Source organism: Dreissena polymorpha, chromosome 4, assembly GCF_020536995.1.
Source record: "Dreissena polymorpha isolate Duluth1 chromosome 4, UMN_Dpol_1.0, whole genome shotgun sequence".
Lineage (NCBI taxonomy): Eukaryota > Metazoa > Mollusca > Bivalvia > Myida > Dreissenidae > Dreissena > Dreissena polymorpha.
The window spans coordinates 131704361-131776449 of record NC_068358.1 but is presented as its reverse complement, the minus strand read 5'-3'; the positions used below and the strand labels follow the sequence as shown (position 1 = coordinate 131776449).

General features: G+C 35.5%; 4 protein-coding genes across 7 annotated transcripts in view; 2 read left to right on the top strand and 2 right to left on the bottom strand.

The window, feature by feature from the left end:
- LOC127876559 (uncharacterized) overlaps window positions 1-2345 on the bottom strand; it is a 7025-nt gene extending 4680 nt beyond the window's left edge. Inside the window, exons 1-2 of the mRNA XM_052421884.1 lie at window positions 2181-2345; window positions 852-1001 (exon numbers count right to left, since the gene is read on the bottom strand). Coding sequence (XP_052277844.1) covers window positions 852-1001; window positions 2181-2319 — 289 coding nt within the window. The 5' untranslated portion in view covers window positions 2320-2345. The remainder of the gene's footprint in view (window positions 1-851; window positions 1002-2180) is intronic.
- Window positions 2346-6752: 4407 nt separating this feature from the next.
- On the top strand, window positions 6753-21490 carry LOC127876556 (uncharacterized). 2 transcript variants are annotated; one of them, XM_052421880.1, is made up of 8 exons: window positions 6753-6778; window positions 16276-16372; window positions 17636-17692; window positions 18270-18454; window positions 18658-18794; window positions 19119-19286; window positions 19741-20034; window positions 20506-21490. In XM_052421880.1, the coding sequence occupies exons 2-8, from the start codon at window positions 16348-16350 to the stop codon at window positions 20600-20602; spliced, it is 963 nt and encodes a 320-aa protein (XP_052277840.1). In that variant the 5' UTR covers window positions 6753-6778; window positions 16276-16347; the 3' UTR covers window positions 20603-21490. The 2 variants fall into 2 exon arrangements, with proteins under 2 accessions (XP_052277840.1, XP_052277839.1); XM_052421879.1 differs by lacking the exon at window positions 6753-6778 and adding an exon at window positions 12154-12393.
- A 5720-nt stretch (window positions 21491-27210) lies between these two features.
- Window positions 27211-53270, top strand: LOC127876565 (complement C1q and tumor necrosis factor-related protein 9-like). Of its 2 annotated transcripts, XM_052421891.1 has the most exons (5): window positions 27211-27376; window positions 27896-28036; window positions 33034-33071; window positions 47621-47818; window positions 53042-53270. In XM_052421891.1, exons 1-4 carry the CDS (start codon window positions 27304-27306, stop codon window positions 47780-47782), a joined length of 414 nt encoding a protein of 137 aa, XP_052277851.1. In that variant the 5' UTR covers window positions 27211-27303; the 3' UTR covers window positions 47783-47818; window positions 53042-53270. The 2 variants fall into 2 exon arrangements, with proteins under 2 accessions (XP_052277851.1, XP_052277850.1); XM_052421890.1 differs by lacking the exons at window positions 47621-47818; window positions 53042-53270 and adding an exon at window positions 36869-37093 and having other exon boundaries at window positions 33034-33269.
- Window positions 53271-64189: 10919 nt separating this feature from the next.
- LOC127876557 (cyclin-I-like) overlaps window positions 64190-72089 on the bottom strand; it is an 18279-nt gene continuing 10379 nt past the window's right edge. For both annotated transcript variants that reach the window (XM_052421881.1, XM_052421882.1), the window contains exons 5-7: window positions 70816-70956; window positions 69646-69876; window positions 64190-68291 (exon numbers count right to left, since the gene is read on the bottom strand). In XM_052421881.1, coding sequence (XP_052277841.1) covers window positions 67971-68291; window positions 69646-69876; window positions 70816-70956 — 693 coding nt within the window. In that variant the 3' untranslated portion in view covers window positions 64190-67970. The remainder of the gene's footprint in view (window positions 68292-69645; window positions 69877-70815; window positions 70957-72089) is intronic.

Here is a 72089-nt window from a genome sequence, read left to right as displayed (position 1 = left end):
GTTGTAGGCCCGGGCGGACAATGCCAGAATTTAGCTGCCACGAAGCCACACGATGATCTCATTTAAAGACAGTCATATCACTTATAATACAATTGAGCCGCGTTCTGAAAAAACTGGGCTTAATGCATGTGCGTAAAATGTCATCCCAGATTAGCCAGTGCAGTCCGCACAGGCTAATCAGGGACGACACTTTCCGCTTTTATGGTATTTTTAGTTTCAAGGAAGTCCGTCCTTACCGAAATCAAGTTTAGGCGGAAAGTGTCGTCTCTGATTAGCCTGTGCGGATTTATGACACGGTAGTAATGTGAGTTGTGTTGGCGAATTCTAAGTTGATTTTCCCATGGCTGATGATGCCACATGGTTGCATAATCGCATCGATTACTTTATTTATCGAGGACGCACGACCCCGACTTAACAGAGAGATCAACTGGTTATTTGTTCTTTAGGGGAACAGTTAAAGATTAATTAATATGTGTGCAACGTTATCCCATGGTTGTGTTCAATGCTCACGGGATACGCCACAGCGCACAATTCTGTAGTTCGTTATGACTCGTGAGGTACATTTGTAAATTCAGAAAAGATAACATACATCCATAAGTATGAGCGATCGTCTTACTCATGGGAGTTTGACCTTTTATTTATGTTTACCTAATAAAATAAATACAAATTACTAACGTTATAAGTAAAAAAATTCACATACTCCATTTCCCCGATATCCGAAAACATTCGGCATGTCAACACTTTCCGTCCGTTGGAAATCGCTTTTAATCGTTAGTCCCGTTCCCCCGACCTCATTTCCTGTTGGACAATTTATTTAAGAAATTACCCGGTTGTCGTTTATAATCACTTACCCCTGACATTGTCACCTTTTCGGCGGAGCGCATCTACTTCCTGTTTCAGGTCTTCCATGTCCTTGGCGGCATTGGTCTGTTCAGAAATGGCGGCCAACAATGTTAAGATGGTGGCATTTTGTTGTTGCACAGCGGCCTCTAGAGACGCCACTACAAGCGCATGTTGCACATACGTTATAATCCATATGCATTCATAATGCTTAACTAATGCATACGTTTCTATAACATGTACTATTTTTGCTCCTTTGTTTACATTAACGTTATTTTGTACTGAATCTAAATGTCTACTATTATCATACAAATTACTTAAATACAGCTGGGGTATGGTCCTTAAAGCCCAAGTCTCACCATTGCCGTAGAGCCCCGGTCCATCCCGGTAAGCTAACGCCGGTCGACCGGCGAGAACCGGGATGATTCGTAGAATTTTTTTTAACGCGGTCACACTATTTCACGGTGTTTCCCCGGTTGAAGCCGGTCAACAGCCCAGCAGAGTCTCGGTCAACCCCGGACTGGCTACAATTTATCCTGGTGAAGCTGTGGCAAAGCTACGGCATCGCCGCGGTTGAGCCCAGGTGAAAGCCGGCAGCGTCCCGACAGAGCCCCGGTATACCGTAACTCCGCCGGCACTCACCGGGGCTATACCGGCATCAGACCCCGGTAAAGCTACGGTAACGCCCCGGTTTAACCCTAGTCGTCGCCGGTAATGTCCCGCTGAATGCCGGTGGCGTCCCGGCAAAGCACCGGTTTACTTATGTACCGTAGCTTTATCGGGACTCTGCCGGCATTCTGAATGGGCCCCGGTGGAGCTACGGCGCCTTCCCGATTGGTCCCGGTTGTTCCCGATGCCGCGCCGGTCGTTGCCGGTCCTTCCCGGTGACTACCGGTTCATCCCGTAGGTATTAAACATGTTAATACTTTCCCGATGAGCCCCGGTTGTCCCCGGTTCATCGCGGTCGTCCCCGGTGGAGCCCCGGTTCATCCCGGTAGATCACGGATCACGCACCGGGGCTCGTCGGCATCATAGTGAGACTGGGCCTTTAGCTATCATTAATATATTTCGTACACGCACCATTAAACAGTTCTTTAGTGTGCATCGTTCATTATCGCCTTGCATTTAAATGTATAATTATATAATATATCAAGAATAATGATAGACCTTTGGTTGTGCTTGGTTAATCTCTTTACACGAGATCATCGTTTTCAGATAGTCTTAATAGCGTGACGACGTATCTCGCTTTTTTTTGTTATCAGTGCATATGGCATGTACCTGCAGCATCTATTCTATACTAATATACATACGAATCATTATATAGCATACTATTTTTGTACCTCTAATTTGGAGATCCTCGCATCCATGGATATAATAGCAGGTTCCGACTAGCACATACATGAGCATTAACCATAGCGCCATGTTGTCATTACCTTTGGTAAACCCGATACTAATTAAAAGGCTGAGAATGAAGTTCATATTAAACTGATAAGGCGACTATACATGTTGGTCTGTGTAACGACATGATAATATCTCAACATGTAATCGTGTACTTGATTGTCGTGGATTTGTGAATGTCATTTTCGTTTTCGATGTTTTTTTCCATATCATATTCTTGCGACTATACTCTATAAAACTTGTCCTGTCTTTTGATTCAAACCGTTCAATCGCCCCCAGTGACGACTGTAGATCATGCGACGGCTGAGAAAGTGTATACATGTTGTCGGAAAGCCAAGTGCAAGTATTTCCATATTCTTTATATTTTACGTTTTGGATTGAGCAGGTTTAAGTGTGTTCTTTGAGAGCCTAAGTAAGAAGGACTTTGTGAACGTAATCCCTACCTTCCTTGTTGCTTACTTTTCAAGAAATTAGTTAGAATGTAGTAAAAAAATCAAACAAAATTCAACACTCTCAGTCAAACTCTAAGTTCACAGGATTTAGATCAAAGATACATGTAAATAAGAAAACATTTTATTAAAATCTTTAATATTTTTCGACGGTTATTCCAAATTACAGCATCTCAAATGAACAAACAATATTTTTATCAACGATTACATTCGAGTGGGTTTTGTAAAACGCCTCATGCTGACGGCCGTGACTAATTATTAGATGGTCATGATAACGGCTACGAAAGTAAAATTATGCTCATGTATTCGGCTAAGACAATGGAAAATGGCATGATGATGATGAGATGTGGACGTTATTCCCTACTCAAGACTGTTAAAGTGGTAATTCTAACAGTGTACATATAGACTTACTGTTATCTAAAGAGTGTGTGTATCCTGTATTGGTGGTATGGAAATTTTTTATTAACAACCAAATCACAAAAGTTTCAAACGTTTTCAATTCGCAATTTTCTGTCAAATTTTGTAAAACTTCGGGCATATCGCCCCATTGGTGCAAAAAGGTACCATGTGACATGTTCATAGTTTTGATAAAATCACGTTTAAAGATTTGAAAGTCTATATCAAATTAACAACGTACAACTCAGCACTGTATTTTTGCATATGGTTAGATATAAATACAACCTTCATGCTTGCAAAAATTGAAACAGTTCCAGTTATCAATAAGCGATAATTAATGTCGTATAGTTCCTTTTTGCAGAATTCAATATTAAGGTTAACAAAATGCAAACAGATACCATATGCACACTTGAGTCATTTTTTATGAAATATGTACGTGTGTTGTATTCTATAAAGCCACAATAAGGTACCATATGACATATGGAACCTTTTTGCATCACACAAAACTGGAAAGTGAATATGTTGATTATACTTTATTAACAACAGTAGAGTATACAGGTTTATAAAGTCTGTAAAGGTAAACAATTATAGTATTGTTAAGGTTAAAAAACTATAGTATTCTTGAAAGTCAAACTCGGAATCTTGCAAATTTCAGTTTTTGACAAAAATGCAAAGAACAATAATATCCACATTGTCAACATGCTTCACTCGATATCAGTATCTCCCACAGCTGACTCCATAGGTACAAAATCCTTTTTCGTACTGCTCGTCCGTAAGGACTCGTAATAAGCATGAAACTCCTCAGGAATGATTTCTTTTGAATCGATATCGGCAGTTTTGTTATTGTTATTGTTACAACTCACAAGTTGGCCAAGTGTTATGAACGCCGTTCTGTTTTATTAATGTGTTCTGTACTTGTTTTTGAAATTGGTTATCGTCAAAGCTGTAGTTAACAAAAACTGATCTTTGCTTGTCCCTTCCCTTTTGTATTCACTTGACCTTAAGCCAGTTTGTTCTTTGTCCAGTGACACATGTTTTCAGGTTTTTACAGTTTTTCGTTCAAAGGCTTTACAGTCGATGACATTTCATTGGTATGGATGTGATTTTTTGCCAGAGAAATTCAAGTACACCATTGTGATAGAACATACATTAGCGTAACTTTTTGCATGCTCAATGGACTGAATCGCATTCCATTTGGAAATGGCCTGAAAGTAGAAACGTGTGGCTTAAGGTTTGGGGCTTAAGGTTTTGCAACAATATTATTTTATCTTTCAATTTCTTGGCAAGTACACTTTGACTTATTCTCTTTATGTTATTTTTCTTTGGATTTTTCAATTTCTTGGTTTTCTTTTTCCATTTAGTTTCTCTTTGCTTTTACAGTGCACACGTCTCTTTTTTGTCTTCAGCCTCTTAATATCGAATTCTGAATCAGTTGAATTGATCTCATCGTTGTTAGGATCATAAATTTCATCGTCAGCACTATCATCGTGATCTGATTCACTATCACTTTTCATACGTTTCCTTCGGTTGCTTCGTTTTTCTAACACGATCAGTTAATAGAATATCTTCCAAATTTGTAGTGTCGGAATCATTGTCTTTTGTTTGCGTTGCTATCATAGGGCCAACAAGTTCCTCTTGTGTAAATGTATGATAAACTTCTTTATCGGACAAAACCTCATCTTCTTTTTGTAAAGCAAATACCACCACATAGTGAATATATTGATAATACTGTTCAAGTAAAAACCCTTTGAAACTTAAGTACATTTAAAATATGTTCTCGTGACTGTTTATAATAAAGAATTTAGAAATCAACTCTTTCAAAAAGGATGCAAGTATTATATTAATTATTATGTTTTTATTGCTTTCATTACTAACTGGTATATGAATTGAATTTGGAAATAAAAATATACTTAAAGTTTTATTATTTTCCATCTCCTTCTATGAATAACATGTACTAAGTAAAATGTATAAAATCTCAGTAAGTGTCTGCTTTTAACACTCAAATAATAACTTTGATAACGGATGGCTTTTTGATAACAAAGAACAACAAAAGCCACGCGCGAGAGGTGAGTTCTTCAGCTTTTTCGCTTTTATTTTCTGTTCATTTAGTTTTCGGACACGAACATTGTTTGGCCGATAAAAGCCTGGTATAGCACTTCGAATTGCGAAGAAAGACATTCGTGGAAAACGGTTGATTATATGAAAAATACGATCAAATTCTAATGAAAAGCAGCATGAAGTAAATGATAGGTACCTATATTCGAATTACAAGATCAATATGTGTATAAATATTACAGCATCTTAAAGTTGTTGTTCACTGACGTATTTGAGGAATTTTCAACTTTTACTATTGGCAATTCTTTAGCCGATCATCTCAATAACAATGGCACCTCTGTTATCGATTACCTGACACTTTTAACAGACATAAAACACAATTTTTTAGTAAAGAAGAAGTGCAAAATTCGCTGTAAAATACTGTTATAGAAAGCATGTAATAATTAACAATTTCCGAACTGACGTAAATTAAAAACGAATCAACGAAATTTGCTTCATTTTCTTATCCCTTTTGAATATGAGCATGATTTTGTTTTTCATGGCATATTCAATTAAGACAAGACATCTCGGGGATTAAAATCGGATCATTATAGCGTGAAGTTTCAATTTGTTTTCCTTATATCGATTGTAACTCTGAAGCTTATATACACTCCTGTCGATACGGTGGCATAGAGATGACATTCACCGCTCTTTTTGTAATTGTACGCCGCTTTTATTTAGTTGTGCACTCCTCTTTTTTCTATCTCGTTGACATAGCTAACTCGTGGCCACGAGATAGAAAAAAGAGGAGAGCAATTAAAAAAAGAGAAGTGAATGTCACCTCTATGCCACCGTATGTCGACGTCTGCTTCTTTGGTTCTACATCGGTACTCTCGCCGGTCTACAACATATCAGAGTGCCAGATTTGCTTAAAGTCTCCATTATCCGACGTGTTCGTTATCAAAGTGTCTTCAACATAATGCATACCACCTTTTAAAACATGCTCTTTCGTTCATATTTCATTGAACTTTATCAAAATTTCAGTATTTTAAGCACATTATTTAATCAACATGCTGAACTAGTAAGTGTCAAAAATTGCATAACTCGTATTCAAATATGCCCTATCTTCGTTCATATTTCAATGAGTAATATCATAATTTCAGTATTTGAAGCACAGTAATTACTCTACATGCCGGAATGGCAAACACTGTATTGCAAAATGTCAAAGTGTGTTTATTTTGTTGAAATAGGTACTGATCTTCCAGTTGAGGCTGTTTTCCGATGAAATGTTCTCATATTTTGGCTGTTTTCCGATGAAATGTTCTCATATTTTGGCTAAAACCTACCATTCTTCCTTGAAATTCTTCCTTCATAATACAAAAGGATATACTATTTATCAACTCCACCATGTACCGTGTCTAAAAAAAACTTAAATTAAGGATCTTAATTAAAAAAAAAAGAGGAACTGATATTTCGCGTGTGGCTTTTGTTTTTCTATGTTATCGAAGTGTCATCCTTTATCCAAGTATCCGCATTACCAAGAAGGTACAAACACTCCACCATCATAATTAATTATCATCTGCTTATAACAAGACAGGATAACAGGATAGTTTGATAGTGTTTTCAGTGTCTGGATAGTGTATTCATTGTTGAGCAAAAAGGTACAAAATAAACCTATTGATTCTTATCTGTGTCTGTATAGTGTATTCATAGTTGTGCTAAAAGGTACCAACTAAACACATTGATTTAAAAAAGTGAACACATTCATGTCATGTCTGCAAGAAGGTACCATGTGTCATATGGTTCCTTTTTGCACTGATATTTATTAAAATTTCCAAAACGCCTTTGGTGCAATAAGGTACCATATTTCATATGGTACCTTTGTGCACAAATAAATTGTAAATTTCACTTGGTACCTTTTTACAAAGTCATTCTTTAAAGAGCTGCAGCTTAGATATCTGTACAGAATGTAGCTTACATGTATTCAAAGTCATAATGAAATATACTAAAATGTCATTTCTGACAAAAATGTCATATGGTACCTTTTTTACACCAATTGGGCGATTATATTCAATTAGTCTAGAAAAGTCCTCATTGTCGTCGTCCTCATCTTCAATGCGCTCCATTTCTATTTCTAAAAGGTACGTTTCTAAACTGATCTGTGTGTTTTCCTTATCAGTGCATGATGTGTGTGGTATAAACGAAACACTTTTAACTGGAATGTTTATTTTCATTTTTTTAATTAGATTTTGCTCTCTAAATATACCAACTTTATTGTCACCGGTGACACAAATTTCTCCGTTATCCGGAAATATGTTCGGATATGCCTTTGTCCGATAACTAAATGCCCCAGTTGTATTGTCAATGTCCAATAACTAAATGCCCCAGTTGTATTGCCAAGTTCATATTCTATGTAATTTAGGCACAGTGAGTTGTGGTATTCAACTAAATTGGTTATATTACCCGTAAACATTTCAGCTGTAGCAATGCAATAGTAGAAAGAGGTCCAATATCAGTTAATAGTGAACCTGTTATATATCATGTGTTGTATTTTTTAATAGCTTAAGCAGTATATCATACAACTAGAGATATCATACGAGAGATTTGTACTTTGTTTGAAAGCAGACTTCTGTGTGATAATTAAACGTTTGACTTGTTAATTTATTTGAATGTGTGAGTTCTATACAGTTTCAAATATTTTCAATCATACCACGACAAGTCTCATATGCATAACCCATGGTCCTTAAATTCTAAATAGAACTACATTGAAAGAAAACCGCAACCGATATGGATCAAAAGTTAGTTCGTAGTAAGAGTATTGACATAATCATGGCTATTTATGAAAATGATAGAAGGAAACGCATGTCACACACATTTGACAACCTCCTTCGAAGTACAGTGGAATCTCGAAATGTCGAAGTTCATTAACCGTACAAATTATTTCGAGATAAGAGATATTCGAGTAACCCAATTTATAAGATGTATACTTTTGACTAGTTATAAAAAAATACAGGTGAAAAATGATGCTGAAAGCACTCCAGTAGGATATTCCTGCAATATTTCAAATTGCATGAAGCTGTCTTTAAGTTTGTAAATGCATTCATGCGTTTCAATTAAGAAAAACCTTGTATCTCAAAACTGAAAAGGAAATGAACTTTTATTTTCAAAATTTCCATTAGCTTGATATATCTGACTTCGGCATAATGAGAGTCATCTGTACTCTACACGATGTGGAGACATATTGCGTGTACATAACTTGTTTCAATAATGTCAAAGTATGAATTATTTAAAAAAAAATCGACTCACCCAACCCATTTTATTTCAAAATACGGATGAAATTCTTAAAACTGTTTTTGTGACTAAAATATCTGACAGTTTTATCGAATATTGTCAAGAAGTAATGTCAACATCTCATCATGCCATTGTCCATTGTCTCAGCCGAATACATTATCATAATTTTATTTTCGTAGCCGTTATCGTGACCATCGAATAATTAGTCACGGCCGTAAGCATGGGGCGTTTTTCAAAACCAACTCGAATTTAAATGTTGATAAAAATATTGTTAGTTCATGTGGGATATTGTTATTTGGAATAACCGAAGAAAAATTATTAAATATGTCAATAAAATATTTGTCATATTTATCTTTGGTCTAAATCCTGTGAAATTATAGTTTTACTGAAAGAGTGTCCAATTTTGTTTGATTTTTGACCACATTCTAACTTATTTCTTGAAAAGTAAGCAACTAGGAAGGTAGGAATTACGTTCACAAATCCCTTCTTACTTAGGCTCTCAAACAATACACTTAAACCTGCTCAATCCAATAAGTAAAATATAAACATAAATATGGAAATACTTACACTCGGCTTTCCGACGACTTGTATACACTATCTCAGCCGTCGCATGATCCACGAACGTCGCTGGAGGCGATTGAACGGTGTGTGATTTGTGGAATATTTTTAAACATTTTGCAAATACGTAAAATACTTAAACTCAAAAGCATCTCAGTTGTATTATTCAAACCATTCGTTCGCCGTCTCGATTTAATGTGTTTTCCTCTTTGTTTTTAGCAAACAGTTAAAAAAGACTATCTGTCAGACTCATGCCTCAACAAACAACAACATTTTGCCGGATAATTATGCGTCAATTTTCTGAGCTTTCCTGATGTTACAAAGAAAACAAACAATAACAACAACATGCACCAGATTTGTTTGAACCAATCAGTTTGTTTTCTGGAGCAGAACGCTGTTTTCAATGCGTTTGTGTTGCTTGCCAAATACATTAAATATATCAGCCGGTATCGGAAAGTGATCGCTCTTTAACATTAATATCAGCCGGTATCGGAAAGTGATCGCTCTTTAACATTGCTGTATCTTCATAACATCATACATGTTTAAAGGTATTCTTGAATTTGACGTAGTAAGAAATAAGCACCTGTTAGTTGTAAAAACACACGTTTGAGCGATTTCTGGTGTTCAAAGGGAGCGTTATCTTTTAAGACGGTAGACATCTGAAACACACCAGCGGTATACAGGGTATTTGTCTGATGCCCCGGGAATTGTTGTTTTGCAACTGATAATACCATTATTCGCAGAAGACAAAAAATACAGTTAGTCAACTATGGTGTATGATTAAATAACATATGCACAATGTCAACAATTTAAACTTTAATTCTCACGCGTAATTTACTTAAGATATTAAGTCCGCATGGTATGAATTCGACTACACCCACTTACAGGGGCCTTTACACGTTTTGGTAAATTGACATAATTAAAAAAAAATCAGAATGGCAAATTTTTGTTGTAGTTATGATATTTGTGAGGAAACAGTAATACTGAACATTTATCATGCTCTAAACTATCCATAATATGCATCTTTTGACGATTAAAAAAACTGACAATAATAAAGCGTTGCAATGCGAAACGATTGAATAGTTTGGAGAGTTATGTTTTTTTCTTTTTATTTTGTGATACTACGAGGATTGCATATATTAAGTATAACATACATCACTCACTGTGTAAGCACGGATGGCCGAGTTGTCAAAGCGATGGACTTTTATTCCAGGGGTGAGTGGTTCGAGCACAGTTGAGGGTCACTTTTTTTCTTTCTTTAATTGTTTTCTTGTGTGTTTTTACAACAGCTTTTTAGATCTAATGTTTACATTTATCAATATAAAGCATTTAATGGCAAACTTCAATACATGCCAAAATCTGTGAAAAGGCCCCTTAAACGGCATTATACATGCACGGCATCTGACGCGATGCCGGTTTGTGAAGTATTTTAGGCGAATTAACGCTTTCAGCAAAACAACACTTGACTAAATGCACATCTTGTTGTAAGTAGGTACTTGAAAAGCAGCTTACAGTTTGCCAATCATTTTCAAGTAGTATCAGTGAATTCATACAGATATGTGAAGTGAATAACTCATAAAACATGATGTTAACCCTTTCAGTGCGGGAACCGAATTTTGAAGGCCTTTGCAAACAGTTTGGATCCAGATGAGACGCCACAGAACGTGGCGTCTCATCAGGATCCAAACTGTTTGCTATTCTGATAGTATTCTTTGAAAAATATATATAAGAAAATGCTATTTTAGAAATTCAGCAGAAGACATTTTAGCAGACGACAAATTTCCCAGCATGCAAAGGGTTAACAACTGAGCTACACATGCCAAAGTCTATGGTTAGCGTAGATCACTTAACGCCTTTTATAAGTTAAAATATTCACCAAGTCATGTACTTCATGTACGCATTGCATTTCTGACATGCGTCATGCAAAAATGGGGTTTATACCATATTGGGCCTGCGTAGCTCCAGACCAGCATTTGCAATCACCGAGTCTGGTCAGGAACCCCTCTGCCTGTTATACATTTAAACAAAGTTTCGGGTTTTTATATGCGGGCAGGTTGCTGGAGCTAGGCTGGTCGCATTGACATAAGACTCATATTCGCATGATGCTGGTCACACATTAAACCAGTGTAGAGCAACACTTAACATGGTAATTTAGGCATTCCATTATGTAGCACATAGCAAGACGTCTTTAAAGCTTCATACACAATTAGCTTTATCGAAACTTAACACAATACAACAAATTAAAGATGAAAAGATAATCACCTTTTGTGTGCTGTCTGGAATGAAATGTTTTCAAACTTGGTTTGTAAAGTTCACACTTTGTAAAATATTCTATGTAATACAACATTCGAACGTGAGCGCAGCTTCAAGAAAAAAATCATAAAGTATCTATACTTTTGAAACAAACGTAAACGATTGCATAGTAATAAAAGATAAATATTGGGATATCATCTTTTAGCGAGAATATAAGACCGACAGGCAAGATTCAACCCATTTATGCCCAGTGGACTTTCCCATCCTTCTAAATTGGATCAAGTTATTTCCAAAATTAGGGATGTCTGGTATATTTATTTCTATTTTTAGAATTTTTCTTACAGAAATTCTTTTTATCAAAGAGCGCAGACCCAGATGAGACGCCGCATTATGCGGCGTCTCATCTGGGTCTACGCTGTTTGCAATGTCCTTTTTTCAGGACGCTAGGCATAAATGGGTTAAAATGAGCTTACAAGGGATACAATAATATTACATAAAGATACGGAAACATGTGCACGCTCTTTCAAGGGTGTATACCTCAGTATGTTCATGTCTTTCAATGTGTTGCTATTTACATGTATTTTGCAATTTTGTTCATTGCATAAGCAGGTTTCAAACAATAAAGTGCACGTACATATTTAAATTCACGATATTTAGAAATCATCGTTGTTTTCGATTAGAGTGAGCTGATTATCGGAAAATCGCAGACAACTTGTTATTATACATTCATCTTTCTGAAATATTGATGGCACGTTTTCGGGATAAGATGCACATACATAATGTATATCGCCACCATGACCCGATTGCACGAGGAGAAACAAACTCATGATGTTTTCTTCGCCCTGTTGTCTCCGATCTTCGCAATAGACCCAGAAAACATTGATAAGGCGTCTGCGTATACAGCGCTGTGGGAAAAAGCTATAAAACCTCGCGAGAACTTGGCGCAATCTCATAGATATAAGCGAAACGGAATCTGACGTTGATAGTTTAAGTTGATATGAACTTCTTGTAATTACATTATCATATTTATAAGAAATTTTCAAATTGTGATTTCAGTTGTCTACTATTGAAAATATTTATTCTAGGTGATTACGAAACAAACATTAATTTAACAAATATGATTTTGAAATTAGCGGCGATTGCGTTGGCGCTGACACTCGTTCAATGTTTCGAGGTAGGTATTTGACTTTGTTTTATTTACCGATGGGATTTCATAAAGCATAATACTCTTGTTCATTTACAGGAATATATTCAATATGGCGATGTGTTTGTTGAATAATCAAAGTGGCTTTTATATTGTTGATGAATACTTATTCATTATACTAATGAAATTATAGCATTTGAAAATGTGTGCATATTGTATTGGTATTGCAAAAAAGGTTGACATGATATTCATATATGCATATTCACTATTGCGAATGCTGTTCATCCCATATAATAAAGAAACATCAATATATATTTAAAACACTAGCTTTGGTATATCCTTATAATATTTTTTACAGTTCTTTGCTTATCAAAAATATTTCACAAGTAATTAAAGCAATGCTCATAAAAGGTTTAGAAATAAATTGTTTGGAGAAAAATAACAACGAAGGTTATCGAATGTGAGAACCCAAGCGTTAACTATTTGTAGATCAATTATTTTCCACTTCTACATAAAGAATATAGTGCCAAAATTTCAAACGTCTGGTAGTATTATATCGACAACCCGAATATTGTACATATTCTGAGGTAAAATAATATACTCTTGCTATAACATTTGTTGGAAAAGTGCCCGAAGATTGGAAAACACGGTGAACATCTGTAAAAGTCGTTAATACTAACGAAACATCATTTCATATAGTTTTTGCAAATTTTTTAACTAAGAACTATGTAACTGTTAATCAATGGCATAAAGTTTATTGATATTAGTCTATAATACGGTATTCTAATTATGTATATTTAAATATGTTAATACATATACTTTCCATGTTGTTAAGCACTCACCGTTCAATAGCCCTTGATGGGAATAACGAATATAACAATTATAATGCCAAGATTCTTGAAAATATGCAGATACTTACTTTGGGCGTGCTTGTGTCAACAGTTCGTTTATAAAGTCGGACACTAAAACACACAATAAAAACTGTCACCGTACCCGGAAAAGTCATAAAATTGTCATCATAATGATTCACAATTAAATTTGTTGTGACGGAATGGTATATACCTCAAAATAGTATGATTCATTTGTACTGTCTTTCAGTTTAAACTATCATTTTGAATAGAGTTATGTCTTAATTACCATACAATTTACCACAACGTTCCAAAGGACAGTTCAACCTTCACCACGGTGCGTATTCTACAAGTCAATGAACGCTTCTGATAAAGTGATTCACAGTTTAACGAATGTTGCAGGTTTTTTTTATATCTCATACACAAACTTTTAATATTGTCATACAAGATAAAGAGCTTAAAACTGATCAAAGATTACGGCCCCGCTCCTACCAAAAATCCTTGACCCGCAACTTAATTTGGTTATATTTTCGGATAATTAATTATTTTTAAAGATAATTTTGTGACACGAACAATAATTGGTCTTTTATAGCCCCTCAAAAGTAAACGTTATCGATAACAACTATGGTTTGGTCCTCGAAGAAAAAGGGTTTATCAATTCGAAGATGTGACTTACCCAAGATAATATGTTTTTGCAAATACAATAAGAGCTATTTGCAAAACATTAGACGATACAGATCACTTAATTGAGTTTCTAGAAATAAAGTAATGCTGCGTCCCCAATCATCTTGATTGTCCCAACGATTAATAACGTCGTCTTTATCGTGAACATATCGTGGTTATCGTATTAAATCGTATCGCGCATTAGCAGATCGTGAAGTCAATCGTATAAGTCGCGTTAATCGTGGAATTTTATATACGGTTCAAAAATACGATCAACACGAACAACTGTGGTAAATTGTTGATCGGGGTCATCGTATCAAATCGTAATCGTAATTGTAAACGAATCAAGGCGCAACAAGTCTTATCAACTCGTAAGCATCGTGGTGATGGCAGTCGATTTTAGGCAAGGAAGATCTGTTGCGATCTTAAGGAAGGAATTAACTCGAGAAACAATCTGGATGTATTTATATCATTCGGATTAAGTCGCGGTCCTCATCGTGAATAAGGTTGATTGAATGCCATTATGGTGAAAGGCATCGCATGCACTGTAGTATCGTGTCGTAACAATGCGGATTCTTGATAAACGCACGGAAATGTATTACTTCGTATAACAACGTACTAATGCGGGGACGCAAATAATGGCGTTTTGTCAAATCGAGACACAATCGTGAAATATTTCGACACACTCCCATTCGAAACACCGTATGTTATCGTATCTTAATTGGAGATTAGACCGTACCAGGTTGTCAACAGATCGCAATCGAACGCAAAGTAACCTGTCATAACGTAAGGGCGCGGATCTAGTCATAAAATGTCAGAGAAATACCACGATCAGTTACTTTTGGCGAACAGAGGAGCTCTCGTCAGATCGTACGACAGTGGAAACGTAGCATAACGTTAATCCAAAGTACGAGATATACGCCGATTAACACGTGCGCTCGCTTGACGCTTGACAAAATTGTAACTGTAGCTATACAGAAATATACTTCATATCGAATGAGTGTTGTTTATTACGTACGCATGTCTCACGGGAGTTCCAATTATGGCCATATAACTGTAGAAACCCATTAGGCCACGCTTTGGCATATTACCTCGTGGACAGAATCTGTCTAATCAAGAAGCAACCACAAGAGTGTTTGCGCAGGCGAGGGTTCAAGTATAGTTCATATTCAACACCTTACATAATTGCTTCGAACTAATTGTACAGAACTTTATGTACGTTTTATGAACGTTTTATTTTATTATTAACCATATACAGGCGAATATGTATCAACATGTCTGTGATTTATTGATTTCATATTATTTTGGAAACTCTTTGGATTTCCATGTACTTCCAAAAGACAATATCGTTATCCCTTAATGTGCAGAGTTCTGATTTCAATCTAGTGGAAAATACTGCATGTGTATTTTAAATTGAAATGGTAGATGCTCTTTCCTCTTTCTTCATACGTTTTAAACGTGTACGATGATTTAATGCTGTAAATTAACGAACGCACGAAAGACCGGGTTGTATAACGTGAAGACATGTATTTGAACTCGGTGGACATGTATGACAGTCGGTCGATGATAGGATATACATTCAATATGAATGTAAATTTCCTGCCATGCAAGCCGCTTGAACTTTGGATGACTTGGCTACATTTCGGCTGGCCAAACAAATCAATGAGACATCATTCAACTGGCCGTTTGGGACGAGACGTTCGTTTTTAAACATGCTCCCATTGGCATTCATCATCCCAAAAACCAACGGTTGTCACAAAGTCGACACTATTATGGAATTTATTGGACATGTTTCTAAGAACATTATACATTAAGCATTGATACGGAGGTCAGCTTTATCAATAGAATATTGGCAAATCAGGGGTCCAATATCCGTACATTCGGACCACATCCCAATAATGTCAGCCGCTTTATTTAACGAAAGTTGCGCTAAGACGTTTCGTTTCTTGTTTGCACTAAAAATATAGTTTCAAGGAAATTTAAGGAATGTTGGTTTTAAATAAGTGACACAATCGTTGACAGTCCTTAGCATATTTTAATGGAATATGGTTCCTGAAAATGTTTGGTTGGGGAATGAAATGCTTTTCTTTAAAAGTGTATATGCTTTATTTTGTAACATACAAGCGTGGTTTTATGTTTAAAAATCATTCACAGTAAATCATTCTTTACATACCAAAAATGAAACGTAGAAACCTTTCAGGAACACATATAATACGCACGATGGTGTACCGGGTATTTTTGTAAACATATTAAACCGGAAAAAAAACTCAAAACAAACATACATGTAAAATTATAACGTCTTCTTATATAAACTATGTCCTTAAGGTAAGGAATTTTAAGACTTCGTTGTCCAATAACCGACCGTTTTAATAGCCTTTGTAAATCTGTAGTTTGGTTTCAGCCTGACGAGGACTTCCAGTTAGAGCTGTCCAGGGTGAAGAACTCGAACCCAGAGGACTTCCTGTGTCAGTTCATGAACTCCGATGACTGCAAAGCGAGTAAGTTCGCGTTTACCGGAAGTCCTTCAGTTTTGTCCGGAAGCGCGTATCTTGTGTAATAAATAACGATACGTTTTTGCCGTTATGTTCAGTGATTGTTGATATTAATCAGAAATTTCGCAATCGGTTAAGAGAGGGCCTTTATGTTCGTGCATGAAGTGTCGTCCCAGACTAGTCTGTGTACTCCCAATGGGCTAATCAGGGACTACAATTTCCGCAAAGAGTGTATTTTTTTTTTAAAAGATACTTTCTTTAAACGAAAAATGATGTGAGAGCTAAATGTGTCGTCCCTGATTTGCCTGTGCATACCACACATGCTAATATGGGAAACACTTTACGCACATAAATTTAGCCCATTTTCCGAGAACGGTGCACTATAGTTCATACTATTGTTCGCTTCATCGTTGCAACCCACCTTCAATCAAATACGCCATGCCCCTTGACTGAGTTTGCGATGGAACCTGCGTTCACTGAAAACGCCATGCTTCTTGACTAAGCCTGTAATGAACCCACGTTCACTGAAAAACGCCATGCTTCTTACCTGAGCATGTGAATGAACCAACGTCCACTGAAAAACGCCATGCTTATTGACTGAGCCTGTGAATGAACACACGTTCACTGAAAAACGCCATGCTTCTTGACTGAGCCTGTGAATGAACACACGTTCACTGAAAAACACCATGCCCCTTGACTGAGCCTGTGAATGAACACACGTTCACTAAAATACGCAATGCTTCTTGACTGAGTCTGTGATACAATGCTTTAAGTCCTTCTGCGTTTTCACGGCGTCAAAATAAGACTTATTTCTTTATTGAGTCATTGACGACGGAATATATAATGTGGATTCATACGATGTTTTCGATAAAACGTTGTCGAACTTGGTTAATATTTTTCTATACAATATTTGCTTGATTCGCTTCGTTTACAAACGTTAAAAGGCTATAATACATTAAACATGAAAGTATCATGTCGAAAACATTATGTTTGGTTGTAATTGCGAAAAAAAACAACAACACACTAAACACTAAAAAATAATGAGGGGATGGAAACGGGCACTTGAACATACACCAACCGACCTATTAATCGATCGACTGGTTCTTTAATGCCGTTAACACTTATACATATCTTTGTGGTTAGTTGTTATGTTTGGTTATGAACGACAACAACTAACCACAAAGATATGTATAAACTTATTTAAACATAAAATGACTTATCCATTTTAAGGTAGATGATGGTATAGATAGTCGCCCATGTTTTTTTCAGTGCTTAACGCGACAGTGGAGAAGGGCGAAGCGAACGGCAAGATGGTGGTTACAGGAGGTAGGTCGCCATGGTTACATAAACACATCTTTAGTTGTCAAAGACATTGCTTACGTGAATCCGCACGTTTTTCTTCTTCTTCTGGGAGTATCGGGCTCGGCACGAATAAAAGAACGGCTCGGCAAGCATCACTTATCTTTAATTATAAGCCTCCCTGATATAGTTTACAACGATCGGGCAAAAACTTGTATTCTCTATTCACAAATATTCTCTATTCAGTTTTGAGTTTCAATATAGCGGTTCCTTGAATGTGATTTTTTTCAGCGTGACGTTGACCAGTTACTTTATGTTGACGATTCATGTCTGCCATTCAGCAGTACTATAAACCAAACGTAGACAAAACACTAACGATGTACACAACAAATACTACAACAACCACCTTCATCGTCATCGCGGCACAACGGACACTACCATAGCCCCTTCAAAACAATTATCAAGACGACAATACTTAGACACAGGCAGTACCAAGCTAATACTAATAGTATTTTTAAATATATAAATATATACGGTAAACGAGATAAATGTGTGGCTGTAGACAAAACATACGTTACTTACGTCGTAATGCTCTCTACCTTAGCCGCTGCTGAGATAGCCCTGTTTGATGCGTGCAACCCCCGTGAGATGACGATTGCCATTCCGCGCCACCAGGACCCGGATATCACCGTGTTCCCCACGTGCACACGTGTCAAACGGTGCGGAGGATGCTGCACGAGCGACGTGTTTTCTTGCGAACCGACGGCGACACAAGAGAAGTATCTTAGAGTGAGATCACTTTACAATTACCCACACCATTATACCGACTCTGATTTCATCTTACATATTAGTCAATCATTATTTTAGACTTACTCATATTTCTGAATAGTGCAAAAAGTGATACAAGTGTACAATTTGACCTCAGTTTTCTTGACGCAAGACTTTACACGTGTTAAGTACTTATTGGACCTTCTCTCTTGTTCTACCCCAAGGTGTTCGACACCCGGTTGCCGTACCCAGGGGCTCACCGGTTCCAGTTTATGGGCACGCGCGTCGTCACGGTGATAGAACACACGCAGTGTGATGCCCAGTGCAAGACCAAGTCACATGAGTGCCACAAGTACCAGGTGTAAGTGTACACGTGTCATGCGTTTCCATCCTATACCTAGTGCGCATGCGCTAAGTCACGGTGACACGCAGTGCCAAGCCAATCCGCACGAATGCCCCAACTTTAGATACATTCTTTAAACCCCTGCATAACCAATGTATGGAGTCCCATTTAAACGGATCGGGACTGATATACCATGGTGTCAAATGTGGATTCGACCTCAAAATGATAGTTTGGGCAACTAAGTTTACAAGTAATAAGAAATTAACAAATGGAAAACATATTAGTATTGAGTTGACACCGGTACGAAATCGGTAAAAATTTAAAACAAAAATATACTTTCAGTTACGAGGACCGGAAGTGCCGTTGTGTGTGTCGCCCGGAGCGTCAAGCGCTGATGGGCACATGCAGCGGCGCGCAGATCTGGGACGACTCCGAGTGCGACTGTATCTGCCCAAACCGGAACACCGTCTCGTGTCCCGAGCCGTCGTACTTCAGTACGACCACGTGCAAGTATGTGCCAGTCACCTAGCAACGCGCGTCAGAAACATTTGTTGTTTTAGAAAAATGTTCAATAGACTGTTCATGGGTCGCAGGTTCGATCCCTGACTCTACCATAACTTACAAATTTGCTTTCCATGATACGTTAAATCGAGATGGCTTACAACAGGTTCTTAAAACCAAGGTCGTCTCGTAAATATCTCCTTTATCTCGCACTATCCACCGTTACCGAACTTACAAATTTTCTGGTTGGCGATAGCCTTATGGGTAAATCTCAATGAACTAGACAGTTTTTCAAGGCACAAAAAGTGTTCAAAACGTGTTCGATTAACTTTTACCATCCTTAGGTTGCGCGATTATGACCGCCATGTTAAGGCTATTTGTCATATTATATATTACACGTACTGAGCGTTTTTGAAATAGATTACATGATCCACGTTGTATAGCATTCCATTGCGTTCGACAGGTGCACGCTGAAGACGGAAGTGACGGGCGAGATCGACCTGGACAAGCTGTTCGAGCAGCTCGTGGGCTCCGACCTCATCCTCAAGGGAAAAGAAAAGGAGGACTCTGACATCGACCTCATTGCGGTACCCGGCATCCTAGACGGCACGGGCACTGACGGCGTCGACACCGAGGTGATCGATGAGACGACACCGACGACGACGACGACGAGCACCACTACGACCGAGCCGACGACGACCACTACCACTATGTCAACGACGACAACAACGGAAACCACGACGACGACGAAACCAATGTGAGTTAAAACTCGTGTGTACCTAAGAATTGCGTACAGATAATTTGTGGTAGGGTGTGTGATTTTTTCTTTGCTTTTCGAGTGCTTGTGTATTTTTGCAAAGTTTTTTTATGTATTTAAAACTGTCTGCAAGACCTGTTGCATACACACAATTTTTTACATGTAACTATAAGCAAGTCAAACAAACATGTGAAATTGCAATAAATTATCATCTGTTAACTCCTCCTCCTCCTCCTCCTCCTTCTTCTTCTCCTCCTCCTCCTCCTCCTCCTCCTACTACTACTACTACTTCTATTACTACTACTACTACTATCGTCATCATCATCATCATCATCATCATCATCATCATCATCATCATCATCATCATCATCATCATCATCATCATCATCATCATCATCATCATTGTAATAACAATAATAATAATGTATTTGATGGCGACTATGTTTTGTTATACTTGTGCACTGATTTCAGGCCGCATCCTTGCGCCAGCACCAAGTGTTTCGGCGTCTGGAAGCCAGTTTTGCTGAAGAATAACCGCTGTCAGTGCATGCCGCCTAACTCTGGTTAGGGCGCCCCCTACAGTCCGGATTAGAAGCGCGATAGTGTTCAGATGGCGCCGTTTTGTTCGCATTTCCTGTTTAATTTTAATAATTCAGACGACGAGCAAGTGCAACTTGAAAAATTATTACTATTATGTATAACTGTATTTTCTGTTTCGTGTTAGTTTGTATTTCATTTTGTGTGCGTGCCATTAGAAAAAGTAAAGTCGAAATGCATTCAGAGTGAAGAGAAATAAACAGTTCTTCGATACTATGATACCTATCGTTAGATTAGGATACTATGATATCTATCGTTAGATTAGGATACTATGATACCTATCGTTAGATTATGAGACTATGATACCTATCGTTAGATTATGATACTATGATACCTATCGTTAGATTAGGATACTATGATATCTATCGTTAGATTAGGATTCAGATTAACGAGAGTGTATCTGTACATTAAGAGAAGTAAAGTTAAAACTACAGGCATATTGATCATACGAATTTGTCAATGATTGGATATAATAACTAATAATAGCTGTGCTTTTTGACTAAATGTGGATGGGTTGTGTTGGTGTAAAATCAGACGTACACAAAAACACCCAATGTATAACGTAAAGGCCAACAACACTACACGGGGCTCATGCGGATACTTCGATTACGGATGGCACTTCGATAATATCTGGATGATTATATGACGAGAACGGATGATTATATGACGAACACGATACAATTCCATTCGAAAATCAGCATGAATATGATGATTAGTAGATACATGTATTTCAACAAAATAAAAAAAATCAGGAACGTGCTTACTATTAGAAATGAAGATCAATATGTATCTATGTATGTTACAAGATATTAAATGTGTAGATAACTAACGTATTTGATAAAATTCTTATGTTTTAAGACATCGCTCTTCTGTTCCCGATTATTGGACACTTTTTACCAGAATAAGTACACACTCTTTTAACTGAACCCGACATGCAACATTCGCTGCGGAATACTGATATAGTAAGCAGGCAATACTTTCTGTACTGGTGTAAATTGAAAAACAATCAACCTTTGCTTAAGTTGTTTAACCCCTTAGGAATATTATTATGATATTGATTTTCATCGCAAATTCAATTAAGACACGACATATTTGGGATTAAAATCTTATCATTTTAGCGTGAAGTTTCAATTTATCTTGAATTGATTGTTAAGTTTAAGCTTATATACATTCCTCTCGATGTCTGCTTCCCTGGTACTTCACCGGTACTCTCGCCGGTCTACAACATATCTGAGTGCCCATTTTTTTTTGATCCCCGCTATCCGACGTGTCCGTTAACGGTTCTCGGGAATCAAAGTATCAACAACATCAACATCATGCATACAAGCTAGTGGAAATTGAATACCTTCATTCATATTTCATTGAATTTTAAAAATTTCAGCATTTGAAGCACATTATTAATCTACATGCTGGAATAGCAAACACTTTGGAACGCATAGTCATAATATTAATACACGCATTTTAAGTATTAGATAAAACTCGGATATCAGAGCGCCCAATTTATTGAAAATCTCCGTTATTCGAAGTGTCTTAATCGGGAATCGGGAATTATGCATATCTTCGTTTATATTTCATGGACTACAATCAAAATTTCAGTATTTGAAGCACAATGATTAGTTTGATTACAATACATGCTGGAATAGCAATCAATTTCTTGCAATACTTTGTCATTTTTGTTAATGTTCACTGATCATCCAGTTCAAGATTATTTTCGAAGGAATTCTTCCGTGAAATTCTTTCTTCAAAATACAGAAGGATACACCATTTATTATCTCGACCATGTCTCTTATATAAAAAACTAATCTCTAGGACTTAATTTAAAAAAAATACTATTAAACTCACCTCTCAGACGTGTTTGTTGTTTTTCTCTGGAATCGAAGTGTCATACGTTATCGAAGTATCATTATACTAGCGTGACACTAGTTCGCGTGAGTATTTGAGTATTTCGAAGTTTACAAAATCCTTTCGTGCCTGAGGAATAATTATGTGACTATCGGTGTGTGCCACAGCTCTCCAAAATAATCAACAAATGAATTTCGAGAACATTAGGACGAGTTCTGAACGGCTTCAGTAATTCCTGCGATTAAGTTTGTACTCAAATATATTGCATTGTGTTGCGTCGCCGTGCTATAAACCGTTTACAACACTAGGGATCTGGCCGGTATGGTGATCACCAACAAACTCAAATGCGCCGGAGTTGTGAAGCGCGTACAAGTGCGCCAATCGGACTGCAAATGCCACAAAACTGCACTATCAAAATTACAGAAGTTGTGGCAAGGAGGATTATGATACGTTGTTACTTCCGCCCCCCCCTCCCCCCACACACACACATACAGACAACCTATTGTCTATGTCATTCGCGACATTTCAGATTGCGTCGAAAGCGTTTCAGAAACATGCAAAACTTTTGAGATGGCAGTTGCACAGTTAGTTCACCTTTTCCAATGCCTTCAAATTGATATTATTCAGTAAGGAAGATAATTAACCACATTGGCAATCATAACCGATAAACCCTCACTACTTTCATGATTTAATCTCTTAATTTATCCATTGTCATTTGTTGTTTTTTCCATTTTTATTCGATTATTTGTTTCTTTGTGAGTGGACTGATCTCCGATTTCGAAACACTTGTTTCCGTGACATACATTTACTGAGTACGTTATTAATAAATATGTATCAAAGACCTACGCTCCATCATGTATGGGAACATGCAATTTAATTCATATATGATGTCCGTCGTTAATTCGATAGTAATATGCCACTTTCGCCGAGAATCTTAATTTATTTTCTCCATCGGAATATGACATGCAAAAATGTGTGCATAGCAATATAAATTCGTGTAAGACCGACTTCATTCGCCAAACCAATTGTTAAAGGGCCTTTTCACAGATTTTGGCATGTATTAAAGTTTGTCATTAAATGCTTTATATTGATAAATGTAAACATGAGATCTAAAAATCTTCATTAAAAAAACAAACAAGAATACAATTAAAAAAAGGAAAAAAAAGTAACTCTCCACTGATCTCGAACCACTGACTCCTGGAGTAAAAGTCAATCATTTAGACCACTCGGCCATCCTTGCTCATGCAATGAGTGATGTATTTTAAACTTTATATAAGCAATCCTCGTAGTATCACAAAATATAACGACAACAATAGAACTCTCCAAATTATTCAATCGTTTCGCGTTGCAACGCTTTATACTTTTCAGGTTTTTAAATCGTCAAAAGATTCATATAATGGATATTGCAGATCATGTTAAATGTTCAGTATTACTGTTTCCTCACAAATATCATAACTAAAAATTTGCGAATCTGAGATAACTTTTTTAAATTTTTATCAATTTACCAAACGTGAAAAGGCCTCTTTAACACTCACATACCGGTAAGTTCCAAAGAGACAAATCCAATTCCACAAACACATGTTTGTTTTACCGGGTCATTTTGTTTTTATTATTCCCCCCCCCCTTAAACAAGCATCCATGTATATTCTACATCATACAGTGTACAAGTCATTTTAAATGTGAGTTGTTTGTATGCCCCCGAAGGAGGGCATATAGTGATCGGACTGTTCGTCCGTCTGTCCGTCCGTCTGTCCGTCACACTTTTGCGTTTAGGTTTCGAAAAATGTAACCTTCATTTTTGGCATGCATGTGTATATGGACAAGGTCTTTCAATACGCACAAAAATGTTGACCCCTTTGGCCTTGACCTTGAACTTAGGGTCCGCGTTTAGGTTTCGAAATCTGCGTGTACGAAAAAGCGTTTTTCGGGGGCATATGTCTTCCGATGGAGACAGCTCTTGTTACATGTTTTTTTGTGTAATTTTTTTAAATATACATTTCTTATTTGTGCCTTTATGTGTCGCCGTTCATACAGTTTGCACACTACTCTGCCTGCTTGTTGTTCATGGGTGTGAAACCACATGTAGTGTAGTGCAGCTATTTCTTTTTCTGTATTTAGTCAACAATTGTCAAAACGTCGGTTTTAATTGTAAAGTTGTATAAGTTTGCGGTGGAGGGGGGCTTTTCAATGCAAATATTGCATATTGCCAAGCCAATTACAAAATAAATTGATTAAGTCATTGTTATTTAATGAATGAAGCAAGATATCATACTCTGACTCTGGATTTCACATTTTACGTGATGTTTTGCCTTTACCGAGAAAAACTCTGAGCATTCAACTACATGTACTATTAAGTGCAGATCGGACAATGTTAAAACATAAAAATAATTAGTTGTGTTTTATTTTCATGGAAGTATCAAGTGTTTCAACAGTACAGTCGATTTGAAAAGAGACGAAACGATACCAATGTCGACCATTTTGTATATAACCATTTATTATTGTTCTAAGCCCTATTGTTTTTATGTTTAAAAGCGATATTTTAGAAGCAAGACCCGAGTTTTCATGATATTTCAATTTTCAAGCGAATGCGTATTGCAATATTGATAATATGATGATAAGAAAAGCTCCTGATTATGCTGATGTTACTCATGACGGTGATGATGGTGATAGTGACGATATGATATGACGATAGGTAATTAGATGATGATAATTCTAAAGATGGTGGGGATTTTGATAATGATTATGATGTTGAATTATGACAACGACATTGATGATGCTGACGACAACTATGATGCTGATGAATGGAACGTCGAAATAAGGATATACTATACACAACCAAAGTGCGTTTAGTTTCACTAATCTACGTCAGGCCCGTAGCCAGGGTTTTGAAAATGGGGGTGCGATATTTTTCCATCAACGATTGTTATTGAGCAACGAAGTGGCGAAGGTGGTAGGTACGGGAGGGGCTGTCCCCCTGCGATCGGGGGTTTGGAGGCCCCCCCCCCTCCCTAGAAAATTACGAAAATGAAACGTAAAATCCTGGATTCTGGTCATTTTTTTATCTGTATTTAGAGAGTGAAGTTTTAGAGCATTTAAAAAAAATGAAACTTCACTTTCATGGACCATACTAAGTGACTGATCGACATGAATATGATATAACACACATGTACTCCCCACTACCGTTTTTCAATAATCACCTTTTTCGATCAGTGACGGAAATACATTATTTTATATGGTGTTTAACCCGAAACTAGTATGGGCGCAAACTTTTGTTTACATATGCAACAACAAATTTATAAAATGTTAAATCAACAATAAGAACGGTATAAACTATCGTTATTTATTAAAATCTTGGAATCTTGATCAAATTGGTGTATTTGACCATTCCGAAATTCTATCATTAATAAATCAAGCAAATTAAAATTAAATTTTTGAAAAAAATAAAACAATTGTTTGTCTGCTACTATGGATAGTACCAGAGGCCTAGCATTGCTCAAAACGTGCTAATAGTGTATTGTACAACAAACAATGATTAATAAAACTGGGTAATCTCTAATCTGCATCAATACTTAACAGAAATCAAAATGGTATAATTGGTTACTTTTTTTATAATATTTATAACAAATTATTTTTATTTTTCTAAACGAATTTCAGAAACATATAACAATTAAGGCTTCATAACGACCATATAACCACAAACTACTGACCATATGGTCTCAAAGTCCTTAACAATGTGTACCAGGACGTTGAAGAAAAAAGATGGACTTATTTGCCCATTATGCTCAAGATCCGTCACAGTTAACGAACATTAAACGTTGACGTCCACCTGATCATAATTATGTTATAACGTTTTAAATTATAACAACTGATTAAAAATAGGACATGTTTCCTAGTGTCAATTTTGACATAATTAAAACATTGTGAAAAGTTCTGTATGTGGAGCAGAACAGACGCCATTAAGTGTTGGTAAACTACAACAAAAGCTACATTGCTTTGTAGAAATGATTTGTTTTCTTGCCATTCATCAACAAAATTATTGTGTCTTGAGCATATCTGATATTTGTTTGCTGGAAAACCCGTTAGTTGATCCGAAAATGGTTGTACGGGGATATAACAAAAAAACAACGCAGTCTGTCGAGAATGCTGTGCACAATGTGAAATTATTACAAATCGTGGTATAATGCAAAATTATTAACCAGTGACTCATTAGTCTTCGGCAATAGTATACAGGGTGCCCTTTGATTTCAGCCATTTTCAGAAGCTGGCATAACAGTCCGTTATTAATCATCTAAAATGTACGTTCTTTTTTATAATATTATTTATTCAAGTTAACAAATAGTTTTTCCAGCAATTTAGATGATTGTCGGAAAAGGTTATTGGACTGGAATTCAAACTACAATAAGTAGGCTTCATCATTTCGTTATGATATCTATTACAATTACTGCTTTAACGGACTTGTCACAAAATGTTGGGTGCGAACGCTCCCAACGCTCCCCCACTCTGGCTACGGGTATGTACGTCAACATAATGTGTTGATGAATAAAAAAAAATCAAACACCGAAATTCTGTAACAAAACAGTGTGATACTTCAGTGCCTTCTGTTTACACAATAGCGACCACTTCAGTACCTTCAACGCTTTGATTGTTCTTGCATATTATAAAAAACTAGAACTACGAGACAACAATCTGAACGCTTCAGACAGTTGGCTACACCAGACGATCGCCGTTATGGCGGAATTGTCCGAGGAGTCCCGATTGTACGCGACAATTGCGTTATCAGACTTCCGTGACATTTATTCAAACATTTTGCGTACGTGTTAAACGGGCAATATGGCCGTCTGGCTCGTTTTTCTCTCTCTGCTTTATGGGTTCTGCTTCTGTACACAGACGCTCGAAGATCAAGGTATACGTGTAATATTATATGATTTTATTGTAATTAAATGTATATGGTTTCCAAGTGTAGCTTCATGAAAACAGTCACTCTTAATGTGTCTTATTTCGTTGTTGATCGCTATTGAAATATCGACAAACGTATCACCATATATGGACCCAATACAAACCGTATAATATTCAACCTGCATAAGTATGGTTTTAATGATGATTCAATCTTGATACTACTAAAAGCATATGTTTTTATTTTAAATGTTGTACGAAACAAGCATTTAGAACGTTCTGCGTATAAAGACTATTTCAAGATGACCCAATGACCACACTTTGCTACTGTGGATTTGTGAACACAAAATTACACTTCGTATATACGTATGGTAAATAATGAAAAGGGGTAGAAAATACTGTTGACATTCGGTCACATATGATGGTCAATACCTGCAAGGGCGCACTCGTTACGTGGTGCTTACAATTTGAGAGTGTGCATTATTTCTGTGCAGGCAACCGAACATGTGTTCAATGCTTTCACTTGTAGTTGCGTCTCTAGATGCCATTGTGCGATCTCTAGACGCCATTGTGCGCCAACAAAATGACAACATCACAGCACTGTTGGTTGCCAATAACATATTGAAGCAGGAAGTAGCTGTACTCCATGAAAAGAACGTCAAGGACAGGGGTAAAACACCGGCGTTAATTACGGGCGCCACCTCTTTTTGCGATGAATTAAAAAATGAGCCTATGCTACTTCCGAGGTGGCGCTAAGGACCGTATGCTTAGAAATTTCACGGATAATTCTATAGGCTGAGTAGGTTTTATATGTGTTTCATTATATTTCACATTGTTTGAAAATTCGCACAATATAGTGCGAATTTGCGAAAAATTATTATTCCACATTATAATTCCACAAATGTAGAGAAACAGATAATAACAACCTATTTGGAAACGAGATAACCTTTATACAAGGGGGGCATGCGTATACGGGAGCTATTAAATGATTACGGCCTTTTGGCTCTGCAGTGTTTGCGCTTCCCTCGTTTTGTTTGTGACAAGATCGTAGAGGTCAGGCTCAAAAAGTTATTGAAGGAAAACCGTCCGCAAATCCGTGGTCTTCTTACTTGGCGTTCGAGAAGTTTGATGTACAACTAAAACTACGATAACTTCATTTTCCCGATGTCGTTTCATCTCTGATAACTAATTTATTGCCAAACAAAATTGGTTTTAGCCCCTACCCCCCCCCCCCCCCCCCCCCCCCGTTTTGGAACTGACGAATCAATTCACCTATTTTCAAGAGGATGGGTTGTGGGGTGGCTTAGATACGAGATAGTAGAATATTTATCAGCCCTTTTCAGTAATATTTCAATTAATATAATGTTATTTAAGACTGTCAACCTTATTCTGATAAGATTTTTTTTAAATAATTCCTTTACTGTCTTTTCAGATGATACATGCTACAGGGCGAAAATAAGTGCATCTTTTGTTGCAGTAAATGTAATAAGGTATTTAAAATCAGTGGAGGACTGAGATACCATGCCCCATTCATAGACCACATGAGTTTAAATTTAAAATTACCAAAAAAGAATCCTTTTACAGAGCCGGACTAGAACAGCAGATAAAAAACCAAATAACCAAATAAAAACATGTACAGTTGATGTTTGTAGTATTTTTTGTTTTATTTTATAATGTCAACATATACAAGTCTGACATAAAATTGCTTTGAGTGCAAATTTATTACACGTTTCGTTCCGTATATGTCATAATGCTAGTTTCTCACGTTTTTTTACATTTAAATAAACCATTATCTGTGTTACGTCATGTCTTCCCACGATGTCTCTGCATGTTCAAGTGTATGAAGCTCTAACATACATGATAAAGTATTCATTTGGGTCGGAATAAATTCGTTATGGACCTTTAAACATTACTTAATATTACACGTTTTGTTATGTATATGTCATAATGCTAGTTTCTCATGTTTTTATTTAATTTAAATAAACCATTACCTGTGTTACGTCATTTATTCCCACGATGTACCTGCATACATTTTCGAGTGTATTCAGCACTTACATATATGTTGAAAAAATATTTGTGTCTGAATGAATGTGTTATGATTTTTACATTTTAACATTACTTAAAATTTGATGGAAATATAAGAAACAAACGAAATAATCTATATACGTAAACCAATACTTTATTTCAACAATACAACAATCATAAATAATATGTTTTCACATAAGTATAAAAGAAAACAAATACATGCATATATTGATCACTTCTACTGAAATCATATCGTCTATTGTATTTGCACAAATCTTTCTATCAACTACAAGTTCACTTTTTGCGATTATAATATATTCACCAACTCAGAACGTGTTTGAAAGAAAGTTACATACATGTTTCAGTATCGTTGTGGTAAAGCGCGTCGAATGTCATTGCATTAAATAAACAGTTAAAGGGACCGTCAACCACGAATGACGAAAAAAGAAAAGTTATAAAATACCGTATTTTTTTAACAATAATTAATTATATTGATTAAAATATCACGCCTGGTATATTACATTACTTGAAAAAAGGTAAGTTTTCATAGTTTCATATATTCGGTATAAAAATTTACTGGGTATGTGTACCGGGTAACTACCAGTTAACTATTAATAACGCAAGTAAATTGATCATCATCGTCACGTGGTAAACCCAGGAATGCAAATTGTGCATGCGTAGTGAACTGTATATATTTTATACATAAAATGACCAATCTCCTTGCGTTATTTATAGGGTATATATCATTATGTAATATATTTTCGCGGTGTACTTTTTATTACCGAATATATTGAAAAGATGAACTTTTTTCAAGTAATTTAATATACCAGTCGTGATATTTTAATCAATATAAACTAATGAAAAATTGTATAAAAAATACGGTATTTCATAACTTCTTTTTTTTGTCATTCAGTGGTTGACGGTCCTTTTAATATTTAAGTTTGCAATAAAAAAAAGTTAAAAAACCTAAACTGATATGCATCTTCCAAGCAAGCGTCAGGTATTCAAAATTGCTTCGGGCATTCCGAATGGCAAAAGTGGTAGCATTTGGTCACAACAACCTTATAATAGTATCGGATCGGCTTTACCCTTTTCAGTTTTTCGTTACACTTATATTGCACGTATACGTCATTGTGTTGTGTGTTTAACTTGCGTGGTACTTCTACGTTATCTTTTTTGTTTGTTTGATTGTTTCATGTACCTTTCTCTTTCTAAAGCGATACATTCTTCGTAACGCCTTCTTTTTTATATTGGCATTCTCAATGTCCGTTAAGGTGGGTTCTCACTGCAGATCCGATCATCTCGATCATCCCGTTCACCAAAATTTCCCGACCAAACCCGACCAAGCTCGACTAAAAAGGGTATACACGACTTCTTCTTGAACTCTTGTCGATAACACACGACCCCCACACGACTCATTCACGACGTCCACCAAACCATCTTTCCGATTTCCGCTCGATCATCTCGACCTATACGCGAGCCCTATACGATCTCAGCTTAACCAAGTGGACCTCAGCTCGATCGCCACCAGATCTTCACTCGACCAGATCGTAATGGTCGTACAACAGTCGTACAAAGTCGCGAACGGTCGTTTATTGAAACTTTGAGAATAAAACCGTCAAACATTGTTGTTCACTAATCACGTCAATCATCATGGATTTTTAAACTAGGTTTAGCAGTATCAGTCGCCTTTTAGCCATTTCTTGGCATCTTTGGATGTTTACTCGTCCGATTCTAAGAGGGTTATGAGAGACAAACACGACGTTTTGCATGTGAGTTTTGTTTAAGTGACATGAGGTCGTGTATGGTCGAATAGCAATCGAGAAGTGATCGTGTACGGTCGAGAAGCCGTCGGGTAGCAGTCTAGTAAATCTGTACATCAAATCGAATAGAGGTCGAGTGGATCGTGTTGCGATCTAAAATAACTCGGGTAGAGGTCGAGCGGATCGGGTAGAGATCGTGTAAAAGATGTCAATCGATCGCCACACGATTGTTTCACGATCAACTCGATCTTCTACTCGACTAATACACGACTACTTGCCGAGCGCTTCTCGATCCATTTCCTACTCGACCGCTACTCGATATTTTTTGACATGTCAAAAAATATCGGGTAGGAGGCCCGACCAATGCCGACCTATCCGACCGCCCCCGATCACTCATGCCGACCGAACCAGACCAGTACCCGACCGCTTGGTCGGGCTTGATCGAGTTGATCTGATCGGCAGTGGGAACCCAGCTTCACTGGCGTAATAATACCTGGAAATAGTTTGCATAGTATTCCGTGAAGTAAGCATAGCATTCCATTTGAGGCATATTCAAACATAAGTACAATGTATGTTCATATGTGTTTAAATTGACGGGTAAGTATTCCACTGTGTAAATAACACTGTCAAATGCAGTATATTACGCACGCCTTGTGTTAGCGTTAAGTATGTGAGAAAGCCTATACTAAAAACAAATAATAATATAACAATTAATTTAAAAAATGATTACTCTTTAACTTTAATGAGAAAATGTTCTCCAAAACATTATCATCACTCCGGAATTCCGGAATTCATTCACGAAAGTAAGTTCATGTAAAACCATTTAACATAAGAAAGAGCTGTTTGTCATTTGAAAGTCAGTTCATAAATGGGGGTTAAACCATTTTTTGGCATTAACATAGTTATCAGGGATGAAACGGTGTCTGGAAAATGAAATACTCGTGATTTTAGTTATATTTAACTAAACACGTGCGTCAAGTATGTGTTTTAAAAGAGAATAAAAAAGATATTTGTACATCAAATTTCTCGAACGTCATGTAATAAGACAACAGATTTGTGAACGGTTTTCCGTGGCTTACCGGGTGAAAATATACGCTACTCCTTTCCAAAAACACGAAAACGACGCCATCTTGGAAGTAAGTTCCAACTGACCTCACTTAAACCCGGTAAGCTCCCGTATAAGCATCCCCCTGTTTTAAGTTGTGGCATGGGATTTTGTTTTTAAAGAATATCGATGTATTTTGCCTGTGTGACGAGCAAATTTCCACCCAACGAAATCACTAACGGCATTAAACCATTACTTTGAACATATACAAATTGTTGCATGCACAAAACATTGGCTTCTTGTTGATATAATAAATAATTTTGCAATGTTTCAAAAGAGGTGAAGCCAACGCCAATGCGCGGGCACTTATAACAGGAGGAGGCGCCAATGAACATTTTCAGCTAATTTAACTGTTAGTGCCGACCATACACTTTGTGTGCGGTATTTCAGTCTGAGTGTTCGATCTTTTTTCCTAATATGATCTTAATAAAATATAATCGAAAAATAATGAGAGAAAAAACACACATATAAGACCTTCTCACCCTGAAGAATTATCCGTGAAATTTCAAAACACCTCGGAAGGAGCATCGGCTCATTTATTAATATATCGCATAAAGAGGTGGCGCCCGTGATTAACGACCGTGTAAAAGTATCAAATATTTTCGCACATACATTTAATGATTCTTTGTCCATTGAACGTTTCTTAAAATGAATGCCAATTTGCATTAAATTATGAGATACTCTATATGCTGATATTAAATAAGGCCAAACCAATAATGATTGAGCACAAATGGTCGAGTCATTGAGATAGACTGTTGTATTGTCTTCACGTAGTTAGACGACAGTCAGAGGCGTTTGGCTTCACGGCGTACCTTGACGGAGACGAGCATATTCATAAAGGACAAACGCTCAAGTTCAATCGAACGTTATACAACGCCAACCATATGTACAACCTGAATACGGGCGTGGTAACGATCCCCGTGGAAGGCAAATATATCTTCTCGGTGGCCATTGAACACTACCAACAACAGATACTACGCTGTTATCTGCTTGTCAATGGGGAAAATATGGTACACGTTCTGCTTTACAAGGAACAATTTAAGAGTGTCATGTAGACTATTAAATATTTAGGCTGTTGAATGTGGCGCTATAACTCCTGATAAGATTGTCAGCGCCAGAGCGTTTGTACTTAAAGGCTATGTTCTGATATTTAGTAATTAATACCATATGGCATGAAATGTACGAGTACATTTTATATAATATAAGTGATGTTGTTCCTATCCTGATATTTGTTTTGAACAACATATTTTTAATTGTTTTCAAAAAAGATATTATAGCATGTAAAACAAGCCATCGCCCCAGCAGTGGAATCGTGACCTTTAATGCATTGCATTCCATCCCACAACCTATCAAGTCCAGTTAGGGGACAATGTAAGAATCGTTATATAAACGCTATTGCGTTACCTAGTTGAACTGGAATGTTATTTTGGCCAGAAATATTTTAAATGAAGATGTTCGGCGATATTATTATGGAATCTCAATAATAGGTTCTTAATGTGTTTTCAACAATTCCACGATAAACAGTATTTTCGATTAATTAAAATAGAATTATTCCACTATATTGATACATTTATTTAACATGATTGAGATGATTACCGATACCATTTACATTCAGATGTTGTCCGACAAACTCCTAAAACAAGTCTTTTCGAATAACGCGCAGATATATATTATAGTGAATTTTATTGAATTATTCTATTACTATTTTTGTGAGAAATTTTAAGAAAATACAAAAATTTCGTTCATAATACAAATCTGTTATTGGCAAAATATAGATAACGTTAACAATAAGTATTATGTTTCGCAACAGTTCATGAAAGTTTAACTGGCGCAGTGGTGGCGCATCCGCTAACGGATCCTGACGACACTTGTTGGAATACCGATAACGTCTTTTTGTTTGTGCAACTTTTATCTAAGTTAACGATACAAATAAGTTAAGTCTATTTTTTATCTTACTATAAAAAAGTTGAGTCTATTAAAAACATTAAAGATGCGTAAGCAATCATAAGTAACGACATTTGAAAAAAGAAGCCAAATTCTGTTAAAAATCCCTTAAAAACATGGATGGGAAAGAGATTTTAATTAAATTATCGTAGATCCACACATTGTTTCATATATGCCATCATTCCAATATATACAAACACAGTTCAAGTTAATACTAAGTTCTGTGTTTTCAACATAGTGAATCTCGTCGTATTTGATTTTGAGATAACATACTTTCTCGATGTATTTATTAACTGAGTACGTTACTTTAAATTGTTTAAACGGATAAATAATTGTATTCTTTCTAGCAGAAGACTGTCCGATTTTTAAGGGCTGTAATATCATTAAACTTTGTGACGGCAAATATTGACCTTGCGATTTTGTGCGGCAAGAAAGGGTGGGGGGAGGGAAAATTACATCATTTATACATTAATCTGCAAATTATGTTGCACATTATTTGAAATTATTTGAATGATTCGAAAAAGGATTAAAAACGTCAGGACGTGTGCTCCAAAAAAACAGCGTGCATGTAATATTTTGCGTGTGTAACGAGGTCGGTTAATGTAACAACACCAATAACACAAAAACAACAACAACAACGAAGTGTTCTTTTCTGCTTAAATGAAAATGAAGCGATCGTAACAGTAAATGAATATTAACAAAAAAAAAAGAAAAACAAAGATATAACATTGACCTGAGCTTCTGAACGAAAAAGTCGTTCAGTCTCGTAAATAGAAATGATGTTATGATTACGTTTATTAAAACAAGAGCATAAATAAACGTCTAGCTAATCAAAAATAAAATTTACATCTGGTCATTTACTTGCTCGCAAAATACCAAGCTCCCTTGATACACATTTATGATTTTCCGATTTATATACGATGGTTTGCAAGATTTCACCTCTTTTTGTTTCATTTATTTGTACATATTATAAACAAGAAATATATCTTAAAAACATATACGGAGTTGATTGTGGTTGTTGTGTTGATGTATTATCAAAAGTTGTATCAATGAAATCAAAGATAGCGAATGCCTTTTTTCTGCGCAGTTCTTTGCTGCACCACAAGTAATTCAATTGCGCTAGATTTAGTGGCTTATGTCGCCTTTCTTAGATATCTTTTGACCATATATCTATAGATACAGAATAGAAAAACACAAGTACAATGAACATAAATGAAAACATACTAGTTAACCGGCCACACACAAATCATCTGTACATATTTGAAATATTTATACGCGCGTTCTTCGAACAGACCTGTTTAAGTGGTTTGTCGGATATAGTTATTGGGTTCGATTGTTTTTACTAACGTGAATCATCGCGCTCATTTAAAATAAATAAATGCAGAATCGCATTATATGTGTGTGTGTGTGTGTGTGTGTGTGTGTGTGTGTGTGTGTGTGTGTGTGTGTGTGTGTGTGTGTGTGTGTGTGTGTGTGTGTGTGTGTGTGTGTGTGTGTGTGTGTGTGTGTGTGTGTGTGTGTGTGTGTGTGTGTGTGTGTGTGTGTGTGTGTGTGTGTGTGTGTGTGTGTGTGTGTGTGTGTGTGTGTGTGTGTTTGTGTGTGTGAGGGTGTGTGTGTGTGTGTGTGAGGGTGTGTGTGTGTGTTTGTGTGTGTGTGTTTGATCAATGCAATCTAATAATGCTAAATAAGCCACGAAATCTGGCACAACAACCCGTGATTTGCGTGTGATGCAGCTAAGAACTGCGCATAAAAAGGCATTCGCTATATTTGATCTCATTCGCTATATTTGATCCACAGGAAACTACCTTGTGAGCAGCATAATACCATCCGAGCAGCTTTGCATATTTTAGCGTGAACTTACATAGGGCAAGTAAATTGGAAAAAAATAAAAAATTTCAAAATCCAATTTCAAACAACTGGTTATTAACATTGATAACAAATGTATTGGCCTACATGTAGAAAAATTCCTGACAAATTTTCTTAACAAATGAGCGAAATGTGGCTCCCTGAAGTAGAAGATCGGGCAAAATGGGCCATGTTCAGGCACTTAGGGGAGAAAAACTGCTTTAATTTGCAAGCCACTACAATAATTAAAGGATTAATGCAAACTTACACATGTCTGCCATAACCTCTCAGCAGGGTTTCGCCGGATAACTATTTTTTGTGGAGAAATTCGCTTTTTTAATGACCATGTTGGGAAAACATGGATACCATCTGGAGAAGAATATGAAACATTAAGTGAGCAGCAACTTAATAATTCTTTTTTTTGTGCGACAAAACCCCTAATTTCCAGACATTTTGTTGCAATTTCTTTGCTTTGTAGAGGCCTATAGTAAGTGTTTGTGAGCACATATGCATACAAATGTACTTTTAATTCCTTATATATTATCAATAGTGCCTTTTCAACATACGCCAGTTTTATTTCATTTTACCAACACTATTTTGGAAAATATAAAGAAAGACTTGACTACTTTGTCACATAAATTAATTGGTTAGGTACATAGAATGATGTTTAATATGTGTTTGTATGGGTTGTATGTATACTATTTCTGGGTTTCCTGGGGTGTACGTGTAACTCATTATATTTCATCAACACCAACCACAATTAACTCCGTATATCTTTTTTAAATAAATATTACTTGTTAAAAGATAGTTATTGTTTCAGATTGACGTCATCATCCACGCCGATAGTCACTCGCTCAATACCCAGTCCAGCAACACGGCCGTGCTCGGTCTGAACGCGGGTAACGCTGTGTGGGTCACATGCGACGAAGGTCACGTGTTCGGGGATAACAGTTTTCGCGGTACAACATTCTCCGGCGCCTTGTTAAATTAAGCTTACGCCCGATATATCGCGTGTGTGACGCGTTTATTAAATCTAGGCGCTGAAGGCACTGAAGTTGTTCGCTATTGCATAATCTTACACGCAACTCTTTTTTCAAAATTAGGTTAAAGCTTTTTTAATCGCAAGTTTGAAACGAACAAAAGCAATTCAAATTGATAAAGTGTGTGTCTTAACACACCGGTCTAGATGTGTGAGCACTGTTTATCATCCTATTTTTGTAAAAGAGATAACTTAGACAACAACAAAAAGCAGCATTTCCCCTTTTTGACGTTCTGAAAGCATTGAAAGTGTAACAGAAAATTTACAATCACTATCATATTAAATGAATATTATTGGAATATCGAATACCTTTTTTTCGGCGTAAGCTGCATAAGCCAGCTTTTCACCTTAGCCTGACCTTTGTAAGTGTCCAATAAAATTCCAATAAAATTTCCCGCGGCTAGGTACGAATGAATACACTTCATGTATTCCATTGGCTGATTTGAGTATACCACCAGAACATTGGAAACATATCCGCGTCTTTGTAACACTGTTTTACTGTATGAAACAATTTTATCTCGAATGAAAAGGCTTAATAGATAGAACAGTTTTACACTCAATTCTCGACATCAATACAGTTTGTGCGTACACCTTTTATTTTCAGAGTATTACCAGCGCAAGAGCGTTTATACTTAAAAGGCTATGTTCTCATATTTATACTTACTTCCTTATTCCTGTCAACATGTTAACATGTAAAAGTATAAAGAGCAATGGAAGCGAGGCCTCACTTTAAAGTATTGCATTTCAACCCGCGAGGTATATCGGGTCAATTCGCGGACATTCAGAGTTTATATACAGGTCATCACCGGAGTTGGCGGCCAGTAAAATAATCGTTATATAATAAAGACGCTATCCGTGAACTAGGTGACCTGGAATTTTCTTTAGACCAGAAATATGTTAAATGAAGATATTCAGCAATATAATTATGGTATGTAAATAATAGATTCTTAATGTGTTTTCAACAATACAATGATAAATATTATTGTTGATAAATTTAACAATAATTATTCGTCCATATTGCCTAATGTACTAAAGTGATATTATGAGCATGTAACAGTTTATAGGTGTCTATCGCAACCGTTGATTATTTTTGATGTTTCTACTTCATATACACTTATATTAATTAATGCAGCATCATCATACTAAAACAATATACCAGAAAGAGAAAAATAATGCATTTGAATATCAACCGTACTTTCGTTTGACAACTGATCATGCGTTTACGAGTTGAACCTAAATTTAGTTTTAGTGCAGATTTGTTCATACGACACAAAGACACGAAATTGTTTTACGGATCATTTCAGCTTACAGGACTGGGTGGGTCACGTAAGAATATCGAATATAAAATATATTTTTATAAACAACTGGTAGCAAGGTGAGTTGCAGATAATTAATCAGTAACCACATTTTAACTAACTATTTTGACCTGTTAATTCTTTTCAGCTCAATTCAACAGTGCAAAATGCCCATAATATCACTTTAAGCATTAGCACGATGATAATTGATACTGTTAATAATCGAATCAAATAGCAATGCCCGACAAACCACTAAAACAGGTTTGTTCGAAGAACGCGCCTATAAATACGGATACTTCTCGTGTGGCCGGTTGACTCATATGTTTAAATTTCACTTCCATTCTTCTTTTGGTTTTCTGTTTTGTATCTATAGGTTTATGACCAGCAATATGTTATAATGTAAAATAAGCCGCGAAAACTCCCCGTAACATCCCGTACTGCGTGTGATGCAGCTAAGAACTGCACGGAAAAAGACATTCCCTATCCTTGATCTCATTCATTAAACTATTTACGCCGTTTATCTTTTTTAAAGATATTTCTTGTTTCTATAAACGCTATGGAAAAAAATCTTCCATTTAACACGATATTCCCATTATGTCCATTTGTGAATGAATATAGTTGAAGAACTGAAACCTCTGGCATAACTTTTACAACGCTTTCTCGGCTCGGATACGGCAGTCATCAGGTTTATCGTACCTCACAAAACTTGCTTGAAGAGCGTGGTGAGCTTTATTTTTTTGCAAATAAACGCCACCTATGAAAAGTAGCAGTTAACCTCCTGGCAATGAAATTTTGATAATTAAGTACCGGTATTCTTCTATTTGCCGTCTGTCAGCAGACGTCTTTTGGTCTATTTACCCATATTTTCTGTTTACTCATCCCGTCCAATACCTGGCAGATGTTTGCTAGCATTACCAGGGTGCAGGATCATGTGACTTTGTGTGTTCACAATTGCACGTAAATTGCTTTACACACACCGGTAAGTGGTGCTTTTTCTCCAGTAAATTTTTTACTAAATTTTAGTTAAGAATTTTAAATAGTGTTTTATTCTGTCTTTTATTAGTCCGCGATATCTCACAAAATTAATATGTTTATCACTAATACGGTTTGTGGATACTTATTGCTATTTTGTTAAGCGTTCATTGATTGGGATCACAACCGTAAGATATAAAATAAATGTAAACACCAAAATAAAGTTAAGCAACGGACTGTGGTTTATTACAGGTTTGTATCCAATGTGACCAATATCCCGGAACAGTTCAATGGCAAATAACTCTGTAATATAGATCATAGGACATGAACGTGTTTTGTACGTCTACACTCACTGGCGATGACATGCTTAAGTTTGAAATCGATCGCCTGAGAAATAATGAAGTAGTTGGTTTAAAAAAACACAGCTTTTTATTTGGAATGACGGCGTCACTCCAATATACCCTTGAACTTCCCAAACGTCGTTTGCGGGGTATAATTTATGCTTTTTACGTTAAGAATGTGACATGCAAGAAAATAACAAAGCAAAATTGCCACCATAAAATTTATTTGACAATGTTAAATTCAAATAACTTTTTAAAATAAATGAAATAACAACTAAAAGATTCCAGTTGGTTGGTAAAAACAAAATATCCTTCGCATTAAGCGACATTAACATAATAACGTCTACCCTTTCTGAACAAAAACCAAAAACTATGTGAAATATCTCTCTTAATCTGATATAGCACACCATGAGATTGGAATAACATACAAGACAATACAATTAATAACGAGAGCGCCGATGGCGTTGAAAGCATAGTTGCAAGATACAGGGAAGGTGCTGCTGAAGTAAATGTTGAGGTCAAAATATACTAAATAGTTTCCTTATATGTTTAAATGTAAAAGCGACAAATTTGAGCGAAAATAAATACAACATTTTGCACATAGAGACCCCTATACCCATATCTTTTCTTGACGGGCATTCTTAGCAGAATCGATTTAAGCAATAAAAAAGATATGTCATGTTCAAACCAAAAAAGAATTCGTCTCAAATCAAAATCGACTGTTTTTGCACCTTCTTTTTTCGGCCGTTTTCTAGTGGATTGTAACCTTTTGCAGTACCATTTTTTACTTTAATCTCTAACTTTATCCTATTTCAGGTATTTAATAGTGAACACCTATGCTTACCCTATCTATATCTCCAAACGATAAAACCAGAACAACAGTCTAAAGTGTAAAACATGCCTTCGAGGAAAATATGATGATTTGTTTAGACAAGGACCTATACAGTACAGGTCCCTGGTTTAGAGAGTACATGACTCGATTATTCATGACTCGATTATTTAGTTTATTGTAACCTTAACAATTTCTGACATCACGAGTCGCCTCCCTTGTTGGTTCATGCTACCAAAATGTTCTATTTTTAGAAACGGGAATTCCAAATCGTGACGAAGGTGAATGGTTACAAAATGACATAACTATGAAAATAAATGCGTAGAATTACATTATTTCACGCATACCATTATGCAACCATCCGTTTTCTTTTCCGACTTGATACATTTACGGCATTCCATTTAATATTTTACAGACACAACAATCGTCCAGAATTTGCGCGAATCCATTAAATTCGATGCCACATTTAAACCGTTAGCTCTACTCGTAACGTTAATTTCTGGCTCAAAGTAAATCATTTTAATTGCAATTAACACATCTCTATTACTTTCAAACTCTACTTCATTAAATCCATAGAAAGGCAGGTCAGAATCCATGTCATAATTCAGAAAACATTCATCGTACTCCGCTATTTTTTTACACATTTACAAAGAATGAAAGTGCTTTATGCCCCACTTCCTGTTGAGAATATGTTAATTTCTATTTATAATTGACCAATGAAGTTCTACATATCCTTAAACCAGGGCCTAATGAATTTGACCTCTCCCAGAACAGTAAACAAAGGAAATAGAAAGTAGGTGTGAGATCACTATCAACCAGAACAGAATTGTTTTACGAACGAAATTTGTTTTAGTTTCTTATAAGGTTTTTTCACGTAAAACGGTCTTAGAAAAATTCACTAAAAACGGTGTCAGTAATATTCTTGGAAGAAAACGTTAGAAAAACGTTTTTAAATAAAAAAATGTTAGAATTACCATATACTATATTAAATAGATATTTCGTCTGATTTTTGATCAGGTAAGGCTTCATAATGGTCAACCGTTCCATGTCGGTTTTCGAAATGTAGCTCTAACATAAGCATAGTTGCGTAACCGCAACTATGCTAAAAACTATCTGACTATTACCGAAATATTAATTCTCCTCGACCTGTCTTGCATTTTTTCCACATTACTTTAAGAAACGCTCGATTTTGATTGCTTGATCATCAAACACATGTATTGTAACGTAAAACATAGTAAACCTATGTTACAAATGTACATGGTAAATTTCAACACCACATGCGTTCTCTTAAAGTATACAAATTCCGCTGTTCCTTATGTTCAAACAATTGAGTGGCAATATTCTCCACCGGATTTTGATCTTGACGCGAGTTAACATTAATCCAATCCATAACTCCCAATATTCGCTCCACTGAATCAGTAAAAACTCCATACAACATAAAATAAAGTATCAACAAATACTTTACGAATGTCATAATACTAGAACATGAGTTGTTATCTATGTACAAGAGGTTATTTGCTTAATTTTTTATTTTGCTAAAATAAGCAACAAACTAAACCTGTTATAAGTTGCTCCATAGAAAACAAACAAGACAATAAACTAAATATTCGAAAACAAAAGACAATAAACTAAGTATTGGAAAACAAAATAAAATAAACTAAGTATTGGAAAACACATCTTGTCCGTATATTTTTACTTATTCAAAGACTGACAAAAATAGAATTGTGTCTACAAATTCAGAGATTTAGCAATAAAAGTGAAGGTGCAAAAATATTCAGAATAATGGCACATAATGACTTGAAATGCGTGTATATGTTTTATGAGATGTCAATTGACGCATCTAGTTTTTTAGTTGCAGTAATTTTAGTTGCGGACAGTAGTTTGGACCAGTACAAATGGTAAAAGTTGCAAATGATATTGGGGTTAATAAAAGCAAGGAAATTGAATTGAATTCTACTGGCAAATAAAAAAGGAAAGTTGTGTTTACTATAAACATACAATTGATATAACAAGAACAATAAATATCCTATTGAAAACAAACAAAACTAAAATTTCAGGCTTTCATTACATTCATACTTGTCCTTGCTTATAAAATCTTCAGAAAATCACAATAAACATGTTCTACTCAGATTAAAAATCCTAGTATGAGATTTAAGATGTCAACTGAATCAGCTTACTAGCAAAATGACCTAACACAGGTTACATTTCAGAGGTATAGGTAAACCCGAATTTTTGCACAAAACACATTTTATATTACTGGCATGAATATCAGAAGAAAAACATATACAAAGGAGCATATAATATAGATCTAAAAAAACACATTCAGATTGTGACAATTATATTTCTTTATTTTGCGAAAAACTAATTCAATAACCTACATCACTCCCCTGCACTTATACATTTGCATATTCAATAGAAAGCACCCAGAAACTTACTAAATAAATCAAATAAATCAACTTGGCCATATTTGTGAACATACATTTGATTCATCTTACAGCTAACACATACAGACAACAAATGGGGTGCTAATGATGCCTAATTGGCACAAACAGGCTTCGTTTGCGGGAACTGATGGACCGACATTCCCTCTCCGTCGGGACCTTGACCGAACTCCTACGCGCAGGTTGTCATGGGTACGCTCGAGGTTTCTTCGCTGTAGAGTCGATTGATTCCGTCATAAACGTCGTCATCCAGCTCATTCTGTTCGCCTTTGCGCTTAAATGACTAAGATCGTTTGATCACGTCACATTTAGCACTTGCAGATGATATTTCCTTTGAACAAAAGTTAGGTTTATGTCACAATATACTAAAACCTTTTCTCGAACAGCATTCCAAGCCGAAGTGATTTAAACAATAAAAAATATAGGTCACGAAATATGTAAGAAAAAACTTGATACGAATCAAAGGTCACTGTTTTACGGCCATCTATTAACCGGCTTTCCTCCAGTTTATTAGAGTTTCCCGCTATCTGTCAAAGTCTTATGTAATCTCAAACCTGCAAGCAAAATACTGAATTTCTAGTAAATAACAATGTTTTGCCCACCACAAGCACACAGAAATATTCTAAAATATTGTGCTATCTTGTGCCATCACTAGACAATCCTGCCAGATTTGGTAGGATTTAATTTTATTTGTTTAAGTATGATATTGTGAAAACAAATAATAATATTATCATGTTCCTTTGCATTTCGTAAATATTGTATAAGTTTAAGTTCAAAGTAAAAAAATAATTACATAAATTAAAAAAAGAAAGAAAACAACGTTAAAATTATTGTACTACGTAGCTAGGCTATCAACACGTGGTTTGTTATGAAGGCAGGGATTTGATCCAGCTGTGCAAGCAAATCTCTGCCGGAGGTTCAGTGTTTAGTATTGTAACCAGATTCTCCAAGCAGAGTTGTCGTTCCTTGCTTTCACTACCATTCGATCCGGCTAGGCTGGTTCCCATCAAATCTCTGCGTGGAGATCAAAAGCACCAATGTCCTGCACGACGGTTACATTACATCCATGTGAGAGCAAGGAACGACAACTCTGCATGGAGTTTAAGAAAGCATGTTTTTTCCTTTTTTTCGTTTCTTTAATTTAAATATTTGTACGAGCTACAACACAATACCTGTTTATGTTTTACCAAAAGTATTATCTCTTACAGACAAACATCTGACAATAAAGCTGCAATTTAAGTACGATCTGGTAGCTAGTTTAAGCATATGTGTTATGCTTTGTAAACCTCGGTCACACCCCGTAGTTCTGACTCCGTTCTTAATTACGATTACCCTTGATGTGCTAAGTTTACAACGGACGCCCTAGGGTCCGCGTGGGAAAGGTACCAAATGCCAAGAATGCTGAAATTGACGATCTTATAGTAGCCGGTGGTTTGCGACCTTACAACGACACAATAGTCAATAGAAGTGGGTTAAAGATTCTAAGAGACTTTGGAGCGATCATATTACTTTCCTACTTTAAGTATGTGGTCCGTATTACGATATTGTTCATTGTCAAAGTGCAGCCGCATTTAATACGCCAACGTCGCAGTAGAGGAGACACACCGAGAACGTGGGCGTAGTGATGTCGTCGCAGATCACCGCGTGAACGCCGAGGTATCTGTGTATAAACTTTTGAAAACACTCAAGGCGTGGTGGTAACGCGAAGAAAACAGACAGCAGGAACCCGGCCCGCGATGTTTGACGGGATTTGGATTGACATAAGAAAAACAACAACACTGGGGCTCTTAAAATAACTAACGGCGTTAAAAAAAAACATACTTTTAGTTGAACTGAGGATGCCAGTCCAATGTAACAAGGTATTTAACTGAGTAATTGTAGAGAGTTACACCGAATAATTGGTTATTTACACGGATAACGAAATTGAATCAAATGACTTAAATATAAAATTATATAAAGAAATCGCCATAGATCTAAGGGTAATGTGCATGCTAGTGTTAAAAATGCGGTGGACGAGAGTTTGTTAAAAGACATAGCATGTACGTCTGATTCAAGTATGGTAGTTTTCATTTGCTGTCTTTTGTTTTGGTCAACTGAGATCGACAGAGCTTTGTTGGTCATGTAATCAGTAAGTAGTTTTCCATTTATATTTGTATAACTCAATTGTGCTGTGTTGGTGCTTAGCTCGGCAATCATAGTCAAGGAAACGTTTGAGTATGCGACATGTCAGAAATAATAATAATTGAGAAAGTCACCAAACTCCCTTAACACTCACCTACCGGTAAGTTCCAAAGAAACAAATCCAAATTCCACAAACAACTCTTGTTGTAGTGTCTTTTTTTGTTCTTTCATCTCCCTTCAACGAGTATCCATTTACATTCAACATCATACAGCGTACGGGGCATTTTAAATATGTTTTGATTTAACATGTCTGTTTTTTTAATATATACATTTGTAGAGTGTGTCTCAATGCGTCGCCGTTCATAATAATTACAAATTGCTCTGTCTGCTTGTTATTCCTGTGAGAGTAACCACATTTAGTAAAGTGTAGCCTTTTCTTAATCTGTGTTTAGTCAGCCATTTTTTAACATCCGCTATGGCATTTAGGTTCTTTAAATTATGTGGGGCTTTTCTTGGCAAATATTGTACATTGTTACGCCAACTGAAATTGATTTTGTTATTGTAATTTAATAAATGAAACAAGATAGCATTCTCTGACTCTTTATTTTTACATTATTTGCGCTTTTACCGTGAAGAACTTTGAGCTGTGCGTACTTACTGATAAAAGCTCAAAGCATTCAAGAACAACTACATGTAATATACAGGAGAGATTATAATAATAAGTTGTATTTAATTTTCATTTAAGAATCGAGTGTTTAAACAGTGGGGTTGATGTAAACAGAGGCGAAACGATGCCAATTTGGGCAATTTTTGTTTATAACAAGTTATTCTTAATCTACTAATACCGTTCCCTAATGTTTGTCATTTTTAAAGCAATTAACAATACATGGGTATTTATTCTATTTCAATTTTATTGGCCGACGATTGCGAGATTGATAATATGGTGATGAGAATAATGTTGCTGAGTATGCATATGTTACTTATAAAGGGTATAATGATTACTACCGATGGCGATCATATAATTGATGATGGTGAATTTGACGATGATAATCATACAGATGATGGTGATTTGGATAAGGATTATGATGTCTAATAATGACAAATATAATGATGATGCTGATAATGATGATGATAATAATAATTATAATGGTGATGATGATGATGATGATGGTGATGATGATGATGATGATGATGATGATAATGACGACGACACCTATAATAATTATGATATAAACTTCGAAATGAGGATGTACTAGGCACAACCAACGTGCGCTTATAAAATTGAACTTCATCAACAAACTGTGGGGATTAATAAAACGCGAATGCTCTTTGTGTTTGAAAACCAAATTTTGGAAAACAAAAAAGTGCGATATTTCAGTGCCCTCTTTTTACAAAATAGCGATCACCTTCAGTGCCTTCAAAGCCATTGGCGCTTTGATTGTTCTTGCATATCAGCCAAAACTAGAACTACATGATAAGTGCGCAATCTTATTAACATGATAATCAAGCATTGTGTGTTTGGTGTTCGTATTCATCGGCCACTATGGCGGTCTGGCTTGTTTCCTGTCTGTGCTTGGTGGCTCCTGCTACTGTACACAAACGCTCGAAGATCGAGGTACACGAGTATTGTTTTATTGTTTTATATAATTATTTGATGCCCTATTGCAGCTGCATGAAAGCAATATCTACAAACGTTATTCTGAAACGTAAAATCAATCGCTACTACTAGAGTTACGATATTGTGACAGATACGATACAATTACTTATTGAAACAATCGAATGGACGGAAGACCATAGGGATATATTCTGCATAAGTATGGCCTTATGATAATTGCAATCTAGTTAAGAGTATTATGTTTTTATTTTAAATTTTGTACGCACAACCTTTCGGAACGTTATGCATATAACGAATATTTTAGGATAACCCAAGCACCATACCCTGCTATTTTGGATTTGTGAAAACAATAGTATACTTTATATATTTAAATAATTGTTAATGTTGAAAAGGAGTAGAAAATATTGTTGACAGTCGGTCACACATGATTGTCAACTCCTGCAAGGGCGCAATCGTTACGAAATGCTAACAATTGTTAGTGTGCATAATTTTGATATACAAAACAGAACATGCGTTACCCATTTTCTATTGTAGTTGCGTCTCTGGATGACATTGTGCGACAACAAAATGTCACCATCACATCCTTATTGGCCGCCAATGAAATATTGAAACATTCCAATGACATATTGAAACAGGAAGTAGCTGTTCTCCGTGAAAACAGCATCAGAGACAGAGGTAAAAGTATCCAACATTTTTCCACATCACCGGTATGTGTTATTATTCTTTGTCCAATGAACGTTGCTTATAATTCATGCAAATTAAAAATGCCTTAACTAAACTGTTATTTTTATAAATACTTATATTAAATAAGGCCAAACAAATCCTATTTACGCATAAATGGTAGCGTTATTGAGGTAGACCGCTTTATTTTGTGCATTTAGTTACACGGCAGTCACATTCGTTTGGCTTCACGGCGTACCATGACCGAGACGAGACTCTCCATCAGGGACAAACGCTCAAGTTCAGCAGGACAATATACAACGCCGACTCCATGTACAACCCGAATACAGGCGTTGCCACGATCCCCGTGGAAGGCACATATATCTTCTCGGTGACCATTGAACACTGGCAAACACAGTAGCTCCGGTGTTACTTACTAGTCAACGGGGCAAACATGGTACATATAAACATTCTTCTTTCAATGAAGTTTGTATAGTGGCATAAAGATAATTGCACTCGGGGGCTGAAAATTGGCCCTTACCATTTGCCAGTTATTATAAAAATCAAGCCTTGTTTCCCTGACTGCGTATTCGACAAAGTCCAAGTGATAATTTTGTACTGTTTTCGGCAAAAAAATGTTTTAATGAACGTTTAGTCATTGCATTAAAAGACTTATTAACGACCATTCTTTTTAACATACAATAATGAAAGAAATGTGGTTACTGTAAGTGTTGTAAAATTATCTTTAAATCAACTGGACGTTTGTGTGAAAATATTCTGAAACTCAGCTACATTTGTTTTTATTTCTGTGTTTTTGTGTTTTGGTAATCTCAGCACCATAACACCATAGGCATTTCCCTGACATGTTTGTGATAAATCCCTCGAATTGAATCAGAATATAATTGTAATTTGCTTTTATGTTTTGTTGTTAATGACAACGATAAACGGCTTCGACTGACTATTGTGTCTCATTTTGAAGCGTAGTGAGCTTACACATTATGATTTTTTATATCTAGAAACTCTTCTCTGAAGTTTCATAATTATAACGCAACGACTTCGCGAAAATAAAAAACAGTATTATTTCTTTTGAGGAGACACACTATCTAAATTGCAGGTTTCTATATGTTCTTGGTGCATTAAACATCTGGAATTAGGGTTCCTAAAGATAATTACTACTCTTAAGATATAGCGTATATTCAATACATGCAGAGGTTGTGAAAATAGAGAATACTATGTTAGTGTGATTGTGTACTTAAGTTTATCTTACGAGTGAAGAAAGGTTTACATGGCGAGGCTTGTCGAGCCTTGTAAGCCTTTCTGACACGAGTGGGGTAAATTTAAGTACACAATCACACTCACATATAGTATTCTATTTATCCTACAATATTGTTTTATTTAATTTATTCCTAAAATAAAAGCAAAAACACATGAAATTTTCTGAATCTTACATTGCGTAGTAATATTTATTGTGATCTTTCCTGTTTACGGAAATCGAAATAGTCCTTAAGAATTCCACGCAAAATGAAAGTAACGAGACAAAATATCGCTATACGCCTCGATTCAAATTTAATAAGCGTTCTAAATGTAACACACTCAAATACAAGACAGATGGTTGTGTTCAAACTACAATTCTTGTTTCACCACTGTAAAAAACCAAAAAACAAACATGGCTCACGCCATTTTGAAATTTACAAAATGTGTAGACACATACCGTGGCTACGTGAAGCATAGACAGCATTTATTCCCGCCGATATTGTTAATTTTAGTATTTAAACAACTCTTCTTTTTACACACTTTATACTTACTTACATAAAATTATTGTTCTACTCACCGAAGTTGTATAATAACCACGTCCATGTTTATTTTCGTAATTTTTAATTTGCTTCCATGACGAGTTAAAATTCTAGACAAATTTCTTCATCGCCATCCATCTTTTCCATTTTTAAGCACTAGATGTAAGCAGGCAATTCGTTGTGGATAGACATTCTTTGATCGACTGACAAAGGAACGACTAAACCATCACAGAAATTACCATTTTAATTCGACATCGATTTCCTTCGAAAAGATAAAGAACAATTCACTGACACTTTTCTTAAATTTAATCCATCAATTGTTCAACAAAACATCGCGTTATTCGAGTACTACGACATTTTAACTAAATCGAAAATGCAGTCTCACCAGTTTCATTCCAGTTTTATATCCAAACACTGTGTTTTTCACATTCATAATATTATAGTAATTCATCGTAAACACACACACACTCGTAAACTCGTTAAACGACTGCGTACCCAATGACCTAAATGACGCAATCAGCGGTGAAAGGCCAAAAAAAAACTAGTCTCTACGTAATGTTCTAAAAATAAGTGTGGATGAAACCTGATCTAAAAAAACTGCGGAGAAAACCTTATCTTTTCTTTATGAGTCGTATTTGTTCTATAAAATCATTTAGCTGTAGGATAAATAAGACATATGGTTAAGCAAAGTTGAATGTGCTGTTCCTTAATAGAACGTGTGTGTGTCTTCTGAAAAGATAGTCCGGCCACAATATATAGTGCATGTAGTTTTGTCACGAGGCACGTTTCATTATCTTTAGATGAATGAAACTTTTTTCCTATATGGAACGTATGTGCGTCTTATGTAAGAATAGCAGGCCAAGAAGACCGCAGTATTGCATGTAGTTTTCTCATGAGGGCACGTTTAATTATCTTTGGATATAAGAACTAAACTTAATTTGAGTCTGCTAACGTTTCAGCAGCTTAACTTCATTGACCAGCTCCAAAATCGTACATCGGTCGGCATTTTGTTCGCCAAATGTTTCCCAAATAGTTTGAAGTAATTATGGTGGTTGCTTTCTGTCATATAGTTCTGGCGTTTTGGCGGAGTTGAATGACTTAAACACGCCAATAAACCCGCCGAAAAGACAAATTAATGTACTTTTCCTTTTGGCGTGTTTGATATTTTAGCTCAGTGCATTTGTACCTTAAAAACGCAATAAACGCATGCAGAACACTTAAAGCGAGATTATACGATTGTTTATATGTGATAAATTGTAATAAATTACTAAAATATGTTACAATAACACAAAATAGGCAAGAAAAATTATACATTGAAGACGAATTTCATAAAATACAGCAAAGACAAATTAGCGCCCCGAGCCGATTGTGACGGAGATATTTCGTACATATTTTCTTACAATAAGCGAAGCATTCGTCTTTTTAGTTAGTGTTCGTGTGTCGTATGAATAGATATCGTTGCGGGAATTTAAAATGACCCGTTAAAGCGAGATTCTACGATTTTGTATGTGTTAAATTGTAATAAATTGATAAAATATGTTACAATAACAAAAAATAGGCAAGACAAATTATACATTGAAGAGGGATTTCATAAAATGCAACAAAGACAAATTAGTGCCCCGAGCCGATTGTGACGAAGATATTTCGTACATATTTTCCTACAGTAAACACAGCAGTCGACTTTTTAGTTAGTGTTCGTGTGTGGTGTGATTGAATACCTGGCTTATTTCGCATTTTTCAACACATGTTCTTCTCAACTTTTATTTTAATTTATATTGAAATATATGTTTAATAAGTTTTTTTACACACTTTATATAAATTAATAAATATTTGACAAAATTGTATAATCTCGCTTTAAACTAAATTAGATTCACATCGTACATGCATGATTTACATGCTGGTGAATTCGACTGTACAGACATTTTTCATTTCAGAATGAAATATCTGCCTTATTTCGCAATTTTCGACACATGTTCTTCTTAACTTTTATTTTAATTTATATTGAAATATATGTTTAATTAGTTTTTTACACATTATATATATATATATTAAATATTTGACAAAATCGTATAATGTCGCTTTAATTTCCGCGTTGGATATGGGAGTCGATAAACTGATTCATTATTAAATATGTATTATGATACGTGTTCTTACTTCAATACCATAAACTTGAAGTGTTTTATATTAGGCATCATATTGATAATTGGATCGTGAAGTATAAATTACCAACCTTATACAGTAGATAGTCTTTGTTTCGTTCATTCTTAGTTGTTTTTCATGTAATACAAATTTGTCAACATATCTCGACATTTAGTCTTGTTATACAGAATATACAGCCAATGTTAATGAAAAAGGACGAGTATGGTCATAGATTGCTCGCCTGTATCATTGGGGCGCGGCCAGATTCGACCACAGGGGCATGATTTAAACAATATTTGCAGTGAACCACAATCGATGTCACGTACTTAATATCAAAGCGTTGGGCTTTGTAGTTTCCGAAAACAGACTCGAAATATCAATTTGGAAAATTATTTATAACAAATTAGCTTTCAGTTTTTAACAATCGCCAGTTTCGTCATCGAAGTACAATATCGAAACGAATTTCGCACGTCCGATCCATATTGTGCAGGTATTTCCGTGACCTTATGACAGTTATATTATTTTTTCCTCAAGTATAGCAATATTTAGAACATTTGACGTAAGGCAGAGTTTTGAGTCTATGAGAAAGAGTTACATGAGTGTGAAATGTTTAATTTTGTCTCGTGTTATATAAAAGGGAAGAATAATCACCGCCATATTAACTGGAAGAGTGAGCATCTATCCTCCGGTGACCGCGTTTCGATCGGTTAAGAAAACGAATAATATATTTCTTAATTAATGCAAACAATGCAACAATACACGAATTTCCTTCAATTATTTATTCAATTCTCGTTATACGCATGTCAAATTGTCTATAATATGTTCAACCACGCAACGCCGATAGCTCCATACACAACTGTAATCAATGGAATATTCGCGTGGTGACCTCTTATCTTGACGTCATTCTGCAAAAGGAGAGTACTCGATGGCGAAAGGCATTAGTCCAACTAAACTTAAACATTTGATCCGCTGAACATACTGTATATAAACATAAACAGTAAATTAACTTCTATTTACAATCGATCAAGTTTGTGTAATATTGGTCAATCTTCTTTTGAGCAACATGGCCACATAAAAGTGCGCGAGAATTTCATACACACAAACGTTCGACATGTGTTGAAATAAATTTCGGCATATATGCTACTATTAAAAGATTTTCTGAAATAAACGTCAAATGAGGACTGGGTATTCCCACTGAACAGGTGTATATCACCTGACGCGATATGCGCGCACAGTCCTTATTCTAGATTTCTTATGCAACATTTTCTAAGAATCGTGAGGAAGTGAAGTTAAAATAAATAAATAAATAAATGCAAGTGGTGTGTTGACACTAGCGCATTCGAGTGCTTCACTTTGCTATTTATGTGGAAATTTAGTGAAGAGGACCAATGCAATGTATGTAAATGGATACATTTGGAAAATTTAAGTTGAAGTTAGATTTTGAAATGCAATTATATATGTTTTTCCTCATTTTGGTTGTGTTTCTAGTTATTTTCAAGCGTAGTAATATTTCTGAACAAAATTCTCGGAGCGCATGCATGTGACGTCATCACGTGAGCCAAGGTCTTAATGTAAACAAAATGATCAATACGAAGACCCGCTTGATACGAGGGCACCGTACGATACTATATCGTTTGACGAGAAGTCAATAATTTTTCGTAAATAGTGAAGATATTTTGAGCTTTTTTGTCAGGTTAATTATATCCTGTTTTTGAGTAGTTTTTAGTTTTGTGGGCAATTTTTTTCAGGTTGATGTCGTCATCTTTCCACAGGGAAAGAGTATACAGTCCAACAACACGGCCGTGCTCGGACTGAACGCCGGCAACGCTGTGTGGGTCACTTGCGACGATGGCAATGTGTTCGGACATGACATCTTCCACGGTACTACATTATCCGGCGTCTATTTGTATTGACCTAACAGCCAAAAGATTGCGTGCTAGATCCTGTGAATACAATATTAAATCGTGGGATTGCAAAGCGTATTTGAATGTATTCATTTGATTCCTTAGTTGGAATATCACACTTGTATCGCTTTGGGGTTATTCTTGTGTAAATAAAACATCATCTAAATCTGATCCTCGTCAAATGTTTGGAAGATGTTTGCCAGCATAACATCTAGGTCAAGCGTGATCATCAGCCGCATTGTCATATGAATTTTGAACTGTTGAACTTTATTTTAAAGTCACTGTTGTATTGTTTATACCGGGGTAATCCGCGGTATCTTGATAAAAACTTATCAATAATAAATTATTTTCTGGAAATTTTTAAACGTTCACCGTTTAGGGTCACAAATATTAAGATATTGATAAATTATAAAATGAATTAAAGTAACGGACTGCGGTTTATTAAAGGTTTATCTCCCACGTGACTTAAATCTACAACCCATTTTGTCACCGGCTATGCTCTTTTCAAGGGCAAATAACTCAGGAACAAGGATCATTTGAAATGAAAGTGATTTGCACATATACCAGTAGTTGGTACTGGTACTTGCTTACGTTTGATTTATTTCGCTTGAGAAAAAGTAAATTTATTTCTTTCACAAACATAGCTTTGTATGCGGAATGATAGCCCGACTGACAGAGAAACTCCAATATACTAGCACCCTACAAAAACTTAGTTTGCGGGAGGTATTATTCATACTTTAAACGATACTGATAAGATATGCAAGAAAAGAAAACTCAAAATTGCCACCATTAAATTTATTTTACTATGTAAAAATCAAAATAAAATAAAATTACATTTCAAAATAAATGAAATAACAACTAAAAAAATCCAGTTGGTTGGTAAAAACAAAATATCCTTCTCATCAAGCGACATTAAAATAATAACGTCTACCATTTCTGAACAAAACCCCAAAACGACGTGAAATAACTGTCTACTTCTGATAATAAGGCACTTCATTCGATTGGAAAAATATACAAGACATGCTATAAGTAAAAGATCTAAATTAATAAAAACTGTCTGACTATAACCCAAACATTTATTCACACCGACCTATCTAGCCAACTTGTTTCCACATCACTTTCTATAAGAAACATTTCGATTTTGATTGCTTGATCATCAAACATATGTATTGTAACGAAAAACATTATAAACGCATGTACAAAGGTATATCGTCTACTGAATATAATAAGTCATGTAAGTGACATTTTTATGCATTTTTTCTTTTTTTCTTCCATTTTTGTGTGTATAAAGGTGACATAAATCAACTGTTAAAATATTCTTTTTGGTAAAAATAATGTGTTTACCAAATTTTCGAAATTGACATTACGAACACATGTAATTTTCTGAATATAAAAAGTATCGTAATTTACATTTTGTTAAATTTTCAGGAGAAGCAAAAAACAAAAACTAAGCAAAACTCCAAATTGATATGTCTATTAAAAAAATAAGAAAGGAGTAGTTACCATAATTTCAACACTGTAATATTTTGAATGCAATAAATAGCGCAAGTGCTCTTACTGTATTTTAGAAAATATCTGAAAATATGCATTCCTGAACAATTCACAAAATGTCAGTTACCCTAGTTATTACATTCAGTAGACGATATGTCAAAAAGAGCGTTCTCTTAACCTTTACCATATTCCGTTGTTCGATATGTTCAAACAATTGAATTGCTAATATATTCCACCGGATTTTGATCGTGAAACAAGTTTATAATAATACCATATATTACTCCCAATATATTTGTTGCTGTAAGTTCATAACAATTACACACTGCTTTGCTCGACAATAGTTAATAACTTTATAGCATAGAAAGCATATTTTATTTATGTTTCCTTTCTCTTTGTTTAAACAGTCAATCTCAAAACAAACGCTCTGAAAATTTAGTTTCATAAGATGTGTGTCTTGTCTTGGCAAATACTGCATATTGTTACGCCAAAATGCTAAAGAAATTGATTTACCCCGGTAGTTATGGTTAATTTAATGAATAAACATGATAGTATACTCTCATCGAGACGCACTTAGAACTGTACGTTCGTACTCATCAAAGCTCAGAGCATTCAAGAAGAACTACTATTTATAAAAGATGGGACAATGTTAATGCATCATAACCGGTATTAGTTAGTCCACGACTTTTTTTTTTTATTGGTTTACAAAAATTATTTTGAAAATGGTCCATCGGGCGGTCGAAAAAAAAAAAAAAAAAAAAAAAAACATCATTGGAAAAAAAGTTAATACTAATAACATCAGAACAAAGACACCATATCTTTTATAACCTTAACACAGAGACAAATTATGCAATGAAACACATCTATATCTTCAAATGAAATGAGTCCTAACAGCACCTTATGTAACATCAGGCAATTTTAAACACTCCATTACATGACATGCGTTCTTCTCCCATTAAAACGAAAAACTGCGCTTCATTTCCATAATTGGATGCGCACCATTACGCAATGCGATGCCCGTAAACTACTCATACACAAATTACCCGGTATGTGTTTGCTCTTACTCGACTTATGAGATCGTACATGAAAAAAATAATCGAGGTAGATCGATCCATGCGTCGTCGCGGTAATGTTTGTCAAAGTTGTTGTTGTCATGAAAACTCGTTGATTTACAACGCAAAACGTCTTATTTGAACTGACGCGAATTAATTTAATCATATTTGTCAACTTCGCTTTTGCTTTATTTTGATAATTTAATCCAAAGTTTAATGTAAGCAAGTGTTTTTTTTACTGGAATTGTAAACAAGGAGTCAGTTAAAGTCTTCCGAAAATGTGCAGTCTGTGTGAATTGACAGTTTGACGTCATCAAAGGAAAGCCGCTTTCTGTCGGAAGCAATAAAGCGACAAATTTCGCGCCGAAAAAATTGGCTTCCTTTGTCTAGCAATCAACATGCCGAACCAATCGTGTGTTTGTTTCTCAATTGCAATCCTCCAATTTAATAAAAGTACGTGCATAGCTCCGCCTGCGAATCTTTTGCAGAGAACGGAGGCGGAGTTTAACGGTTAATTGAGCTAGTGTTTTACACAAGTTGAGTTCCGATTTGCCGAAATTACTCGGCCCTAAGCATTGAAACGACAAATACATTTATCAATGATTTTCCGAGATATACCAATTTGTTCCGATTTCCAAACTTTCTGTACAGTTCCTATAAACTATGGCGGATGTGTTTACAAAATTCCTAAACACATATATCGTAAATAATGGCAGTGTTTTATTGGATTATTTATTCTTATTATCAAATACTATCGGGTTTGTTTAATATAATTAACATGTTAAACAATATAGTTGCGTCACAGACACGGAAATAAATTTTGATGGGGTCGACATTTGACTGACGCTGATTTTCTTATTGTCTGTAATTTTTACACGAAATAAATTTTGAGAAGTGCCCATAAAAGGACTGGTACATAATGTGTCACATTTAAAAATATCCCGCTCTCTGCAATATATGTGAACCAATCGTTGATTGTACTTACTTGATTTTATTCGCAACCGTACTCAAACCGGATCGTTTTTTTTTTCTCATTTCGCTCATTTTGCAGTGCGGTCGGGAATAAAATATTTAAAAAAAAGACGAATTTCCGATTTTATTTTTTTCCCATTTTCCAAAAATTAGGGTCGGCGGTTTTGTAAACCAAGAAATATAAAAGTCGTGGCCTAAACCAGAGAATAAACGAAGCAAATGTGTTTATTACATGTTGTTCTTGTACTAATCATAACATCCCATATTGTTTCCAATGTTTCAAAGCAACAGTTCAGTAACTAGACACGAGTATTCCTGATATTTCAATTCAAAGTGGACTTTTATTGACCGATTATTACATTATTGATCATATGGTGATGAGAAAAAAGGCTTCTGATTATGATGAGGTTACTTATGACGGAGTTGGTGACGATATAAGATTTGAAGATGGAGTATTAATGATGACAATAATAAAGATGGTCGTGAATTTAATTATAATTATGATGTAGAATCATGACAACGACGACGATGATGATGATACAACTATGATAATGATAACGGAGCTGTCGAAAGGAGGATTCTCAAGGCACAACCAAAGTGCATTTAGTTTCACTATGCATATGAACTACGACAACACAGTGTGGTGATGAACACAAAGCGATCTCTCTTTGTTTTCAGAAACAGTGACGTGTAAACAAAAAGTGCTCTTTCAGTGCCCTCAATTAACACGATAGCGAACACACGGCCGTAAATCACGGGCGCCACCTCTTTTGCGATGCATTAGTAAATTAGCCCATGCTATTTCCGAGGTGGCGCTTAATACCGGATGTTTTGAAATTTCATGGATGATTCTTCAGGGTGAGTAGGTTTTATATTTTTTCCAACATATCTCGCAATATTTTAAAAATCGGGCAATGCAGTGCAATTCAGCGAAGATTAATTCATCCACAAAAGTTCATAAACATACAGCCACAACCCATTTGGAAACTGTAAGACCTTTATAAGTTGTGACATTTTGATTTTTTTGAAAGCAAATCAATGTATTTTGCCTTTGTGAGGAGCAAATTTCCACCAAATTAACTCGCGAACGACATCAAACGATTGCGTTCCACACGCACTCGTTGCTGCATGCACAGACACATAAACACCTTGCAGATTTATTAGATAATTTTGTATGTTTCCTAAAGAGATGGAGCCAAGGTCAAAGAGGTGGAGCTAAGAACATGAGGTGGCGCCAATGCACGATATATATCATCACATGACTTACATTTGACAGTTCCTTTTCCATAGTCCTTTTAATTTTTCAACGTAAATACTGTAGCCCAGATCTATACAGAACATATACACACACTATAATTAACCAAGATGTAATATGTGAATATATAAGGAATCAACTCAATTAAGAAGTCAATAGCCGTAAAAACATATTTTACGATGTAAATCCAAATTATGTTGTATTCAATAAATCCAATAACTTACTTCTCAACATTATTAAAATATGTTTTCTACAACAAATGTGTATATACAAAAACAATATTCACGAAGTAATTAAAAGATGCTAGTTCTGCTTGACACAATGACTTGTGCCCCCTATTGCAATTTCTTAATTCACTAAAAGGCAATATCAACGAATATTATATAGGGTAACATATGTCATTTATTCCTACTAATATCTGCAAAAAATATGAATAAAGCTTCGGCTTTAATCGTTCCCTGTTTGTTTGTTATACTCGAGCTTCTTTCCAGTTTTGTAGTATATTCAATAAGAGAACTCTTCAAAATCTCTTTGTAACACGTAATTATGTAGGCTTTATTTGTTTTAAATATATATCATTATGATCGAATTAAGAAAAAAGATCACACACTCAACCTGGAATACGAAAAAACAAGTGTATGGTCGAAAATTAAAATAGTTGAAAATGTTCATTAGTGCCACCTGTCATTAGCGACACCTCCTTGGCATTTGGCTCCATCTGTTTTGGAAAAACACCAAATTATCTTTTTGATCTACAAGAAGCCAATGTATTGTGCATGGGGAAACTTGTACATGTTCAAAGAAATGGTTTGATGTTGTTAGTGATTTCATGGAGTGGAAATGTGCTCGTCACACTGGCAAAATACATCGATGTAATGTTAAATCTTTACCATGCCACAACTTATATAAATCATCACGTTTCCGAATGGGTTGTTATTATATGTTTCTGTACATGTGTGGATGAATACATCTTCGCTGAATCGCACTAAACCCCCAACAAACTAGTCATCTCGGTCCAACCACACAAACTCAGATCCTTTTCTACTATATTCAACTAAATGATCTTTCAAAAACTAGTCTGACCCTTGCAACACCATTAAACACCTGACACTATCCAAAAGCACGGCAGAAAGAGCCCATGGGAATACACGCTAAGACACGAACAACTTGACTAAACCCCTCCTTTTCCGCGCCAGACAAAAACAAAACCACCACACACAACATCATCAACATAACCCACACACACGCACACACACATGCGCGCGCACACACACACACACACACACACACACACACACACACCCAAAAAGGGCACATTAAGGTCTCATTGGCAATCGTGCACTGATCCATTCAATTAAAAACATTTACCTACTACCCGGATAGCCGGGGTAAATCTGACCTAATTTGGCTCACAATTAAACATTCTCCCCTGAAAGGTCACAGGGGCAGGTCCGTACCTATATGTAGTCGTGAAGACGCGGATGCGACCTATAAATAAACCTTGAATACACACAGTTATTAATTAATACTATATTGCATAAAATGCACGATTATATTTTAAATAATACGTATAAGTGTGTTGTTCCCTGTCCTGATATTTGTTTTGAACAACATATTTTAAATTGTTTAAAAAAATAACCTTATAACATGAAAAACAAGCCATCGCCCCAGCAGTGAAATCGTGACCTTTAATTCATTGCATTCCATCCCGAAATCTATCAAGGTCAGTTGGGGGACAGTGTAAGAATCGTTATATAAACGCAAATAAAGATCTTCTGTAATATTATTGTGGTATCTTAATAATAGATTCTTAATGTGCTTTCAAGAATTCCATGATAAATAGTATTTTTGATTAATTGTCATAGAATTATTTAACTATATTGATCAATTTAGTGAGAATGATTGCGATGATTCCCGATACTATTTATAATCGATTCAGATGATGTCCGACAAACCCCTATAACAAGTCTGTTCGAATAACGCGCCTATATATTATCAAATAATATCAAATATTTATGGATGATTCGCGTGTTGCATTAAAAGATATATTATCAAGACAATAATATATAATATTGCAAAATAAACCACCAAATCTGGCGAAAGACCCAGTATTTGATTCAATATATTTTTCTTTTCGGCATAGCTGTTTAATCCAGCTTTTCACCTTAGCTGACCGTTGGAAGCGTCTTATGAATTTGAATTTACATGCATAATTTTCCGCCGCTAGGCAAGAAACTTGGAAACTTTCCGAAATAGAGAACGTGCAATCTACAAACAGTTATCACATTTAGATTAAGAGGAAATTCAACCGACTTACTATTTTTAGTCTATTTTTTTAGGCAATGGACTTTATTACCGCAAATCAGAAACACGTCTCTCAGTCAGGTGCGTGTTTATCAAGGGGTAAAAATGCCCGGATGTGATATGTTGGCAGACGAAATGGATGAGATACTTAACATATAATTTTTTTATTGATTTTTTCTATTACCATTTTTAGGCATGGTTGTTCACTATCGTGATATTCGTTTTGACCAAAATATTTAAAATTGATTTTGAAATTGACCGTTAAACGTGTAAAAGTATAAAGCTTTAAGCAAGGTGACGTTCTAGCACTAGAATCGTGACCTCACCTTAATGCATTGCTTTCTATCCCGCAAGGTTTATAGTTCAGTTCGCGATCAGTGAAAGAATCGTTATATAAACGCTTTGGCGCTGAACTTGAATTTGATTTTGACCAGAAATATCTTAAATGAATATATTTGGCGATATTATTATGGTGTCTCAACTATCGATTCTTAATGTATTTCATTTAATGATAAGTTCAAGTTTTTTTTATTAATTTACAAATAATTATTCTAACATATTGACGAATTTAAAGGGGCCTTTTCACAGATTTTGGCATATTTTGAAGTTTGTCATTAAATGTTTTATATTGATAAATGTAAACATTGGATCTTAAAAGCTCCAGTAAAAAATCAAGAATAAAATTTAAAAAAGGAAAAAAGTAGCCGGTACCAGGGCTCGAACCAGTGACCTCCGGAGTCCTGGAGTTAGTTTGAAGTAAAAACGCATTAACCCTCACGGCTATTCCGCCACGCAAACTCAGTGTAAGTATTTTATACCTTTTATAAGCAATCTTCGTAGTTTCGTAAATTTAAACGACAACAACAGAACTCTCCAAATTATTCAATCGTTTCGCGTTGCAACGCTTTATAATTTTTAGTTTTTCAAATTGTCAAAAGATACATATAATGGCTATATTGGACTATGGTAAATGTTCAGTAATACTGTTTCCTCACAGATATCATAACTAAAACGAAAATTTGCGAATCTGAAACAACTTTTTTTAATTTTGTCAATTTACCAAACCGTGAAAAGATCCCTTTAATAAGCATGAGCGCGATGCGATGATTCACGATACTTATAACAATCGAATCAAATAACAATGTCCTACAAACCACTGAAAACGGCCTGTTCGAAGAACACGCGTATAAATATTTAAAATATGTACGGATGATGTGTGGCCGCTTTACTTATGTTTTCAGTTCAATTACATTCGCCTTGTGTATTTCTGTTCGGCGTCTATAGAAATATGATCCATGCAATCTAATAATGCTAAATAAGCCACGAAATCTGGCGCAACAACCCGTGATTTGCGTGTGATGCAGCTAAGAACTACGCATAAAAAGGCATTCGCGATATTTGATCTCATTGATATAACTCATTACATTTAATCAAAACCAACAACAATCAACTCCGTATATCTTTTGAAAAGATATTTCTTGTAAAAGATAGTTCTTGTTTCAGATTAACGTCATCATTCAAGCCGACAACCAATGGTTCAGTACCCAGTCCAGCAACACGGCCGTGCTCGGTCTGAACGCGGGTAACGCTGAGTGTTTCACTTGCGACGAAGGTCACATGCACGGGTCTGACAGTTTCCGCGGTACAACATTCTCCGGCGCGTACTTATATTAAGCTAACGCCCGATATATCGCATGTATGACGCGTTTATTAAATAATGGAATCATGAGATTTAGGAAATCGTGTTTAAATGTATTATTTGCCATCCGTGATTTGGACATCCCACTTGTACTTCGAGCTTTATTTTTGTGCAAATGAACGCCATCTATGAAACGTAGCAGTTAACGTCCTGACAATCAAATTCTGATAATTCGAGTATTCTTCTATTCGCCGTCGGTCGGCAGACGTCTTTTGGTCTATTTACCCATATTCTTTAACTCATTCCGTCCAATGTCCTGAAGATGTTTGCTCTAGATCAAGTGTGATCATCAGACAGTTGGCAGCGAGCATTGTGAACTGTAATACTTTATTGAAAACTCACTATTGTATCGTTTATTAGTCCGCGATATCTCATAAAACAAGAGCACCACATAACGGGTTCCATGCTCGGCTACGGGTGCAGTTTTGAATAAATGAAAGCTTGTCAAAATTTTTTTGTCGATGTCACAGTGACCTTGACCTTTGACCTTGTGACCCCAAAATGGGTGTGGCGTGCAGAACTCATCAAGGTGCATCTACATATGAAGTTTCAAAACCCCGAGCAAATAAATATATTTATCCATAATACGGTTTTGAGAATACTTATATTGCATTTTGTTAAACGTTCATTGTTTGGGATCACAATAGTATTATATAAAATACATGTATGATGTATACACCAAAATGGAGTTAAGCAACGGACTGTGGTTTATTACAGGTTTGTATCCAATGTGACTAATATCCCGGAACCGTTCAATGGCAAATAACTCAGGAATATAGATCATTGGACATGAACGAATTGTGTACGTCTACATTCACTGGCGATGACATGCTTAAGTTGGAAATCAATCGCCTGAGAAATAATGCAGTAGTTTGTTTAAACAAGAGGGCCATGATGGCCCTGAATCGCTCACCTGACTAACCTTGCTACATCAACTTAAATTCCATCAGACCCATATACAATCCCAAGCCTGATTTCATTAATTAATACATTCTGACTAAATTTCATTAAGACGTGATGAAAACTGTGACCTCTTTCATCTACACAAGGTTTTACTAGAATTGGCCCGGTGACCTAATTTTTGACCCCAGATGACCCATATAAGATCCAAAATCAGATATTATCAAGATAAACATTCTGACCATATTTCATTAGGACCATATGAAAACTATGACCGCTATTGTCTTCACAGGGTTTTTTCCATTATTTGACCTAGTGACCTAGTTTTTGACCCCAGATGACCCAAATACAATCCCAACCAAGATTTCATCAAGATTAACATTCTGGCCAAATTTCATAAAGATTGGATGAAAACTGTGACCTCTACTGTCTACAAAAGTTTTTTTAATTTTGACCTAGTGACCTAGTTTTTGACCCTAGATGACCCAAAGTCAATCCCAACTCAGATTTTAAAAAGACAAACATTCTGACCATATTTCATGAAGATCAGATGAAAACTGTGACCTCTATTGACTGCACAAGATTTTTCTATGATTTGACCTAGTGACCTAGTTTTTGACCCCAGATGACCCAAATACAATCCAAATCCAGATTTTATCAAGATAAATATTCTGTCCAAATTTCATAAAGATTGGATAAAAACTGTGACCTCTATTATTTGACATAGTTTTTGACCCCAGATTACCCAAATACAATCCCAACCCAGATTTCATCAAGATAAACATTCTGACCTAATTTCATAAAGATCAGATGAAAACTGTGACCTGTATTGTCTACACAAGGTTTTTCTATTATTGACCTAGTGACCTAGTTTTTGACACCAGATGACCTAAATACAATCCCAACCCAGATTTCATCAAGATAAACATTCTGACCAAAAATCATAAAGATTTGGTGAAAACTGTGAACTCTATTGTCTACACAAGGTTTTTCTATTATTTGACCCCAGATGACCCAAATACAATCCCAACCCAGATTTCATCAAGATAATCATTCTGACCAAATTTCATAAAGATTGGATGAAAACTGTGACCTCTACTGTTTACACAAACAAATTGTTGACAGACGCACACACGCACATCACACGGTCACATAAGTGCAGCTTTTTATTTGGAATGACGGCGTTACTCCAATATTCCATTCACAAACTTCGTTTGCGCACGGACTCTAGATGAGAGTCAATATACGCTCCGTGGTTTGCGGGGTATAATTAATGCTTTTTACAATAAGAATGTGACATGCAAGAAAAGAACAAAGCAAAATTGCCACCATAAAATTTATTTCACATTGTTAAAATCAAATAACGTTTTAAAATAAATGAAATAACAACTAAAAGAGTCCAGTTGGTTGGTAAAAACAAAATATCCTTCGCATCAAGCGACATTAACATAACGTCTACCTCTTCTGAACAAAAACCAAAAACTAAAATATCTCTCTTCATCTGAGCAAACCATAAGATTGGAAAAACATACAAGACAGGCTAGGAATAGGTCTAAATTAATAAAAACTATCTGACTATTGCTGAAATATTCATACTCCAGGACCCGTCAAGTATTTTATCCACATCACTTTAAGAAACTTCGATTTTGATTGCTAGATCATCAAACATATGTATTGTAACGTAAAACATAGTAAATCTATGTTACATATGTACATGGTACATTTCAACAACGAACGTTCTCTTAAACTATACACAGTCCGTTGTTTCTTATGTTGAAAGAATTGAGTGGCTAATATTTTCCACCGGATTTTGATCTTGACACGAGTTAACATTAATACAGTCCACACCTACCAATATTCGCTCCACTGAATCAGTACAGGATGGAGCATTAAACTACCGGTATCATGTCTTACATTGAAATATTTAACTATAAGTCTCATGCTCAACCCTAGTGGTTGTTGTGTGTCGCGAATTGACTAAAACAAATCAACCCTCCAAAATTATATAGCCAATAGAAAGCTACATAAAAGAGTCTTGGCAAGCCTCGTACATGTTTAAAACCACAAATCTTTTAATGTTCAACACTTTCCCTCCCTGAGCCCCATGTGCAATATAATAATGGCACAAATGAATGTTCTTTCTCCCTATTGCTCAATCAGCTTATTCATCCATCAATCTTTCTCTCTATCCAATATGTCCTTCAAATGTATACAGATAAAAATTCTTATTATTTATACACAATACGATAAAATGCTGGTGATTTCTCCTTGTAAAACTATACTCTCCAAATGATGTGCACACGAGACCTTTGGATTTGTAGTACATGCTGCATTTCACATCTTGATATTTACACATGCTCTTACCCATGAATATCTACACATGATGATGATTAACTGTACAGCTTGTAAAATCAAGACCTTTAAAGTAGCACTTACTATAATTGATAATTGATTGGCAACCATACACTTGCCCGCTGGTATACAGGAACTCTATTTAACGTACAAGTATACACACACACTCTGTAAAATCATTCATCATGAGCTGCACTGTGGAAAAACTGGGCTTATTGCATGTGTGTAAAATATCTTACCAGATTAGCCTGTGCAGTCAACACAGGATCATCAACAAAGAAACTTTCTATAGAAATTTATAAATTTATGTCCAGTTTATGCGAAAAGTGTTTCCCTCTATTAACCTTTGCAGACTGAACAGTCTGATCAGGGGCAATCATTTAGGCATATGCATAAAGCTCAGTTTTACTAGAACACTGCTTATATATAAGTGTACCAAATTTCCATACAAAAAGGAATAACTATTTTCTAATACCGGTACTTTAGGGTAAACATACCTTCTTAGCTTCTCTGCGAAACAAGCAGAGATGTCAAACATTATTTTGGTATGAAATTTAAATACACTTACAATTGTATGATTTTACAGTCTGTGAAATACATTAATATGAATATTACATAGACCGTATATGTACATTACCAACTCCATACAACATAACATTAAATATCAACAAATACTTAATGAATGTTATAATACTAGAACATGAGTTGTTATCTATGTACAAGGTTATTTGCTTAATTTTTTATTTTGCTTAAATAAGCAACAAACTAAAACTACTATAAGTAATAAACATCTTTCTTTCATAGAAAACCAACAAAACAATAAACTAAATATTGGAAAACAAAAGACAATAAATTAAGTATTGGAAAACACATCTTGTCCATATAGTTTTACTAATTCAAAGACTGACAAAATAGAATTGTGTCCACAAATTTAGAGATTTAGCAACAAAAGTGAAGTTGCAAAAATATTCGGAATAATGGCACACAATGACTTGAAATGTCAATGTATGCATCTAGTTTGTTAGTTGCAGTAATTTTAAGTGCGGACAGTAGTTTAGACCAGTACAAATGGTAAAAGTTGCAAATGATATCGGGGTTAATAAAAGCAAAGCAATTGAATTAAATTCTACTGGCAAATAAAAAAGGATTTTTTTTGTTTACGATAAACAGACATAAGATATAACAAGAACAATAAATATCCTATTGAAATTAACAAAACTAAAAATTCAAGCTTTCATTCCATTCATACTGGTCCTTGCTTATAAAATGATCACAAAACAACAAAAATTAACAGATCAAAAATCCTAGTATGAGATTTAAAATGTCCACTGAATCAGCTTACTAGCAAAATGACCTAACAAAGGTTACATTTCAGACATATGTTACCGTTAACAATCAACAAATATATTCTACATGGCAAAAACAACAAATAATATAATTCTTTCAACCGTTCTTATGTCATTTTCACATTTATTTAGTGTTGGTTAAGGACAAACATTCATCAAGCATTGATTTGAGAATAAAATGAATACATTTAATAACCATTTATGCATTACAATCTCTCAACCAAAACAAATACAACAATCAATCAAATAAAACAAATAACATTTTTTCGGTATGTTTACATAAATTTATATACTTTTTGTTCATATTTTTTTCTTAAAATTGTAATCCTTTTTTTTCTGGGATATGACAACCTGATTCAAGGAAAAGTTGTGGAGATCTATAATAAAGTGAAGCGGGTCATCACATCCCAAAATTATGTTTTTTGAATTACAGAATATAGTACAACATAATGGTGGCATAATAAACAAACAAGTGCAACCCTACAGACTTAGGTTTTATGGACTGAGGATCAATTTTAAACCAGCAGGGATTATCAACATTATTTGCACATATGCTGATAGCACCTTTTGATTTTGAGAGAAGAATTAAGTCTGCACATCTTAACACAGTACTGAACAGTTATAAAGATGTTGCCTTATAGTTGCTCAATAGCAAACATCGTTTCTCATTCTTTACAGATTTTTTTCAAAAATGGGAAAACACTCTTGTTCAATTCTACTCATTGGTGAGAAACTTTTCAAGAGAAAATAGCATTGCTACATAGGAATGTAATACACGTTTATAAAATAATAACACTGGTAAGTCAACATACTGGTATATGATATTAGTGGTAATTTCTTTCCAAATATTTGATACTACTCAGAGCTCCAATAATGGTTAAAACAGCAGAGTGAAGCATACATTTTTCTCGTTGAAAGGTTTCTTTTAAAACAAAAGACAGAAAGAAAACCAAACACATACACTACACAATTGCCCTTGTTGCAAAACACTGAGAACAACTAAAAGGAAATCTTTTAATAAAAACACTATCACAGTCAAATATATTTGTATACACAAATAAATCCAATGAGTAGAATTGAGGAATATAGGTAAACCCTAATTCTTTATGAGTGCTAGAGTTGCATAAAACATATATTATATTACTGGCATGAATATTAGAAAAACCGTATACAAAGGAGCATATAATATTAAAAAAACCACACTGTGACGAATCTCTTTCTTTATTCTGCGAAAACTAATGCAATAACCTACATCACTACCCTATCTTTATATCTTCTAGAGAACGCACCTAGAAACTTACTTTTTAAAGACATCAAATAAATCAACTTGGCCACATTAGCGACCATACATTTGATTCATCTTACAGCTAACACATACAGACAACAAATGAGGTGCTAATGATGCCTAATTGGCACAAACAGGCTTCGTTTGCGGGAACTGATGGACTGACATTCCCTCTCCGTCGGGACCTTGACCAAACTCCGACGCGCAGGTTGTCATGGGCACGCTCGAGGTTTCTTCACTGTAGAGTCGCTTGATTCCGTCATAAACGTCGTCCTCCAGCTCCATCTGGTCGCCTTTGCGCTTGAATGACTGAGATCGTGTGAGAGAGTTGCGTCTGGCCGGAGGTGCTCCTACGAACTGGTAGCCAGTCGGCAACATGCTCTTGTCCTTCAGGATCTGTCCGGCGATTTCACGACATCTGATCATCGAGTCTATGTCAACCTGTAGGAGTATAGAGCAAAATGTAATTTAACTGTACAAAGAAAATTATAACTTATGAGCTTCTGACATGAAACCCATGTCACAGATCCTATTGATTGAAAAGTATTACTTAATTTGTTTTTTCAAGTCCTGCCCGTGAAAATAAAAGCATTAAAGAGGATTTTTTTTACAACATATCAGCTTATCACACTGCCATTCCCGTAAAGAAATTTATCAATATTAAGCTCAATATGTTCATTACCAGCGATTTTTTTCCTTCTTTATAAAGTACCGGTAAACGGCACTTTCCCAATTAGGAAAAACTACAAATTTCCCAATTGCTGTCCAAAAAATTCCCAATTTAAGGTAATTTTTTATATTTTTTTTTGAAAATGCAACATTGAGTTAGTTTCCCTTTGCAGCTATATGGCTTGAACCTAGGTAAATATAATATTGATAGATTGCAAACACTTGGTTTCTAATTTTAAAGTATTTGGGAGCAAGAAATCAATAAAACCAATTTCCCAATTTGAGGTTTTCACAACTCGATTTTCCCCAATTTTGAGGTTTTCACCACTGAATTTTTCCCAATTGGACCGGTACGGGTACTTTTCCCAATTGGACAAAGAAAATCGCTGATTACGTGGAGCATTATGCAATTCTTCTATTCGCAAACATAAGGGTCAAAAATAGGTTTACTCTACTGAAAGGAACAAAACCATTAAAGAAATTCACAAGCAGTGCTCGTAAGCGATTTGTCTCAAAGCAGGGTGTTTTTAATTGAAGGAACTTTAAATATCATCATCAAACGAAAAATGAATTATTCAAAAGCAGTTTTCTGGAACGATGACTCCTTTAAAACAGCCCAAAAATAAAAAAGAGAAAACAAGAGATGTGTTTGTCAGAAACACAATGCCCCCTGTTGCGCCGCTTTGAAATATTTTTTTTGACCTTTGACCTTGAAGGACGACCTTGACCTTGAACTTTCACTACTAAAAATGTGCAGCTTCATGAGAACCCCGCTTATTTTTTTTTGTTGACCTTTGACTTTGAAGGATGACCTTGACCTTCCACCACTCAAAATGTTCAGCTTCATGAGAACGCCGCTTTAATTTTATATATTTTTTTTACCTTTGACCTTGAAGGATGACCTTAACCTTAAACTTCCACCACTCAAAATGTGCAGCTTCATGAGATACACATGCATGCCAAATATCAAGTTTCTATCTTCAATAATGCAAAAGTTATGATCAACGTTAGTTTTTTTCGGACGGACGAACAGACTGACATACACACATACTGACTGACGGACAGTTCAACTGCTATATGCCACCCTACCGGGGGCATAAAAAACAACGCTTTTTGGGCTCCATACCTCTGCCATTTTCTGGACAGTGTGTATGATGGAGAGCCACACTGGGGTGATCTGCTCCAGTTCCAGACTGATCACGGCTAGTGTGAGCGCGATGGGCCGGAACCCCACCATCTTATGATTGGCCAGACAGTGGAAAAGGTTGCGAGACAGGATGGACAGGTGTCGGGAAGGCGTCATGTTGGCAACACTCTCCAGCAACTGGGGGTAGTAACACATCAGCAGCGAGTGGATCTGAAACCACAACAAACTACAAATGAGACTCACTGAAAATGCATGTTTGTTAAATGTTGTTCCACATTAGCCTGTGAAGTCTTCACAGGCTAATCAGGGACAACACTTTCTGCTTTTATTGTATTTTTCCTTTAAAGAAAGACTCTTCTTGCAGAAAATCCAGCTGAGGTGGAAAGTGTCTTCCCTTAGTCTGTGAGGACTGCCCTTTTATAATAGATTCATTTAAATTTAAAGTACCAAATCTAGTATTTCACAGTACAGTTTACAGTACAACAAAAAAACACTGAGCATAATACATGTACACAACTTTTAACTGTAAAATTAATGTTGATATTGGTAAGCCAAAAGTATGGGTCCTTTCAGTCAATCGATACAGGCAGCAAAAAACTAATGACAAACAAGCGATGTGTTTGTGAAACATTATGTCCCCATATATTTGACCTTTGACCTTGAGAGATGACAATGACCTTTCACCACTCAAAATGTGCAGCTCCATGAGATACACATGCATGCCAAATATCAAGTTGCTATCTTAAATATTGCAAACGTTATGGCAAATGTTAAAGTTTGCACAAACAAACAAAGCAACATACCAACAGACAGGGCAAAAACAATATGTCCCCCACTATAATGGTGGGGGACATAAAAACTGACATCTGCAAACAACTGCTGACAACTGGAAAATTCGAGCGAGGCAAAACAAAAATGAGAAAGCCCAGGATAACAAATTACATCTTTTCAAATGCAGTGCTCTCCATAACTGCCAATGACTACCATGTCTGAAGTGTGTCAGAAACTTCTTCAGGTGTATAAACCTTTTTACGATGACCCGTAAAACTACCAAATCATTACTTTCTTAATAACCAATAGTCATTGACAGTAAAATGTAGTCATACAGTCAATTATAAACACTAAACTGACCAGAGCAGGTGTACTTACAATGTGCAGGTAGTCAATCTGGGTGACAGTGCGGACGTTCCACTGCAGCTTGTTGAGAATGATCATCTCCATGCGTAGAATGTCCGACACAGCGCAGCCACACTGACTGGTCTTCACGAGCTCCACTGCACTTGGTATTACCTGCAACAAATAGCAATTAGGAGATTCATACCGACAGTAACTGAGGTTTCATTATCTTTTATGTTAGGCGGATGATTGTAATATGTAAACTGTGAATTAAAGTGTTTTTTAACCAAAGTTTCAAAAACTATCCTGGTTTTAATGTTGTAAATAGAGTTTTACTGTAATAGCATGGTGATTAACCCTGCAAAATGAAACCTCTAGGTCATGTGGGATATTTCTGTGGGCAGTAAACAAGATGGCTCCAATTACAGGTCACATGGCATAGCGGATTGCGTATTTGAATAGAAATCAAGAGGACCTAGATATGATTCTGACAGTGGGGCATTCTCAAAGTCTTCCAAAAATTAATAAATCAAGGACTGTTTCTAATCAGTAAAAAGACTCAAAAGTGTTAAAAGCCTGACTGATATGCATGGGATTAAAGCTTTATACTGAACTAGTATACTGAATAATTGTTACATATGATCTTTGTTCAGAGTTGTTCTTAGAGTTATAACACAATTGTAATATTAGTTCAATCCCCAACAGATGATTATGTTCAAAGATTTATACCTCTGAGTGATATGGTGTACACTATAAACATAAAATGACTTTAACCATAACAGTTTTAGATTTTATTTTGTGAAATACTTAGGACTTCTGTGCCTCTGATAAAAATGTAAAATGTTTTGAGAAAACATCACATTTAATTCAGTTTATTCAGTCAACTGGGAACACTTATCCTTTATCAACATCCTGAAATACCAACAAGTGACATTCTCACAAAACATAGAACAACCAAATTTATTATTAATATTAACAATGTGTCTGAAGAATATTTCTGGTATGAAAATATAATTTTAATATGTTGAATCAACAGAAATTAAATGTTAAGAAGGTTTTACATACTATGTAAGCAATGAAAAAATACAATACACAATTCCTTGTTTTGACTTGTCTCATCTAGTCATGCCTCATGAACAAAAGACAAGTTCTAAAGAAATATAACTAAAGGAAGCCTAATAAATTTTCGTAATTCAGACCAAGAAATTTACCTATGCAATGACCTGACCTTCCCTTCATTACTTTGTTATAAGTTTTCATTAGCCCGATATACACCATGACACTTAAGAGTCAAGCTCACAATGACT

Coding starts and splice junctions, on each gene's coding strand:
- LOC127876556 (XM_052421879.1), top strand. CDS start 12,337: ATGATTTTGAAATTAGCGGCGATTGCGTTGGCGCTGACACTCGTTCAA. Junction 17,693..18,269: donor CAAGATGGTGGTTACAGGAG/GTAGGTCGCCAT, acceptor TCTCTACCTTAG/CCGCTGCTGAGATAGCCCTG. Junction 20,035..20,505: donor ACGACGACGACGAAACCAAT/GTGAGTTAAAAC, acceptor CACTGATTTCAG/GCCGCATCCTTGCGCCAGCA.
- LOC127876565 (XM_052421890.1), top strand. CDS start 27,304: ATGGCCGTCTGGCTCGTTTTTCTCTCTCTGCTTTATGGGTTCTGCTTC. Junction 27,377..27,895: donor ACAGACGCTCGAAGATCAAG/GTATACGTGTAA, acceptor TTTCACTTGTAG/TTGCGTCTCTAGATGCCATT. Junction 33,270..36,868: donor TTGTCAATGGGGAAAATATG/GTACACGTTCTG, acceptor TTATTGTTTCAG/ATTGACGTCATCATCCACGC.